We start from the raw sequence: 72089 nt of genomic DNA, 5'->3' as shown, positions 1-72089 counted from the left end.
TCCGAGCAGATCCCTACCTAAACTTCCGCACCTTTTTCTCCCTTCAAGTTTCTAACTTGTGCGTCGGAGGCGGAGCACCACCCAACTGGTGTCTCCGTTTGTTTTGCAGGTACAGCTCACCCCGGATCAGTCTTCGTGTCGTAACTCTCTCGAGGGACAAAAACACCCAAAACAATTATGCTTTAATGTTAACATGAACACGATTATGATTATAATTGTTATAATGATTATGAATATTATTATTATTATTTTGATGATGATTTTATTTATGATGATTATTATTATGATTATTATTTTTATGATTATTATTATCTTGATGATGATTATAATTTTATTGTTGTGATGTTGATTATTATTATGTTGCTTGATATTTATTTTTATTGCTTGATCACACCTTTTATGCATGTTTAAAGGGAATTTTGTATTTGTAATCACGCTTAATAAGATAATTAATAATCTTGTTAGGGTTAATTTGATTATAATTCAAGTGATCGCCAATAATAGTTTTATTTGTGCATTAATATTCAACCAACATAGATAAACAGGTTTAGGGTTAATCCTAATGATTGCATGTTAGTCAGAAAGCGCACATGAATACGATCAGAATAAAGTAGAGGCCTATTATTAGGGCAGGTTTAATCACTTTTAGGTTGGATTTGTACTTTCATCCCCGAACCCTTATTTGGTTCTAGACCTTATGGAGTTGACGATCTCTTGGATCGTTAAGGGGTGTAACCTTCACCCTGTGAACGGTTTACAAGTTCCTAAAACTTGTTGGCGACTCTTTTGCTCTATCTTCTTCCCTTTTGGACGCCACCGTACTTTAGTGTATGATCACAGTGGGGTTCAAGCTAGGGGTTAACGCTTGAAATTTATTCCCTACAGTAACTATCAAAGACATACAGCGGAAGACTATCTTTAAAAACATTCAAAACGACTCAACTTAAAAGTCAACCAACAAAAGTAAAGTCAAACCAAAGTAAAACAAAGTCAACCTACAACTTGGAACCATTGTAGGCCCTTAACAAAACTGAACCAATTCAAAACCTTTGCTTTAGTCTCACAAACATAATATAATAAAGTAATGAAAGCAATAAACATATCGTAACCTTATGGGCATGAACATGCTTCATCACTTGAAAAACTTCACTCTACTTGTTTCCACTACTCTCCTTTAAAAATGGGTCATCATAGGGCCAAGGTAAAGACAAGGCCAACAAACACACAATCAGCAAAGCTGAGTACATAAGCGTATTTAAACACAATAACATGCTTTCACCTATCAACACACAACTTACCTCGTTGCACCTGTTTACAAGCACACAACATATGTAACACCCTATAAATTCCTTTCTTTTAAAATACATGTTTTGTCTCATTTAAAACTTTAAATAGGAAAATCTAAGACATTACCGCCACCTGAAAACGGCTAAGGAAACTATCAAAGACACAGAGGAAGACTCCTTGAAAATATTTAAAACGACTCAACTTAAAAAGTTAACCAATAGAAGTAAAGTTAAACCAAAGTAAAACAATGTCAAACCTACAACTTGGAACCATTGTAGGCCCTTAACAAATTTAAATCAAATTCAAAACCTTTACGTTAGTCTCGTAACAATAATATTATAAAATTATTAAAGCAATAACATCATAAACTTATAAAGGGAAAATAGCATGATTCGTTCTTCACTCATGTCCATCATGAATATGCTTCATCACCTGAAAAACTTCTCTCTACTTGTTTCCACTACTCTCCATTAAAAATGAGTCATCATATGTCAAAGGTAAAGACAAATCCAACAAACACACAAACACATGATTAGCAAATCTGAGTACATAAGCGTAGTTAAACACACTAACATGCTTTTACCTATTAACACACAACTTACCTTGTTGCACCTGTTTTCAAGCACACATCATACAACGAAACTTCTCAACTAAGTAACCAAGTAATTTATTTAGTTTTGATTACGCATCGAACGAGTTTCCCCCCTAACCTGCCCCAATAAAGGGGTACTAACACGAGAGCTAACCGTGCCAGTATAAAAGAACCACTAGTCAGTGGCGGAATTCCTGCGCATAATAATAAAAGAAAAATACAGTGTCCTGTACTCCCAGTAGAAGTTATGGTCAAATATAAAGTCGCATAACTCACCCCATATGTTCATACTCAAGGTATATACGTTCCAAGAGTTTTGGTGCGTAATCTCTTTCACTTTATGTTCTTTACATGTTATTAAACTTGGTGATTACTCTCAAAATCATAATAACATCAAACATTAAAATTATTCAAACAATTAAATACTCCAATTTAATTCTTGAATAATTAGTGACCACATAATATTTAATGTTGAATCCTTTTTAAATTTACCTCGGTGTCAAAGATACTTTAAACGCTTAATGCGCCAAAAATCCTATCCCTCGGTGTTAAAAACTCATTAAGTACACTAAGGCACCAACATACAATTTATTTCTCGTGTACATAGACACTTACATAGCTCATTTCCCATGCTTGTAGCATCAATAAAAATTATATGAACCATAATAAAATTTCCTTTTGATATTTTAACCAAATTAAACATTTAGTTTAATTAAACATGCTTTCTATCATGCCATAAATAAAAGTGTTGCTCATAATCAACATGCCAAACAATTATTTCCAACCAATAATCCATCACAAATAAATCATGCTTCATAATTCAATCACCAATAAAAATCAAATCACAAATTCCAATCACAATCTAGCATGATACTATTTAAATTAATTAATCAAATCTAGCATGCTAATACATCATCAAAAATATGCTAAGTATGCGAACGTACCTTGAACACGGTCTTAAAATCGCCACGACTAATAGAAATCACTCATTTCAAAGTCTCCTACAAATTAAAATCATAATAGAGCATTAAAATCCACTCTACACAATTTCCAACAATATATACTCTTATTAAACCACTCATAATTTAATTAAAACAAGCTGAAATTTTATTTAAAACCTCATACTTTAAACCCAATTAATGAGTAATTAAAATTCTTTAAAGAAACTTGATTTTTAGCATATTACCAAAAATTCCAGATTTATATATTAACAAAAAAATTGCTATAATTATGCTTTAAAATTCTTAAATTAAAGGTTTAAACCACCCTAGATCATAATCCTTCAATAATCAATTAATTATGATTCTAGGGTTTCAAAATTGGGGCTTTTTTATTAAAATTGAAATTTGAAAATTAATTTGCACCATACATAATATCAATCATTGTAAAATTAACACAAAACCCATAATTTATAATTAGATCTAAGGTTTAAACAAAAATAAAAACAAATTTTTTTTTTTTTTCGAGAATAGGGGTGGCCGGACAGCAAATCGGAGCCACTACCGGTTGCTGCCAGCCTGCTGGTGGTCGCCGTCGCTGCCGGCTGGTGCTGGTGGTGGCCGGCGGCCCACCGTGGGTGGTGGTGGCCTGCGGTGGTGAACCAAAAAAGGAGAAGGGGAAAAAGAAAGAAAAAGAGAGAAAAAATAAAGGAGAAGGGAGAGAAAGTTTACCTTGGGTTTTATCTACTTTGGGCAAAGTTTAATTTGCCCAAGTGTTTAATATTTATGCCCCTTTCTCTAGACACTCTTCTTACCTAAACTTTTCCTTTTACTCTTTCCTAATCCCTTTCCTAATTAAACTTTACTAAAATAAAACTTTCCTAAATTAAATTCCAACTTAATAAAATAATTAATTAAATCAAACTTTCCTTTTTTAAAAATATTTCCAAACTTGTTTAAAATAAATAATTAAAATATCATAAATAATTTATTTCAAATTATTTAAATAGCCCGCAAAATACTTATTTTAAATAAAATAAGTATAAAAATACAGGGTATTACAACATACAACAAGACTTCTCAATTAAGTTACTAAATAATTTATTTAGTATTGATTACGCATCGAACGAGTTTTCCCCCTAACCTGCCCCAATAAAGGGGTATAACATGGGAGCTAACCGTGCCATCATAAAATAACCACTCATAAGTGGTGGAATTCCTGCACATAATAATAAAAGGAAAATACAGCGTCCTGTATTCCTAGTAGAAGTTATGGTTAAATATAAAACCCCATAACTCCCCTCATATGTTCATACTCAAGGTGTATACGATTCAAGAGTTTTGGTGCGTAATCTCTTTCACTTTACGTTATTTACATATTATTAAACTTGGTGATGACTCTCAAACCATAACATAATCAAACATTATAATTATCCAAACAACTAAATATTCCAATTTAATTATTGAATTTTTTTTTTTGATATATGTATAACTTAAACAAATTGCAAACTAAAATTAAAGCTAATTAAACTAGTACGACTATTGTTGGCGAGGATGTGTGCCTGTTGTACCTTGTCTCTATCCACTTTAAGGATATTGCAACACTGGAAACTCAATCCTATTTTTTTTAATGTCCCGTATGGTCTAGAAAACGCTTATATCTTCTATTTCCTTCTTTCGTAAGAGATTGATCAAATTCATTGAGTCCGAATAAAGAAGTACTTTAGAGAATCCCATGGTAGTACACCATTTTAGAGCTTCAAGACATGTGTGCCTCCGAATGTAATGTTGAGGTTGCTAAACCGAAACTGGCTCCCGCATCCAAAAAGTACTCTTCATTAAGTTTCATAGCCCATTAGTGACCACATAATATTTAATATTGAACCCTTTTTAAATCTACTTCAGTGTCAAAGACACCTTAAACGCATAATGCGCCAAAAATTTCTATTCCTCGGTGTTAGAAACACCTTAAGTGCACTAAGGCACCAATATATAATTTATTCCTCGTATACATAGACACTTACATAGCTCCTTTCTCATACTTATAGCATCAATAAAAATTATATGAACCATAATAAAATTCCTTTTTAATATCCCAAATCAAATTAAACATTTAGTTTAATTAAACATGCTCTCTATCATGCCAATAATAAAAGTGTGATTCATATATAACATACCAAAATAATTATTTCCATTCAATAATCCATCAAAAATAAATCATGCTTCATAATTCAATCACGAATATAAACCAATTCACAATTTCCAATCATAGTCTAGCATGATACTACTTGAGATTAAATAATCAAGCCTAGCATGTTACTACATCATAAAAAATATGCTAAGTACGCGCGTACCTCGTATACGATCTTAAATCGCCACAACTAATAAAAATTGCTTACTTCAAAGTCTCCTACAAACCAAAATCATATTATGGCATAAAAATCTACTCCACACAAATTTCCAGCAATATATACTCTTTTTCAACCGCTCATAATTTAATTAAAACAGGCTAAAAATTAATTAAAAACCTCAAACTTTAATCCCAATTAATGGGTAGTCAAAACTCCTTCAAGAAACTTAATTTTTAGCATACTAACAAAAATTCCAACAATATCTATACTATATATTAAAAGGAGTTCCTAAAGAAGTTAAGATGTCATGTGGCGCTCTCCTCAAAGCGTTCCTAATGAAGTTTAGGTGCCACATGGCGCTCTCCTCATTTAATCCAATTTTCACTCCATGTCTAAAAATATGGTTCTTACAAGATTTGAACCCACAACCTCAAGTTTAAATTTCAACGTGTTAGCCACTAAGCTATTACCATATTACATGTAATTGAATAAAAATAAAATATTAATAAAGATTTTTGTCATGGAAATAATGCAGTAACTCGGGGCATCGCCCGGGCCTAACACTAGTTAATTCATGAAAACTTGTTGTAATTATATTTTAAAACCCTTAAATTAAAGGTTTAAACCACCCTAAATCATATTCCTTCAATAATCAATTATTTATAAATCTATGTTTCAAAAATTGGGGCTTTTTAATTAGATTTAAAACTTGAAAATTAATTCACATCATACTTATAATCAATAATCATAAAACCATAATTTATAATTAGATTTAGTATTAAACACAAGAAAAATAAAAAGTTTTTTTTTAGAGGAAGGCCGAAAGCAGTAGCAGCCACCATGGCATGGCTGGGCTGCTGCTGCGCCTTGCCGATACCGCCGCGGCTGCTGGTCGTTGTGCCAGTGGCTGTGGTGGCGACTGGTGGTGTGTGGTGGTGGTGGCCGGCCATGCAAAAAGGGGAAGGGGAAAAGAAAGCAAAAGAAAAGAAAATAAAGGAGAAGGGAGAGAAAGTTTACCTTGGGTATTCTCCACTCTGGGCAAAGTTTAATTTGCCCAAGTGTTGAATATTTATACTCCTTTCTCTAGAAACCCTTCTTACCTAAGCTCTCCTTTTAATCTTTCCTAATCCCTTTCCTTAATAAAATAATACTAAAATAAAATTTTCTTAAATTAAATCCCAACTTAATAAAATAATTAATTAAATAAAACTTTTCTTTTATAAAGTATTTCTAAACTTATTTTAAAAAATAAATAAATAAGTAAAATGCCATAAGTAATTCATTTCAAATTATTTAAATACCCCACAAAATACTTATTTAAAAATAAAATACATATAAAAATACAAGGTATTACACAAAGTTTCCTAATGTTTTGTGCTAAATGTAACAAATATCCCGGAAGAAGCTTACTTTTGACGGAGGGCCTTTTCTTTGTCATAATTGAATTGGGGATTCTTCAAAGTTTTGAAATTAGGCTTGATTAGGGTTTGCATTAAAAATTGGCACTGAATTGATGGAAGAAAAGGAGAGAGAAAATGGGGTTATGTGAAATTGAGCTAAAATGGCGAGGGGAAGGGATGTCATCAGGGTTAGGGTTCTAATAGGGATGGTTGGTTGTAGCAGGGGAAGAGGGAAGGGAAGGAGGTTGGTAGACGGTGGAGGATGGTCACCGAGAGTGGGGGTTCTAGGTGACGGATCGAATTGGGAAGGGGGAAGAGAAGGATGTGGCTGGGGTGTCATGGTGGTGTTGGCCTGATTTTTGTTTGTTTTTTTTTTTTTATATAAAAAAAAATTATAACTTAATTTAATTATTAAATAGTTATGTGCGAGTTAGAGGGTAATTAAAAGAAGTAAGAATAATTAGATGTTAATTAAGTGAATAAGAGGTCCTTGGTTATCTAACAAGAAAAATAATTACAATTAAGTTTTAAGTTCCTAGAAAAATATTTATAAGATTTTTCCTGACAAAAAAAGTTGCTTCAAAAACTTTTTCTAACTAAAACTCCCTTTCCTAATACAATCAATATTGTTTTAATCCACATTATAAACTCAAGAAAAGGGCAATTATCAACATAAAGCTGGTTATATCCAGCTATCATATAATCAAATTTGCTCATTTGCATGAATTTTTGCTCGTTAGTACAAAATAACAATTTTTTGGACGGTGAAAGTAAATAATCTCACCTTTGTTTCATATGCCAAAAAATCCCACTTTTCAATTATTCCAAAACAATCTCCCTTTTGACAAGAATATTCTTTTAATGATCCCTAATTATTTGACAACCTTTTTTTTTTTTTTTTTTTGTCACGAGTTGACTTTTAATAAATCAAATAAAAATACTAATCCAATATTATCATGTTAAAGGATACCCCCATGCATATTTATTACAACTGTATAGATTATGGATGCCCTATGACTAGTTATTAATGAAATTATTCTTCCCCATTAAAAATAATGAAATTTCAAAGAACATCATACAAGACCTCGAACAATTAGAATCAAAATAATTGAGTAGGCTCTAAACTCTAAAAATATGTTTGAAAAGTTGTAAAAAGACTATAAAAATTCTAAAACATCCGAGTTGTAGCAACATTTGGCGGAAAACGTATATAATACACAAACTTACGCATCGCGTGCATAGAACTATAGAAGGCTAGTTGTAAAGCTCACGATATATCCAAATTGCAACGAAATATAATCTCAACACAAAGAGTTGTTATGGAAAATTACTTTCTTGGAGTTTTAAGGCATGTTCTGATTGACTGAACTGAGCTGAACTGAACTTATTGGAGCTGAACTGAACTCTTAACTAAACTGAATTGAATATTTTATGAGAGAAGGAAATTAAGAACTGAAGTTAACTGAACTGAAAATAATCTGAAAAGAACAGACCCTTATTATTTAAATGTATGCATATATCCTCTTTTTAGGAATTTTTGTTTCTCCGTTTCTTTACAGTTTGTTTGGATAAAGAAAGGGGAAGGAAAAGAAGGGGAGGGGGGAGAAGAGGAGGAGAGGGAAAGGGAGGGGAGGGAAGAATGGTGAGTTTTCTTTCCAAATCTCTCCATTGTTGGAGGGATTAATTTTCTACAATTTAATCCTTCCATTTCTCTCCCCTCTAATTCCCTCCCTTCCTCATTTGCTATCCAAATGAAATATACTCTATCTCTCTATTTCTCTTCCCTTCCTTTCCCTCCATTTCCTTCAATCCAAACACACCGTTAGTAGAGTGCACAAAATTATTCCATTAAGAATTTGGTGAGCCATCTATAAGCATGGATGTTAGTAGAGCGATAAGGATGATGAAAATCATTCTCACTCGCGCTATGAATGATGGGATGGAGTGGATTTTAGGTTGTACCTGCCTTGCCTGCCCTACCCAACTTCGTACTCACCCCGTAGGCCCATATCCCACTTTGTATATACTACCTCCGATTTTTATTATTTGCCATTTTAGAATATTTTATATCTCACAAATAATACCCAATGTTACAAATAATAAAAATCAGAGGTAGTATATAATATAGAGTTGAGATCCAATGAGAAGTTTCTTAGAATGAGAAGGGTGAAATGTGCAAAAGTTTTTTGTAACACCCTAGAAATTCCTTTCTTTTAAAATACATGTGTTTGCCCTGTTTAAAAACTTTAAATAGGAATATCTAAGACATTACCGCCACCGTGAAAACGGTTAAGGTAACTATCAAAGACACACAGCGGAAGACTAATTTCAAAACAAGTCAACTTAAAAAGTCAATCAACGAAAGTAAAGTCAAACCAAAGTCAAACGAAGTAAAACATAATCAACCTACAATTTGGAACCAATGTAGGCCCTTATTAAAACAAACCGAAATCAAACCCTTTTCGTTAGTCATGCATAATAGTAAATTCATAAATAAATAAAGCAATAACACATTCATATACTTATAGAAACTAGCATGATTCGCTCTTCACTCATGCCCATTCATGAAAATGCTTCATCACATGAAAAGCTTATCTCTACTTGTTTCCACTACTCTCCATTAAAAATGGGCCATCATAGGGCCAAGATAAAGACAAGGCCAACAAACACACAAAACATACACAATCAGCAAAGCTAAGTACATAAGCGTAATTAACACACTAATATATAATTTCCTATCAACACACAACTTACCTCGTTGCACCTGTTTTTCAAGCATACAACATTCAATAAAATTTCTCACTAGACACTACATAAATTATTTAATGCTGACTACGCATCGAACGGGTTTTCCACTCAACCTCCCCCAAATAAATTGAGGTTACTGACACGAGAGCTAACCGTGCCAGCATCAATAACCACTCATAGGTGGCGGAATTCCTGCGCATAATAATAATAAAAGGAATGTACAATGTCCTGTACTCCAGTAGAAGTTATGATCAATATAAAGTCACATAACTCCCCCCCCCCCCATGTGTTCATACTCAAGGTGTATACGTTCCAAGAGTTTTGTTGCGTAATCTCTTTCACTTTACGTTATTTACCGATTATTAAACTTGGTGATGACTCTCAAACCATAATCATTCAATCAACAATAATTATTCAAACAATCAAATATACCAATTTAATTCTTGAATAATTAGTGACCACATAATATTTTAATGTTGAATCCTTTTTAATTCTATCTCGGTGCCAATGACACCTTAAACGCATAAAATGCCACAAATCCTACCCCTCGGTGTTAAAAATACCTTAAGTGCACTAAGGCACCAACATACAATTTATTCCTCGTGTACATAAACACTTATATAGCTCTTTCCTTATACTTATAGCATCAATAAAAATTATATAAACCATAATAAAATTCCTTTTCAATATTCCAAACCAAATTAAACATTTAGTTTAATTAGACATGCTCTCTAACATGCCATAAATAAATATGTGGTTCATAAATAATATTCCAAACTATTATTTTCCATACAATAATCCATCACAAATAAATCATGCTTCATAATTCAATCACCAATAACATCCAAATCATAATTATATTGTCAATCCAAATCTAGCATGATACTACTTGTAATCAATCAAACACATTTAGCATGCTACCACATTAATATAATTATGCTAAGTACGCGAACGTACCTTGTATACGATCTTAAAATCGCCACGACTAATAGAAATCGCTCACTTCAAAGTCTCCTACAATTTAAAATCATAGAAGAATATTAAAATCCTCTCTACACAAATTTCCAGCAATATATACTATTATAAAACCCCTCATAATTTAATTAAAATAAGCTGAAATTATATTTAAAACATCATACTTTAATCCCAATTAATGGGTAATTAAAATTCCTTAAAGAAACTTGATTTTAAATGCTCTACTAAAAATTCCAGCACTATATTTTAATTAAAACTTACTGTAATTAAGCCTTAAAACACTTTATTCAAAGGTCTAAACCATTATACATCATAACCCTTCAATAATTTATAAATCAAGAACCTAGGGTTTCAAATATTGGAGCTTTTTAATTAAAAACATAATCTGAAAATTAATTAACATAATACTCATAATCAAATATCAAAATCAAATCCCAAAACTCATAATTAACAATTAGATTTAGGAATAAATTGGTTTTTAAAAATAAAGATTCAATTTTTTTTATATAGCTGGCTGCCGCCGCACCCTGCCCGTGCCACCGCAGCTGTTGGTCGTGCGTCGGTGGCCTGCGGACCTGCGGTGGTGGCCGGTGAAGTGTGGGTGGTGGCCGGCCGTGCCAAAGAGGAAGGGGAAGGGGAAAAGAGAAAGAAAAAGAAAGAAAAATAAGGAGAAAGGAGAGAGAAGTTTACCTTGGATTTTCTCCACTCTGGGCAAAGTTTGATTTGCCTCATGTGTGGAATATTTATACCCCTTTGTCTCGAAACCCTTTTTCCCTAACTTTCCTCTTTTAATTTTCCTAATCCCATCCCTAGTAAAACTTTACTAAAATAAAACTTTCCTTAAATTAAACCCCAACTTAATTAAATTAATTAATTAAATAAACTTTTCTTTTATAATTATTTTCAAACTTATTTAAAATAAATAATTAAAATACTTCAAATAAAACAATTCAATTTAACTAAATACTTCTCAAAATATTTATTTTAATTAAAATACGTATAAAAATACGAGGTATTACATTTTTCATAAAATGTGCATTTTTTTCCACTAAATGTGCATGATTGGGTTTCAAACTAAATAAATAAATAAATAATTGAATTTTCTAGAAAATAAAAAAAAAATGTGTATTTATGTTCCAAACTTATGCAAATCGAATTTAAGTCTTTTTTTTTTTTTTGGACATTTAGTTTAAAAAACATGAACATTCAATACAAAAATTATGCACATAATATCCTTCTCATCCTTTTCATTTTAAGGAACTTCTCATTTGACTCTAAATATAATAGTTTTTTCTCATTATGCACATATAATTTTTTTTTCTACAAGAAAAAAAAAATATTGTTGGATTTTGGAAGGTGGGGATTTGGCGGATCTCAAACGAGGATTAAGGACCTGTTCACTTTAGCTTAATTTTAATTCGGTTTAGTTCAATTTAGCTCCAATCAATTCAATTCAGTTCAGGTTTAGTTCAGCTTCTAATTTCCTTCTCTCATAAAATATTCATTTCAGCTCAACTCAGTTCAATTCAGCTTCAATCAGTTCAGTTCAGTAAATGTTAATAGGCCCTAAATGCATATGGTGGTGTGGATATCCAAGTAGGGGGTGAGGCGTAAACAATTTTGGACTTGTATGCACTAGCAAAGATGAGGATAGATTTTGAAGCCACCGAGAGGATATGGATGAAAATCTTAAGCGGGGCTAGGATTCTAGGAAGGCCAACATCCACCTCGTCCAATCCCATTGACATCCCTCTCAGTGGGTCCTAATGGATTGCAACTTTGCAAGTAATTTAAGGCTAAAACGTCTTGCCAAAGTACACCAACTAGTTGAAAAAAGAACAATATCTTTTATTTATTGATACACTAAAAATAACTAATTTGCTGCATAAAATCTAATACACATGGTGTTTTGATCACATTGTGCTAACTGTACTCCCTAACACCCACAAACATCTCCAACCAATAACCATATGAACAACCAAGTATATGTATTCGGTATTTGTCATTTTGAATACACTAGAAAAAGGTAATCTGAAAAAGGGGGAAAAATGAGAGTGATAAAAGAGAAAAATAAAGAAAAAATATTCACAAATTAGGGAACTATTGATTTTTCAATACATTAACAGCTTTTACAACACTTAGAATTACATACATTCCAAATATTAACCTTTAAAAAAAAATATCATCTCGGACCAGACAGTTCATCAGGTCGGAGATTGGAAGTAGAGTCAACAACCCATTCTCCATTGTTGGGGTGAGTGACGTTAGCTTCCTGGCGGAACATCTCCTCCTTTTGCCATTCTTCCCACCTCTCAGCCAAGCCATCACCCTCAAGCATTCTGACCACCTCCGACATTTTAGGCCGTTCCATTGGAGAGCTTTGGGTGCAAAGCAATGCAACTTGAATAAGCTGCTCAACTTCAGCATCAATATAGTTGCCCTGCAAATCACCATCAACCAAGGTCTCCAATTTCTTCTCTTTTAATAGCCCTTTAACCTGAAAAAGAAAGTAAATTTTTTTTTTTTTAAAAAAAACGATCAAGAATCACATTAGTGAGAACAGAAAACCTTGGCAGTAACTAGATTAAAAAAGATTGCCATAACATATTTTAGGAAGTTCCCAAAGATTAGAGAAGATGAAATCCGTATATATACCCAATCAAGCAACATAACATCGTCATCATTGGCTAATCGGGCAAGATCAAAAGCTCTTTGTCCGGTGATGAGCTCTAGTAGCATAACTCCATAACCGAAAACATCAGTTTTCTCTGACGATTTTCCAGTTGAGAGATACTCTGGTGCTATATGTCCAATGGTGCCACGTACAGCTGTAGTAACATGTGTATCTTTGTAGTCCATAAGTTTTGCCAAGCCAAAATCCCCAACAACTGCTTCATAAACCTCATCCAATAATATGTTAGCAGCTTTTACATCACGATGAATAATTTTAGGGTCACAATGATCATGCAAATAAGCAAGCCCTCTAGCAGCTCCCAATGCGATTCGCTTCCGAATATCCCAATCAAGTGGTGGGTGTGTCTCCGAACGTTCTACAATGAAGGGACAAGACAGATTTTACTACTTATAGAAGCAACAGGCAAATGAAAAATTCAAATGTAAAAGCAACAGGGATATAACAGCTAATATCATCATACAGAAATCATTATTAAGTAGCACTTCCAATGGATAGCTTCAATACTTGCATTAAATTTGCAACATCAAAAACCCTTACATTTGATCATGCTTAGATTTGGAGAGGTAAATATATCACGAGATATTGTAAACCACCAGGAATAAATAAAATTATAAAAATACCTCTCAAACAGGATGCAACACTTCCATTGGCCATATATGGATAAACAAGTAATCTTTCAGTGGGTGTCATGCAAAATCCACGCAAACGGAGCAGATTTCGATGGACAGCCATGCTAATCATTTCAACTTCAGTTTGAAACTGGAGTTCTCCACCTTGGGTGCGCTCCTCTTTAAGTCTCTTGACTGCCACAAGAGAGCCATCAGCCAATCTGCCCTTGTAAACCTTTCCAAATCCACCTCGACCAAGAATATTTTTGTGGCTAAAATTATCAGTTGCAACTTGCAGTTCTCGCAGGGAGAACCTTTTGAGTTGTCCCAGGTGAACTTCTGGATCTTCTTCAGCTGAAATCAGTGAAATTACAACATTGGATTAATGTGTCACGATGTTTTAATGTCAATAAAAGCTGTATTTCAGGTTTCCACTAACCAGGCACATCAAAGAAATGTTCTTGTGGCTTCCTCCGTCGCCACCAAGCAAGGGCAATTGCAGGAGCTGCAAATAGTAAAGCAGCACCTGCAGCAACTCCTCCAGCAATAGCTCCAGTGGCACTATTGGCAACTGAAAAGGCATTTGGAAGATGCATCAAACACTGAATCATATACTGGACAATTTTTTTTTTTCAGTTTATGAAAAAATTCTTCAGTTATCTAGGGGCAGGGAAAAAAAGCAATCACATGGGTCCAGTTATAGAAATCAACACAGCCAACATAAATATACACTAGTGGCAGGGGAAGCAAAAGGGTACAGCAAACAGCTTAAACACTATAACCATCCAACTCAATGAACCCTAAACCTCCCGTCAATCACTTAATTAGGTTCAGAAGACAATTGCTATTTGAAAAAAATATTACCAGAAATCAAACATAAGGAAAATGAAAATCAAACCAAAAAAGTGGATTTAATATTGGTGAGCTTTGAAAAGTAAAAGGCAATTTTCGCCTAACAAATCAATTAATAAGTACTTAAATATCATTATGAAATGAAATTGGGAGTTAACAGATTACATAATACATACTTCAGGAAGATCAACGTTAGAATAGCACCATAAAGTCAAAGGCAAACCTGAATGAGAACTTGGCGGTGAAATTGGACCAGTTGGAGTAACTGCTGGCATTTTCAAATTATTACCATTAAAACTGAAATCAAGAGACATAACAGCAAACATAGAAAACTTAGCATCAACTTAAAATCATTTAAATCATGAAGAATATATAAGGACAAGTTTGTTAACCTTATGGGGGTAAACATTGAAAAGGATCCGTTAGTAGGAACATTTCCATGCAAGTGGTTGTATGATAAATCACTGCAAGCCACATTTGGGAAATTAGAAATTTATACACCTCTTAACAGAGCATAGAAAACTTATGCGCCTAAGAAGCACTGCAATTTCTGACATTGAAAAAGTAACATGACACTCACAGGACTTGCAGGGTAGTGATACCAGTTAATGAATTTGGTATTTCTCCTGACAAGGTGTTGTTGTTCAACCGCCTATCCGTGCAGAAAAGTCATGCAACAGAAACTGTTAGGAATTAGGACAAAATGACAGTTTGAAGGCATATGCAAAAGAAATAAAGCATTCTTAAAGAGCATGCTAACTGTATAAAATAACAGAGTAACTAACAATAAATATAATCTAAAACATATTCTAAGTAGACTCACAAAAAAAGAACAGAAAACAAATAACATATATACACCAAAAGTAACGAAGATCATATAAAGCATGATGTTTGAGACAAATAAAGAAAATAAATACCTTAAACCCAACCACCCAATTACTTCTGATGATTTTTCAGAAGAATCAGAACTACTGATACAGGATGCCTACATGGCTACATCTAATATGGTGGCCTCAAGATCTAAGAGAAGAATCCAACTGCACCTTTTTCTTAGCAACAATAGTCACCTTTTTCTTTTATCTTCTGTTCACTATAGATATGACATTTAAGAAATTGTTGAAGAATGTGAGGTGTAAGATAAAGTAAGAGAGAAAATGCAAAAAGGTGGGTTTGTGTAAGAAAAAGGTGGGTTTGTGTAAGAAGAGGGTGAATAAAATAAGAGAGAGAGAGAGAGAGAGAGAGACAGAGAGAATGAAAAGGTAAGATGGTAAAAGGGGTATACCATAAAAACCAGAGTGAGTAGAATATAAAAGAATGGCCTAAGATGGAAAGTGAGTAGAACAAAAAAGAACGGAAGGAGTATTAAGGATATGAAATACGCAATTTGACATATATGAATCCACATTACCCTACTGTTGCAATGGTTTAGGTTATTTTGGATAAGAAAGGTTGACACTTTCCCTACTTTACCCTAGTTCCGCGAAATTATTCCATTTCAATTAAGGAATGGGCCTACAAATCATCCGGTCTTACAAAGTTTTTTATTTATATAATTTTAATTATTCATTCAGCTTAAATTTTGTAACTTTTCTTTCTCATTGTTGGGAGTTCTTGTCTCTCCTATTGTGATTTTTTTTTTTTAAACAACAAGTCATGGTCAAGTTTACAACTCTTTGTATTTGTTCAGGGGTCCCCTATCCCACCTTCCAAAGGAACCTCAGAAACATGATGCATTTGAGATGGTGATGGTAAAAGAAAATGTGGAAGGTAACGTTGTAATATTAGAGAGATATTACAACTTTTGACCTACCTCTCTCCTGTAAGTGTGTTAGCTTCAAATTAAACTAAAACATAATACAAAATGATAAATTGGCGTCCATATAATTAATCAGTTCAAACATTGCAACATAATAAGATGTTAAACAAGGAAAGCCAATAACAAGTTCATCAGATCTTCCTTTTTACTTAAGATAATAAAAAAATTTGATCCCACCATGTAATAGCAGTGTAGCACTGAACAATTCTTCAAAAGGAAAATTAAAATTTTTAGAGAAACCAAACATTTAGGAGAACGTTCAACATTAGTCATGAGTCAAGACCTAGGATAAAAGATTCAAAGGTCAAGTGCTAACAGACATGCCTATACATTATGACCCTGTGTAATTTGAAAGGACTAAATCAAAATCAGCTCATTATTTGTTATGCAGTTCTTATTTGTTGAACAAATGAAAATGGCAGTTGCTTTTCAAGTCAAAGATCTCATAGAGTTTTTTATTGCAGAGATAATGATATACTCAACTGCCCTTGGCTACCTGTTGAAGTTTAAACAAGCCTATTTATCCACACCAGGTTCATTTCAGTTTATTTTATAATAAATGTAAAAGTTCAAAAACCATGACCTAGAACAAATTTTATCATCATAATTTCATTTTTACAAATTGATGAGAAATTCAGAATTGTCAAAACTCAAAAGTCAAGTCATGTGTCAGAGAGATAAGAAGGGTATTTTTGGTCAACTCTGTTTGACACAATAGTCAGGGAATGAATAAGTACCAAAAGGTTTCTCAGCAACTGAAGCTGAAGCTGTAAGGGCCTGCTAACACTCTATGGCATTCTTAAATTGTTTTACTGCTATCATAACAATACAACAAGTACACAAAGATATATGATATATCATCATTATATCTTGATTATCCTAACAGGTTTCGGGACAGTGATAATTGATTTAATGCAGAAAGAAATAAAGTGATACAGTGTGCACACAACAATAATCTTTAAGGGAAAAAAAGGGGGAATAAGGAAATTCAATCTGAACAACAGAGATTGAGAAGCATTCATACAAGAACCGCAATTTCTGGAGCTTGCCCAACGTATCAGGAATGGGACCAGAAAGATTGTTCAGGTAGAGATCCAAGCTCACTAAGTTTGTCAAGTTTCCAAGTTCGTATGGTACTGTCCCACTAATGTTATTGCTGTAGAGCTCCCTGTCAAAGAAACAAGAAGAGAATTATTAGTCTACACGGCCTGAAAAAATTCTGCAAAACACTCAAGAAACAACAAAGATTATACAAAAAAAAAATGAAAAGTAAACAAGATTATTGATTCATTCTACAAATTACTAACACCTTCACTTTCATTAACATAAACTGTATTTTGAAAAAAAAAAAAATACACTTTTACATTTAAAAAATATAATAAAAATAATTTAATAATGAATATAGACGGAATATTCCTAAAGATGCCTTCTTCGGTGGCTGGCGTACCATTTTGCACATATAGTACAAAAGGTTGTACTACTGATAGCAAATAGCTGAGGTTGTATTATTTTGCACACACCGTTAATAGTTTATATTATTTTAAGCCGATTTTCCTTTCTCTCCCTGTCAAAAATAGGTAAATAAATAAACCTTGCCTATTCCTTCCATATTCCACATGCTTCCACCCATCTTTCTAAAAATGTATACTCACTACAGTCCTTGTGGCCATGGAGTAATAATAATCACAGGAGAAGTGGAAACAGATCTTGCAATGTGCTACAGATTCATATAAACATTATGAAAATTGGTTTATGGGACAATCCCTGATAATGTTTAAACCAACATAATTTTTGCACAAATACCAAGAAATTAAGTGCAACCTTTAAACATATACTTCCTCCGTTTCTATTTACATGACTAACATTCTTAAAATGGAAATGTCATATTACTTGACCCATACTATATGTGGTAAACTTTTAGTGGATAAATTCTCTAAATTACCCTCAAAAAGTGTACATTGGGGTAACTTTGGGGGTAAAAGGAAGGTCATGTGCAACAAGGGCCACAAAATTACAATTTCTCTCTCCTCTCCTTAAATATTGTGCCCAAGGCTATGGGTCAAGTAAATAGAGACGGAGGAAGTGTAAACTTAGCACAAAAGATGTTAACACCTTAATGTGACCTTAGCTCAAAACATCCAGGAAATGGAATCATGAGCCAGAAAATATCAGTATCTCCCAATCCACAGAATAGATTTTTGTCGATGAGCTTGTGTTTGTTTAGAGAGACCACAATAAATGAGTAAAATGAATTCCAGGTATTTATAATATTCCACCAAAATTGCTCCAGCTACCCACATGTGGCTCACATCATTCAAGGTGATCCAACCTAGCCAAGCATAACTACCTAGCCAGGTTGAAATCTCCCCCCCCCCCACCCCCCCCCCCCCCCCCCAAAAAAAAAAAAAAAAAAAAAAAAGCCCATGAATGACCTTATAAATACATTAATTGGCATTACCTCTGACCGTTTTTTTAGAAAGCCTCATTCAAATTGCCAAAAGCTCAACAACAATTTATAGTAAACAATAATCAAGACCAACTACTTGCATAGATATGGGTCAATCCAACAAGAGCAGTGAAAAAAAAAAAAAAAAAAAAAAACAGCCAGCAATCTAAATTAATTAGTAATACTTACAAGTATTGAAGATTTGGGAGTTGACCAAGTTGTGTAACAAGTTGACCAGTTAGGTTCGCATTGCCAAGATCACTGAACATAGACATTAAATATTTTGATGATAAACAACTAGTTCAGAAGAATCCATGAGCTAACAGACAGTACTCAAACAGAATTTAGTAGCTTACACTCTGGTGACGCTGTTTTCACTGTTGCATGTAACATGGAACCATGTGCAGGGATTTACAAGGGTGGGATCCCAACTTTGCAATACACCATTAGGATCAGCCAAACTAGACTTGAGTGCATTCAAAGCATCACCTGTTTCACATGCACAATGCCACCACCATCAGGAGCTAATACATACAAGCAATACAAGAATTTCAGCAACAGCTTCTATACAATAACAGATGAAGGTAAAAAAATCGTAAATAATACATATATCCATAAGGAAGTTCAACTTGCTTAGAAGAATGATCCACATGACAGAATTAGCATAAACAAATTTCTAGCTCAAGGAAAGAACGAAGTATAGAACTAGCACAATCCATCATCTCTCAGAAAAGTGCACTTTAAAATCACTTTCTCCAAAATTTGGATGACTCACAACTAAGAATGTAATTTAGACACATTTCAGAGTACTCTTGTAAAAGGAAAGAAAAGGACACTAGAAAAAAAGAAAGCACTAGCAATGTACAATATCTATATTTCAAATATAGAAGCAGATATGTCAAACAAGTTGAGGAGTTAGAAAGACGTCACTCCCAAGAGTCCCATCTTCATTTTTCACATATAAGCAGCCTCAAAACCAGCTACTCGTACATTTTTAGAATTGAAACTGTCCTAAAATTATAAGCAATTTAGATAATTGTATTGTTTATGAGCACCTCAAGTATCCAACTTCTCCTATTATCTTATGGTCTAAGCTGAGGGGTCAGAAAAATACTACTCGACGTTGCATTCTTCAGATATAAGCAGCCTTGGAAATGGGCTACTAAGCATTAAGAACAGAGATCCTCCTTAATACCATCAATATTTGAAATTATCACGAGTGCATTTAGTGTCCAACATCTCATGCTATCCTATATTCTATGTTCTATTCTCAATGATCAACCCTCACCTAAACAAAAAAAAATGACATTTAACTTCTTCCCTTGATTAACGGGCCGGAAAAAAACATAAGAATTACTAGACAATTGTAAACCATAAAAATTCAAACCTGCAATACATAAATAAAGAGGTAGAAAAATATACGGAAACAATTATTTCATTGATAATTTGTGGGTTACAACTCTCGTAGATCTCTTGATTCCTCTCTCCAAAGGGCTAGGTTTTTGATATTTGTTTATAGTACGGGGCGTTGTCGGCTTAATCCATACTATGTACCTACAATGTTTGGTAGTAGGGAGGAGATGGAGTCTTTGAGACTTATTCCATCAGAGCCTCCTTTAAACCCTATAAACGACCTTCTTTATATAGAGTGTCGTAGAGTAAAAGATAATAATCTATGAGATTCTGAAGATAAATATCTTATAATTTTTTATACTCCTTATTTACATATATCTGACACCAATAATTAACAAAATTTCGGTGTCAACAACAATTATTAGGCAATTATTTCCATCAAAATGGGGTCAATATCTTTACATCATCTTATTCATAATCACAAGAGGAACCTAAACTAAATTCAAACAAACACAGGTAATGAATTGAACTCAGGCAAACTCGGAGCGAAAGACAAGAACTAACCTTCGGCATTGGGAGTAACATAGTGGAAGTAACTAAAGACCAAAATCAAATGCAGGAAAGCCCAAATGGAGGAAACCCCTTGCTCCATTTCGTCTTTCGGATCGTCTTGAATGAGCAGCGCACATAACCCAACTAATAAAATTCACCGAAATCCTCTTTAACTGTTCAATTCACAAACATAAACCACATAAAAATCTGCAAATAATCAAGGGTAATCATCAAGTCAATCAAAGCACACCACAGTCAACTCTCACTTTCTCTCTCCTCCCTAATAAAGCATTAATGCAGAAAATTAACAGCAGAAAATTCTGGGATTTTTCTAATTAGATTGAATTAAATGCTGCAACAACAATCAATCATAAAAAACAACAAACACCCATTATAATAATTCATATTTCAAAAAAAAAAAAAAACCCCCAAAAGCAGAAACACTCAAAAATCCACATAAACAAGCTCAAAATCAAAATTGGGCAAAAGGGAAATCGCAACTCACGATCAAAACCCGTTATCCGGGACAAAACACTGTTCTCAGTGCCGGAAACAACTACCGGCGGCAAAGAAGATCGGCGGAAATCACGGCGAAAAAAGAGGAGAGAGAAAGAGAGGAAACAGCAGCAGCAACGAGGAGGAGGTTTGCCTGAGAATGGCGACGAAAGGAAGAAGGAAAGAGAGGAGAGAGAGAGTAAGACTAGTCAGCGATTTCTGGCTGGTCAGCGTACGAGTATTCCTACTTCCCACTTCTTCTTCTTCTGCTACTACTAGTCGGCTTTTTCTTTAATTCTTGTGGTAAAATGACAATTTTGACCTTTGACTTTGTTGTTTTCTAGTTCTCTCACTTTTTGAAATTTCTTGGGGTGTTTTCGTCATTTTTGTTATTTTGTGATTTAAACGGTCTACTATATACGTTTTTTAACCAATGTTTCCTCCCTAAGTCTATAATTGGAAAATTTGCAAATTACAGTCATTTAAAGTTCGTATTTTGCAAATTGCAGCCATTTAAATTTTTTTTTGCAAATTGCAGCCCAAAATTTCGTATAAATTGTAAATTGCAGCCCGATTCAATTTTTTCATCGGTTTACATGTTGAAAAATCTTCGGTAAAGGTTTTAGGGGTCATTTTAGCCCTTAGGGGCCCGAATTGAGCTCGGAATTAGCAAAAAAATAACGTAAGTGTCTCATATTTACAGTTTCCCACAAATCGATACACTTTTATTACGCAAAACGAGATACTTGCGTTATTTTTTTGCTAATTCCGAGCTTAATTTGGTTCCTTAAAAGATAAAATGGCCCCTAAAACCTTAATCGAAGATTTTTCAACTTGTAAACCGATGAAAAAGTTGAATCGGGCTGCAATTTACAATTTATATGAATTTTTGGGCTGCAATTTGCAAAAAAAAAATTTAAATGGCTGCAATTTGCAAAATACGAACTTTAAATGGCTGCAATTTGCAAATTTTTTGACCTTCACTTTTTTTTTTTTTAAGGATGTCCACCCGCTCTATTAGAGCTTAGTTCCAACTTCCAAATACATCCGAATCAATGTCGAGAGTAGTGTCATTTGGTGTAGAGCGAGTGTGGATCAATCATTGTCCCATGAAAATTTATCCTTATGTACTTTCGGACTCTTTGTCCATTAATTAATATTGTGCATCGGCAGTTTTCATAAAAAAAAAAACTACATCTGGATCCGACTCGAGTAGCACACCTGGCTTATGGTGGAAGAGTCTCACAACAACAGTTTTTGCATATGGTGAGGCTCGACCCCGAGACCTCTCAATTTGACATTTACAATATTCATACACCTTATAGTTTTCAAGTATCAACTTTTTTCAGTGCGTGTGCACCATGCGACACCCAGAAAACAACGTTAAACATATTTTAAAGAACATAGACCCAAAAAAAAAGAACATTAGGCATATATTTAAAAATATAGGCAGAAACACAAACTTTTTTTTGTCAAACATATGGTTCTTTTTCAAACACATTCAACCACCCGAGTAATCATGAAAAAGAACATGTTCTTTAATGTATTATAATGTTCTTTTTGTAAAGACTTTATTTTTCTTAGAGGTGATAAAAAATCGGGTCGGGCCGGGCCTTAACACAATTTCTCGTGCCCAAACCCACAAAAAATTAGCGAGCTTGTCGGGCCAAAACGGGATTTTCGGGCCGGGTTCGGGCTTTATAACTAATAATGCGTTTAGTTTTTATGCTTGCCCAAACCCGCCCTATTTTCGGGTCGGGCCAATGTTAATCGCCTCTAATTTTTTTGTAATGCCTAATGTCATGTTCTTTGTCAAACACAAACATGTTTTTTTGTCAACATACATGTATGTTCTTTCTTAAATATTAGTGTGCTTTTTTCGCCTATATTCTTTAAAATATGTCAAATGTTCTTTCTGGATACACCATGCATTCAGATGCACTATACTATTTTCAGACTTTTTGTAATCTATAAATTCTCAAAAAAAAAAAATAAAATAAAAAATAAAAAAAATTGGGTGAGTCAAATTCACGGTGGGTTCGATCTATCTAATCTTAATAATCTAATACCTGACAATAAAATCTAATATCTGACATTAGATTATAAGATTATTAATGTCAGATATATTAGAGTCACGATGAGTCCAGTCTCACGCAAAACGTTATTCCGTATAACATGAATGAAAATTAAAACAAAGCCTCAATACTCTCTACTCATTATATCATATGATTCATATCATACCCACTAAGGGTGAACAAATCGGGTACCTGGTTAAAATTTTAGGATCCGAACCCGGAATTAGTTGGGACCGGGTCCTAAAATTTGGAACCGGTACAACCGGATCCCAAAATTTAGGAATTTGAATTGGTTCCATCGGGTACCGGTTCCGGGTACCCACTTATATATATAAGTGTTAAAATATAATACAAATTATATTTTTTTTTTTGTTTATCTTCACTTTTGGCGTTTAATACTTATATTTTTATATGCATTAAGATGTTTTATTTATATTAAATATTAATATTTTTTATTTATTTTACTAATTAGTCACATTCAACATATTTTTGTTGTTTTTAAATATAGTTAGTGCAATATATGTTGGGTAACTGGGTACCCAACCGGTTCCAGTTCCAACAAATTAAGAATTGGAATTGGAACCGATATTATTACCTAGAATATTCGAACCCGCTGGTTCCAATTTCGGGTCCCGGAATTTTTGCTCACCCCTAATACCCACTGTAATCACGCATCAATCAAGTGAAAAAATGGGAAAAATAACCTTGAAGTAATATAAATTAGAAAATTTTGGTTTAAACATTTTAGCATATGCACGATCTTATTTTATTTATCCGATCTTTCGATTATTTCACAATAATCCAAACTTTATAGAGCTAGTGTTCTATTTTATTAGGCTAAATGGGTCTATTAACCTAAAGCAATAGTTCACCTGCCATATGTCATGTTTTGATAACTTGTTATTTGATATGATTTTAGGGTGTTTTGAACTTTGATTACTTGATAGATTGGTGTTTTAGTTCACTTTTACTATATTTTCATGCATTTTCTATGTATCTTCTGCTTCACGGGTTGTTAGTGTTTTTGTTGAGAATTTAAGTCTAAAGACGACCAATTCCGATATGCCCAATTCCGATATATTATAAGCCCAATTTCGATGAATAATGAGGAAGTTATGGCCAAAATACTAAAATGTGCCCAAACCGGATTATACCTACCGACCTACGACCCAATGATCATGTGGAGGGTCCAAATGTTTAATCCCATTCCTAAACTAATTAATATTAGAAGCTTCTATAAGTTTCTAAAAGTTCTTAATTATCCTTTTGAAAAGATAAGATCAAAGAATTTGAAATTGAATAAAACTTTCCTTTTTTAAAAGTCCTTATTCTATTCGAAATGAATGTCGTTCAAAGATGATCAGATATTATTTTCATATATCATATTTTTTATCCAAATCTTATATGGTTGGATAGATTTTGAAATTATATTTCCAATGATATATAATAATATTAATTCCGATTTATAACGAAAAATATATGAAAAAAAATACAAAACTCTATCCAAAACTGATACCGTCCCACTATTTTAACCATATCTTTTATTCTACAAAAGATTTTAATCTTATTTCAATTGGGTTAGAAATTATACTTCAATATATTCTCAATTACATATTATATGCCTTATTTAATTTGGACTTTTGGATCAAAAGTTATGATAAAAACGAAATCCGCAAAAACTTTCGACCGTTGAGTTTTATTTCGATTCGAATTCGGATTCTTTTCTATTCCTTAGACCCTCTTTTTTCCTTATAAATAGAGGTCATATCACCCCTTTTTCAATCACCAACAATCATCTATTCTCTTTTCTCTAAAAGCTAGAAGCTTGTTCTTTCTCCCTCTTTCTAAGCCTAGCCTTTTTACAAATACAATACCGCATTCACGAGTCTAGACACACCTAGCCAAGCTCGAAATTGTCTTCGCCCTAGACGTGAAAGGTTGATAATTTCTGAGGGTTTGGTCTTAAATCCCGTAAATTAATTGTTTGATTTAATATTTTCCTTAAAGTTACTAATGTGTATATTGTTTTGATAGAAAAGAGATACGAGGCAACAAAGTAAGTAGTTTTATTGCTCTATATTTTTAGAAAGCATGTTTATATTGTTTTAATTTCTCATATCATGTTAGGATGTTATCTATTGCTTTCTTGTATCATGTTTAGGTTGCTTCTTATTTTCTTCTATCATGTTAGGATTAAAGCTTTGATATTTATTATTAAGTGACATGCTAAGATTTGTTATTAATCTTGTTAGTATCATGCCTAGGATCTTGCTAGTATTATGCTTTGATGAGAATATTATTATGATGGTGATGATTTGTTGTATCAATATTATGTTTCTTGATATATTATTATGTTATTTCTTAATCACGCCCTCTCTTGGGAATTTGTATTTGTAATCATACTTAATAAGATAATTAATAATCTTGTTTAGGCTAATATGATTATAATTCAAGTGATCGCCAATAATAGTTTTATTTGTGCATTAATCTTCAACCAACATAGATTAAACAGGTTTAGGATTAATATATTGATTTTATAATAGTCAAAAAGCGCACATGAATATGAAAAGAATAAAGTAGAGGCCTATTTTTAGGGAAAGTTCAATCTCTTTTAGGTTGGATTTGTACCTTCATCCCCAAATATCCAGTCATAGATCCAGACCACTATGGAGTTAGCGATCTCATGGATCGTGAAGGGCGTAACTTTCACCATGTGAACGGTTTACAAGTTCCTAAAACTTGTTGGTGACTCTTTTGCTCTAGCTTCCTTCCTTTTTGACGCCACCGTACTTAAGCGTATTATCACAGTGGGGCTCAAGTGTGGGATGCTTGAAATATTCCCTACAAAACTCAAAATAGGAAAATCTAATACATTACCACCACCGTGAAAACGGCTAAGACAACTATCAAAGACACACAGCGAAAGACTATCTTTAAAAACATTCAAAACAATTCAACTTAAAAAGTCAACCAGACAAAAGTAAAGTCAAACCAAAGTAAAACGAAGTCAACCTACAACTTGGAACCATTGTAGACCCTTATCAAACCAAACCAACTTAAAAACCTTTGCGTTAGTCTCACAAGCATAATATAATAGAATAATTAAAGCAATAAACATATCATAAACTTATGGAAACTAGTATGATTCGTTCTTCACTCATGCCCATCATGATTATGCTTCATCACCTGAAAAGTTTATCTCTACTGATTTCCACTAATCTTCATTAAATGGGTCATCATAGGGTCAAGGTAAAGACAAGGTCAACAAACACACAATCAGCAATGCTGAGTACATAAGTATAATAAAACACACTAACATGCTTTCACCTATCAATACATAACTTACTTCGTTGCACCTGTTTACAAGCATACAACATACATCATGACTCTCAATTAAGTAACTAATTGATTCGTTTATTAGTGATTACGCATCGAACGGGTTTCCCCATGTAAGGAGAGTGTGCCCATCATAGGGAATTCTTCTCCTTAAATGCCCATGACCCTTTAAAGCCCAGGACTTTACACTTGTTAGGGTGTATTAGGATATAAATTCCTGACTGTGTTGGGGGACCTTGAATTAGAATTGATCCTATCATTACGCTTTTTTGTAAGAAACAAGTAGGGTGTCGCTAATGAGTTTTAGGAAAACTCATAAACCTCGTTCATGCCTTTCTCCCAAATAGAGTTCAAGGGTTTTTAGCATCACTAGTAGAAAAAGACAAATGCCCACCGGTTCAAAACCCCCTTATGCCACCGGTTTTGAACCGCTGGGCATTTGGGGGGTGGCAATACTCCCTCGAAAAGCCACCGGTTCAAAACTGGTGGCAAAAACAAGTATTGCCACCGGTTAACCGGCATCAATAAACCTCCCCGCATTTTTTTTTGGTATTAAATCTAAATGCCACCGGTTAACCGGTGGCAATGTACATGTAAATTAATTTTTTTTTCACTTGAAATATAATCGAATACCAAAAAAAACTCAAAATCAAAACAATATCATAATTCATAATGAACCGAAATATACTCAGAAATATAATTATCATTTAATTTCTTTTTTTTAAAACAATTATAAAATAAAAATAAAAATAAAATTATAACATAAAAATCAAAAAAAAAAAAAACAACATAAAAAAAATTATAACATAAAAAAAAATTACAACATAAAAATCGAAAATAAAAAATTACATCAAAATAAAAAATTACAACATCGATCTATCTAAATTAATATTCGAAATTCAATCTTGATTCTTTATGTGGAGTCATAACTAATACCTGCATCAATTAAAACACCAAAATTAATAGATTTCATGAAATCAAAATAAAAAAAAAACGCATGCATGTACCCAGAAAACTCAAAATAATAAATAAATTGAAAATAAACCCAGAATTCCTAGAAAAAAATATTAAAAAACCCAGAAAACTCAAAATAAAAAAACCCAAAAAACGCATGCATGTACCCAGAAAAATCGAGAAAAAATCGATTAATTTAACCCAAAAAAATCGAGAAAAAAACGATTAATTTAACCTAGAAAAATCGAGAAAAAATCGATTAAATAAACCCAGAAAAAATAAACCCAAAATTAAATCCATAAAAATCGATTAAAATCGAAATAAACCCAGAAATTAAACCCTAACCTCAAATAATTTTGGATTAAAGTCAAATTAAACCTTAACCTCGATTAAAGTCGTTGTTGTTGATATCGGTCTTTGTGGTGTTATTGTTGCGGTGGTGGTCTTGGTGGTGGGATTAGAATGAAGGAGGAGTAGGATTAAACCCAAAACATGTGGGATTAGAACGAAGGAGTAGAACGAAGGAGATCGAAGGACGGAGAGAACGAAGGAGATGAGAAAGGAGAAGGAGTAGAACGAAAGAGCTGATAAGGAGACGAGAACAGAGAAGAGAGAGGAGAGAAAAAGAGAAAGAGGAGAGGGGAGAGAGGAGCTGAGAAAGGCTGATGTGAGGAGAGATAGAGTTAGGCTAGTGTTTGGGGTTTATAAAGGGGGACGATTTTTTTTTTTTTTTTAATAACAAAGCCACCGGTTTTGAACCGGTGGGAATAATATTTTCCCCACCGGTTCGGGGTGAACCGGTGGCAATACTATATCCCCACAATCCCGCCCATTTCCCCCCTTTTTTTCCCCACCGGTTTTTAAAAACCGGTGGCCATTGAGCGGTGCTTTTTTGCCTTTTTCTACTAGGGCATGAATCATAGGTTTACCCCATGCCCAAATTGGTCTACGTGTACCAGAAATGAGTTCGGGAGTGAGGGTACTAAAATAACGTTCTCTTTAGGGAGAAATCGCTATTCTATCCCTAGTGCGGCCTTGTACTAACTCTTCTTCTTTTTTTTTTTTTCACAATTTCATCACCAAACAATATATGCAACGTGGATCCTAAAAACTAAGTTAGTTGATTTTATTTACAAGCATTAATCACATAGGAATTACATTGTAAAAGTCATTATTCTTTGTTTAATCGATTCGTGAAAAGAACAAGAAATAAACAATGTTCGTCTTGACTTGGGTGATAAATCAATCAATTAATTATTCAAATTCTAGTCTTGATTAACACAAGAATACTATATGAATTGAATTAATTAAAAGTTTGTTTAAAGTTATCAAACAACACTATTTATTCAATTAAAGTTATTTAAACAATAAAAGAAAAGTGAAGTATCTAGGTGCTCAGGAAACTAACCGTTCATCTTTTACGTTAAATCTCCGTTTAATGCGTTTATGGACTTTCTCTTTTCTTCGTACCTCCAAGGACTTCAATGGATTCAATTAGGGTTGGAAAGTATTTGGGAAGAGAGAAGAAAAGTAGTATGATAGTAAGAGAACTTTAGAGATTAGAGTTTTGAGAATGCTAGGGTTAGAGTTCTGATTTATCCGTCCCCTTTAGGGTTGAACGAAGACCCCTATTTATAGGCGTAGTAAACTAGGTTTAGGGTTTTAGAGTCGTGCTGTTAGGTGGCATGTGCAACTCTTTGAGTCATGCTGGGTGCCGCGCGCATCTCACTGACTTGTGCGCACCAGGCGCGTGCAACTCACTGAGTTGTGCTCAATGCGGTTTGCCTTATACGAAAATGCGTTTTTAAAACTTCCATAACTTTTGATTGAAAAGTCTAATTAAGACGTGTAAGATATCATTGGAAAGATATAAATGTCTACTTTATAATTCCGTTAGAATTATGTTAAAATATGTTATGGATCAAAAGATATGGCTGTTGGAGTGCAAGGGTGTCGATTTTAGGGCCCGATTTAGTGTTTTGATCATAACTTCTTCGTTTTAACTCGGAATTGGGCCTATAATATACCGTTGAAAAGATCTTTGAAAGGTCTATCCATGATTGGCCTTACATAGAAATTTGATGGTTGGTTTCTCTAATTGGCTTGATTTTTAACAATGTAAGATCCACCAGATCCAATCATTGCATTTGGCGCATTTGGGTCCATTATTAATATGGTTTAAACATGTATGAGCACGTTTTAGGCCTAAATTGGACAATGCTCTAAGATAACTTGGTATCGTATATAAGTTTTAAATTACTTCATAATGCATTTCATAGTCCATAAACACTTCAACTTTGATCTAGCATGAAGAACGGATTTTTGTAACATCATCGCACTTCCTGTCAGGAGAAGAGGCCAAAAGTAGGTGTCTACACCCCCTAACCTACCCAATAAAGGGGTTCTAACACGGGAGCTAACCGTGCCAGTATAAAATAACCACTCGTAAGTGGCAGAATTCTTGCGTATAATAATAAAAGGAAAATACAGCGTTCTGTACTCCTAGTAGAAGTTATGGTCAAATATAAAGTCGCATAACTCCCCCTATATGTTCATCTCAAGGTATATATGTTCCAAGAGTTTCGGTGCGTAATCTCTTTCACTTTACGTTATTTACATATTATTAAACTTGGTGATGACTCTCAAACTATAACACAATCAAATATTATAATTATCCACACAATTATATTGAACATTCCAATTTAATTCTTGAATAATTAGTGACCACATAATATTTAATGTTGAACCCTTTTTAAATCTACCTCGGTGTCAAAGACATCTTAAAAGCATAATGCACCAAAATTCCTATCCCTCGGTGTTGGAAACATCTTAAGTGCACTAAGGCACCAATATATAATTTATTCCTCGTGTACATAGACACTTAAATATCTCTTTGCTCATGCTTATAGCATCAATAAATATTATATGAACCATAATAAAGTTCCTTTTTAATATTCCAAACCAAATTAAACATTTAGTTTAATTAAACATGCTCTCTATCATACCAATAATAAAAGTTGGTTCATATACATTATGCCAAAATAATTATTTCCATTGAACAATCCATCACAAATAATTCATGCTTTATATTTCAAACACCAACATCAACCAAATAATAAATTCCAATCAAAATATATCATGATACTATTTGGAATCAATTATTCAAAGCCTAGCATGTTCCTACATCACCAAATAAATACCAAGTACGCGAACGTACCTTGAATACGATCTTAAAATCACCACGACTGACAGAAATCATTCACTTGGAAGTCTCCTACAATCCAAAATTATAATATGACATTAAAATCTACTCCACACGAATTTCCAGCAATATATACTCTTATTAAATTACTCATAATTTAATTAAAACAAGCTGAAAATTAATTTAAAACCTCTTACTTTAATCCCAATTAATGGATAGTCAAAATTCCTTCAAGAAACTTAATTTTTAGCTTACTAACAAAATTTCCAACAATATTAATTCTTAACAACTTGCTGTAAATATACTTTCCCCTAAATCATATTCCTTCAATAATCAATTATTTACAAATCTAGGGTTTCAAATTTGGGGCTTTTTAATTAAAATTAAAATCTAAAAATTAGTCTGCATCATACTTATAATCAATCAATCATCATAAAATCATCACAAAACCCATAATTAATAATTAGATTTAGGATTAAAACAAAAGAAAAGATTTTTTTTTTTGTTTGTCAACCGCAAGCAGCAGCCACCACGGCACGACTGGGTTGCTGGCCCGCCCTACCGGTGCAGCTGCGGCTGCTAGAGCTTGCGTCGGTGGCTGTGGTGGTGGTTGGTGGTGCGTGGTGGTGGTGCCGACTGTGGTCTGTGCAAAAAGGGGAAGAGGAAAAGAAAGAAAAAGAAAAGAAAAATAAAGGAAGATGGAGAGAAAATTTACCTTGGGTATTCTCCACTCTGGGCAAAGTTTAATTTGCCCATGTGTTGGATATTTATACCCCTTTCTCTAGAAACCCTTCTTACATTTATTTCTCTTTCTATCCTTACTAATCCTTTTCCTAATAAAACTTAACATTTATAAAGTTTTTCTTTTTATAAAACTTTCCTAAAATAATCCCAACTTATTAAAATAATTAATTAAATAAAACTTTCCTTTATATTTCCAAACTTATTTAAAATAAATAATTGAAATGTCATAAATAATTCATTACGAATTATTTAAATACTTCACAAAATACTTATTTAAAATAAAATACATATAAAAATACGGGGTATTATACGGCCTCTGCACCTGGACAACGATCTCTCCGATCCACTGTAATACTCCGCATTATTTTATGTAAGTGTATAAAAATTAAATGAGTCATTAATTGAGGCAATAAAAATATTTTGAATTGAGTCAACTTTATTTAAATTATTGGACCAACTTATTGGGGGAGTTAAGCACACTTAAAAGCCCAATAATGTAACACCCCCAAATTACTCTCCAATAATAATAATACAAAACATGATTAAGAGAGTAGCTTAGGACTATTACTGCCACATGATAACGTAAGGCTTTTAAAAACAGAGACTTGCAACGGAAGAAATACATCTTAGCTTTCATTGATTAATTGAAAATAGAAATAGTTTTGAAACATAAATCTTTTTGAAACATAAATCCAAATAGTATTCATACTAATTCATAATAGTGAACCTAGACTAGGTGATTTTGCCCTTCGTCCCCGATGCAACATTTAGCTCACGTTGAATCATCGCCATCACCTATCTACTCATCATAAATGATAAGTAGGGCCAAGCCAAAACAAAAGAGAAATGCGCGTTAGCGAAACGCTAAGTACATATAAGTGCGTGTTAAACACGTAAACTAGTTTAGTTGATTAACATTTTCTTTCTAAATATAATAATTCTCATAAAACATGGTTATTCGAACTGTCCATAGGCAAGATTTCATATTTTGGAAAACATTCCAAAATTATAATTTTCTAAAGTATTTTTCAATAAAGGTTGAATAATCAACCATTTCATAAACAATTTATCTCCGCATAGTGGGAGCTAGACCTGGCAATCCTGACCCGACCTGATTGACCCGACTCGAATGACTCGACCCGTAACCCGAAAGTTGACCCGAAATCATTGACTCGAAAATGACCTGAACCTGAACTAACCCGACTCGACCCGAACCCGACCCAAAATAAATTTGACCCGAACATGACCTGATGACCCGAAGTGACCCGACCCGACCAGAATGACCTGACCCGAAATTGACCCGAAACCCGAAGTGACCCGACCCGATTTTAACCCGTAGTGACCCGACCCGAATTGACCCGAATCCTAAGTGAATAGGGTAAAATAGTGAATTACTTAGTTAAGGGCTTCTTTATTTCCTACGTAATAGGTACTTATGATTTTTTTTTAACGATTTTACTTTATTTTTCCAACTATTTTTTTAAAGTGAATTTATTTTGGTGACCTGACACAAACTTGACCCGAATAGACCCGACCTGAATTGACTCGATCCGAATTGACCCGACCCGAAATTGACCCGAAAATTGATCTTAAAAATTGACCCAACCCGAACAGACCCGACCCGAATTGACACGACCCGAACTTGATCTGACCCGAACTTGACCCGAAGTGCTGACCCGAAACCCGAATCAACCCGACTTGACCCGAACCCGACTCGAACATTTGCTGACCCGAACTTGACCCGACCTGAATTGATCCGACCCGAACCCGACCTAAATGACCTGTTGTTAACTTTGTTTACCAAATTGTTTAAAAGGGGAAATGTTATCATTGTAATCATCCCATACATGAGAATTAGAAGATTGATTTGTCAAAGATGTTTATTAGATTTTTTTCTTGGCTCCCAGCCCACCGGCGCCACCACTAGTTTGGTTCAGTATTAATATTAAAAAACAAACAAACAAACTCTCTTTCTCTTCCTAATTTAATTCTAGAGTTTTATTAGTTTTTAAAAGCATAATTTTAATTATGTTTTGGTATTGATTTTGGATATATGATGTTGTTAAATTATTCATATAAATTTCAGAATTTTATTTAATTAAGATTCCTAGAATTTTGGGATTTTATGTGATTGATTAAGGTTTGATGCTAGGTTGTTGTTAATTAATTCATGGTTTAAACATGTTTTAATGAGTTTAAAGCCCTCAATTTAATGCTATAATTTAATTATTATATACACCCTACTTTTTAATTATTGAGTTAGGGTTTGATTACGCATAAAAATAAAAAAAAGGTTTTAATGATTTAAATATGATTTTCTAGTCTAAAAGTGATGTTTTATATTAAATAAGTATGCTGGAATTTTTGTTAAGTCATGAAAACTAAGTCTTTTTGAAAGGATTTAAACTAAGTCTTTCATGGCTGTTATGTCATTAAATTGGATTGATTAGTAAGGTTTAAAGAGTACTATAGTTGCTGAAAATTTGTGAGAATTGTGGATTAATTATAGTTATGTATTTTCATTTGTGGGAAGCTTCGAGCTAAGTGATTTCTAGAGAGTGTGGCCGAGTTTAGGAAATATTAAAGGTACGTATGTGCACAAGAATATTTGTGTATGCGTAGCATCATGTTAGGGTTGTGAATTATGATTAAAGTGATGAATTAGTAGTATGTTTGGTTGATTATATGCTTGGATTGGAATTGATGTTGGTTGATCATGAATTATTGTGCAAGGACGTGAATAGGTTATTTGAAGCATGATACAAGTTGAATATGTGTGAATCATGGAAGTATGTTTTATTTTCAAGTATCAAGAAAGCATGAAATTAATAAGCAAAGCTTATGCATGTTTTTTTTTTTTGAAAGGTAAAGCTTATGCATGTTTGAAAGAGCTATAATTAGAATTATTGAGCATGATTCGTGAATTTAATTCTCACCCATTTATTATTGGAGTTGAATGAAGAAGTTAGTTTATTTATTTTCTCGCTCAAGTAAGTTGAGATTGAGTCAAGAGAGTTTATTAGTGCATTCTATGCACCAAGGTAGTAATCGTGCAATTTTGTGCACAAGAGTAGGCAAAGAACCTTAATTAAAATAAATAGTTTGTGCTCACTAATTAATTCAAGAATGAAATGGAAGTGTGTATTGAATGTTGTTGTGTTTGTTCTTGATTGATTGGTTGGAGTCATCAAAAGTTAAATTGGTAAATCACGTAAAGTTTAAGAGGATACGCATCAAAACTCTTGGAACGAAGGTATACACCTTGAGTATGAACACATGGGGGGAGTTATGTGACTTTATATTTGAGCATAGCTTCTACAGGGGTACAAGACGCTATACTTTCTTTTATTATTAATGCGCTGGAATTCCGTCACCAAGTGTGACACAGCAGGTGCCAACTGGGGTAGCTCCCCGATTGGAAGCTCCATTCTTAATGGGATATTTTAAGGAAGGAAACTCTTTCGATGCGTAATCCAAATCTATTATTTAATAATTAATATTGCTATTTATGAGTCAAAGGTAAGTTGACTTGTGATTGTATGACGAGCATGTTTTAATTATTTTATTGATGATAGGATATTATTCATATTAGTGTGGTCACTCCCGATAGCTTCTGCGGTTTTTCTTTTACGGAGTTAACTATGTAATTGGGGTTTGTAAGGAATATTTCAACACTAAACTTTGAGCCCCAATGTGATCATGCATTTAAGAATGGTGGCATTCAAAGGGAAAGAAGCTGTAGCAAAAGAGTCACCAACAAGTTTTAGGAATTTGTAAATAGTCCACGGGTGTGAAGGTTACATCTCATTCACGATCACAAAGATCGCTAATTTTATAGATCGAGGTATTGAACCATGACTGGATATTCGGGATTGTAGGGAATATTTCAAGCATTATCCCTAGCTTGAACCCCACTGTGATCATACACTAAAGTACGGTGGCGTCCAAAGGGAAAGAAGATAGAGCAAAAGAGTCGCCAACAAGTTTTTTTAGGAACTTGTAAACCGTTCACGAGGTGAAGGTTACACCCCTTAACGATCCAAGAGATCGTCAACTTTATAAGGTCTTGAACCTAATAGGGTTCAAGGATGAAGGTACAAATCCAACCTAAAAGAGATTGAACCTGCCCTAATAATAGGCCTCTACTTTATTCAGATCGTATTCATGTGCGCTTTCTGACTAACGTGCAATCAATAGGATTAACCCTACACCTGTTTAATCTATGTTGGTTGAATATTAATGCACAAAAAAACTATTATTGGCGATCACTTAAATTATAATCCTATTAACCCTAAACAAGATTATTAATTATCTTATTAAGCGTGATTACAAGTACGAATTCCCTTTAAACATGCATAAAAGGTGTGATCAAGCAATAACAATAAATATCAAGCAACAATAATAATAATAATAATAATAATAATAATAATAATAATAATAATAATAATAATAATAATAATAATAATCATAATCATAAAATTATAATCATAAATCATGTTAAAGCATAATAGCAAGATCCTATGCATGATACTAACAAGATTAATAACAAACCCTAACATGTCACTAAACATCAAAGATCAAAGCTTTAACCCTAACATGATACTAACATGATATTAGGAAAAGAATATGAAGCATCATAGGAAACACAATTGTCATATTTGATAATAGAAATTATAGTTGCTACCCTAAACATGATACTAGGAAGATCAAAACGCCCTAACATGACACTAGGAATCATAATAACAGCCTAGACATGATTTATATATCATAATAACAATGCAAACAATTAAAGCACTTACTTGGATGCCTCGTACCTCTTTCTAATAACAAAATACACACGTTAGTAACTTCAAGGTAAATATAAAACAAAACAACAATTAAATAATTGAAAATAAGATTTGGGACCAAACCCTCAGAAATTAAACTTTTCACGTCTAGGGCGAAGGCAACTTCGAATATGGCTAGGTGTTTCTAAGTCTAATGAATGCGGAATTTTTGTATTTGAGAGAAGGCTAGTTTAGAAAAGAGAGAGAGAGAGTAATCAAGAAAATCTTGATGAGAGTTGGTGAATGAAAACGGGGTTTTTAGAAGGCTATTTATAAAGAAAATCAACCAAAAAGATAAAATATCAAAACAGAGTTCTGACGCATAAAACAGGAGTTAGTGCCAGACGCTAACATTAGCGCCAGGCACTAACGCTAGCGCCAGGCGCCAAGCGTAGCGTCAGGCGCTAAGGCTGGAGTTTGGCGCTGACTAAGATTTTGACGCGTTTTCTTAAAAATCAGATAGAAATTGCCGTACAGGAGGATAAAATCGTATTTTCCTCAAAAACGTTCTTTTATTCTGATAAAAACTCTAAAAAGTCAACAAAAGTCAATTTATCAATGCTAATTAAATTAGGAATGAAAATAACCTTCTAGAAGAATCTAGAAGACTAAAACCATTCCTAATTGCATTAGTAATGATAAATCCATATTAGGCCCTCCTCTAGATCATTGGGCCGCATATAAGACTCAAACCGGGCCCAGTTCAGTTTATTGGCCATAACTTCCTCAATATTCATCGGAATTGGGCTTATAATATATCGTCGGAAAGGTCTTTTCAAGCCCTATCCAACTACACTACTATTGGACCCATATCATGGACCAACCAAACTGGATTGGCTGTTTTCTTAAAATAGGTTTTCAAAAACAGAGAGAAGAGAAAAGAAATTAAAACTATCCGCAACACTAAACTTTCCACACTTTCACTTCATTCGATTATGATTTGACGTAAAAGGTACTCATCACCGGGTTTGGTTTTTAGGGAGACACAAATGGGTGTCTACAGAAGCCCCCACTTTGACTGAGTTTGGAGAAACGCAAGTTTCGAAAACAAAAGTCAAAGTATCGATAGGGACAGAGAATGATTCAGAACGTTCTGCGATCCTAAATCATTCTTGTGACGCCAATACATGCAAACTAGCATTAGTTAAACAGATAAAAGAGTTAAGAAACGCGTATCTTGCACCGTCGAGCACACGTCTCTGAAAGTAACCGATTTGCTGCTGCTTTACTGTATTTGACGACCTCCTGCAAGCTAGAGAATGCCATCCCACTTGAAGACTGCTACGCTTGTAATTGTCTCCAATTCCGCCGTGATAATCTTCCGTAAGCTAGGGAACACTATCGAAGATTGCTTCGCTTGAAACGATCCTCTTCCGCTTTGTGACCATCTTCCACATCTTAGGGAACACGATCGAAGACAACTTTGCTTGAAATCACCTTCAGTTATTTGTGACAACTCTCCGCAATCTAGGGAATGTTGCCGAAGATATCCTTGCTTGAAGCTATCCTCATTTGTTGTGATAATATTCCAAAGAAAATTATCGAAGACCTCCGCTTGTCGATTTTTAAAAAGCCCGTTTGAACTTTGCTTCCGTTATGCCTGTACGTCGCCGCTTTTGCTGCTTGTGAACCTATATGTCGGTGCCTCTTGCTGAATGAACCATTATGTCGGTGCCTTTCTGAATGAACCAGTATGTCGGTGCCTTTTGCGATGAGGCAATGATTAGGCGCTTTAAGCTAAGTGAGACGATCTTTCATCAGGTCGATCACTATATGTAATCAAGCCGATTATTGAAAATCATGTCAAATTGCTTAGAGGGGCTAACTGGCGTACCAAGGAACCCGAAACATATTGCATAAAAGTTGGAACAACCGTACTGAGTGGCTGAACTTCTAGCGCCGCTGAAATAACATCAGCGCCACTTATCTGGCTGTAGCGCCAGACGCTGGAGCTAGCGCCAGACGCTAAAGCCTATCGACTGACGCCAAAGTTTGGCGCTTGGTGCTAGAGTTGGGTTTTCCTTAAATACCCTTCTCTTCTTCATTTCCGCTGCTGTTGCTCGCGTTTCTTGCTCGAGAATTCTCATAACTTCAACTCACTCGTTCTTGCTCGTTTCTTAACCAAATTCGCTCAAATTTGTTGCAAATCAAAGCTTATTCCATCCATTTTCCCGATCTATGTAAGTTTTCTTCAAACTCACGCCGGTTTTGATGAATTTTGCATGTATTTGTTCCTAAATTTCTTGAAAATTCGAAACTTAGAATGCTTAATTCTCTTTGTTTATCAAATTTTATGCCATGAAATTGCTTGATTATGTTTATATATTGCCTTGGGAGTAATTTGAGACTTGTTTGACTCAATTTGGTGAAGAAATGAACAAATCACCATTGTTGAACCTCTTAAGGTCGGGAAAACAATGTGGCTTTTTCTTGATGTTTTTGCGAGCAATTCTTGTCCAATTTGTCACAATAATTACTATAGTATTGCAAGAAATTGTTTGGCTGCTTGAAAAATTCCGTGCATGCTCAATTTGAATTTGTGCTCTGTTTTAGTACTACGTACTCTGTTTTTTGCGAACATAGTATCATGCGGCTAGGTGAACTTTAGATACCATAGAACCTTAATTTGTGACAATTCTGCACAATGTAGCATGGCTAGACAGCGAGGTTCGGGTTCACGGTCCCGAGACGTTCGACGGGAGCACAAGCCCGTAGAGGACGATGCTGAACCGTCCACTTCGCTTGGTCGACTCCCTGAGTGGGATGAGCGGACTTTGTATTTTTCCCCCGTCCATCACATTTTTGAGAGGGTGAGACGGGGCATCACAGTCGGGAGGACACGCTGTCATGGTTCTGGATGTGACGGCTTGGGCGATCTGTACAAGATGTACATCGCCAGAGACGATCAGACGAGACTTCTATAGGAGTCTTGCAGGCTTACTGCGCTGTTCGAGACCTCCGAGGCCATGGTTGCCTCCAGCGGGGGTCATCATGTAGTCCGTGCTCTGGTGGAGTTCTTTTGGGACACCACCAACACTTTCCACTTCCCCTGGGGTGAGATGATGGTCACTCCTACCGACTTCAGTCTCATCACATGACTGGAGTTTAACTCTGTGCCACTTCCGTTCGACAATGGGATCGACGTCTTTTCCCCTGAGGCCGAGGAGCTGTTGGGTCCGATTGCTATTTGGGCTCGAGTTGAGGTAGAGTCGACTCAATTCAGCGCTAGGGGTATTCGCCGCTCGACTCTAGCAGCGGATTTTGACAATGGTGCGACTACCCGAGAGCAGCGGGTGCGCATCTTTGCACTTATCTTGCTGTCAGGGACGTTCTCTCTTGACAAAGGTAGTAGGGCGCTGCTTTACTACCTTCCTGCCGTCCGCGATCTACACCGGATCGGGACTTACGACTGGGCCAGCTTGGCCTATGCTGATTTCATCCCAACGCTGCGGGACTCGTGTCGACATCGGTCCTTTGGGGAGAATGCCGCTCTATCCGGCTTTTGGAGGGTCGTAGAGGTATCCTTTATTTCCTATAAAGTTTAGCTCTAGATTTTAGTTAACACTTGCTGATAACTTTAGCTTCTTGTAGATCTGGTTCTAGGAGTACTTCCCCTCAGCTGCGCCGGCAAGACCGTCGCCGCGCAGGCTTCCAGTTAGCACTTCCTGGGGCAGCCGCCGTGTGGGTATGTCCACTGCCTATGTCCGAGATTGGATCATCTCGGTATGATTCTCTCCTTATTTGATATTTTGTGATGCCTTAGATAGATTCTTGCCTGATTGACGCTTTTGCAGGAGCCTGAGGTGCTGTATTCTGATGAGCGTCGCTATTTCTTGGGGACTTATGGAGCGGCTGTGTATCTTGGAGAGAGGGTTGCTATTCAGCATTCCTCAGATACTTTTGTCGTTCCTTCTCCTCCACCACGTCACATGTTTAACGCCACGAGGTTGGTGAGCATGTCACAGGGAGCCGGTACCCCTTGGCGATCTTACACGATCCCTGGGCGATGCTATGGGGAGGAGCTACTGCCGTTGTTAGCTCCAGTTCTTGTACCTGCTGAGGATGTGGCGGTACGATTTTTCAGCTTTTACCTTTCGTTAAGTAGCCCCCAAGTAATGCTTTACTAATTTTGTTTTGCCTTGTTAGGATGATGTTGTTGAGTTCGTGCCACCCCGTATGTCTATCCATTATCAGGGGACATATGGGCCGATTAAGGAGATGATTCCTCCGGCTCCTGAGGGCGAGCGCTTTGTGGAGCGGTCGATTCCTCGTCATCAGACTCGGGTAAGCTTGTTTATTTGTAACTTTTGTCCATATATGTTATGCATGTTTGCTGACTTATTTCTTTGACAGTTCTCACACGAGGTGGTTTCGGCGATGGCACGATGCATAGATGCCTTCCGGAGCCAGCTTGTCCGGATGAGGAACGTGGCTACTTGCCGTCAAGACGACGCCGTTCAGGAGGTAGTCTCCCTTTCATATGTTTTCGTATTATCACTTCTATTTTGCCTGTTTCTGATTTTAATTTCTTTTGCAGGGTCAGCCCATTCCTTCTCGTACCCGCACGAGACCTGAGGCGCGGAGGGATCCGGTGAGGTCTAGCTCGAGACATCACCGCACTGCCTCGGGAGGTCGGGGAGGTCGTTCTGAGGCTGCTCGTACTGAGGCGGTAGAGGGCTCAGGCTCTTCATCTGTGGGTGCACATGCTGCGCCGGTAGGCCAGGGAGAGGCTACCTCGGCTCTTAGAGGTGGTGGGATGTACGAGGTCGACTCGTCATCGCAGCAGCCTCCGCAGCCTCAGCCTCAGGTTGATCTTGGGTGGACGGGTCCCGTGTTGAGTTTTCCTCCTCCCGAGGGATCTGGAGCTGGTGCTGGAGCTGGAGCTGGTGGAGAGGTTACTCCTCGTACGACGGAGTTTTATGAGATGATGGGTTTACGTCTTCCGGCGCCGTAGTTTTTTCCTGTGCTTTTCATTATTTATTTTATTTTGTATAAAACTTTGCCTTTTAGTTAGACTCATTATTTAGACATATTTTGTATATACATACTATTATGAGTTTATTCCTTATTTATCATGTTTTTTCATTTTTTATTATTATTATGTGCATGTTTGTGTGTGCAAAGAAATTGTGAAAAAAATAATTTTGCGCAAAAATTCTGTTATTTTTATTATTGTTGATGGAGGGTATCCGACTTTCTCCCCCAAAAAAGAAAAAATGAAAAATGGAAAAGTCAAATAAAATAAAAACTTGGAAGGTAGACCAAATAAAATCAGAAAAATAATATAATTAATACAATAGCTATATTAATTAAAAGAGAGGAATAAATGAATATTTTTAAAAAGATAAGGAAACCGTAAATTCATTAGCAGACTCGAATTAAGTCGAAAACGCGGTTTTTTAGAAAGCGCATACGATGAGGCATATTGGCGCCAGCTGGCGCCACGCGTTTTGGTGTAGCGCCTGGCGCTACACTTAGCGTTTGGCGCCAGGCTATGGCGTTAGGCGCCAATAGTTGGCGTCTAGCGCTGACTCCGAATCCTTGATGGATGAAAACTGCTCCGATTTTGTGCATAAATAGCCCCCTGCCTAGCCGATTCTCTTAATAATTTCAACAGATAAAATATTTCTTAGCTTTTAGAAAAATAATATCATGTCTCTAGTCTCCAAAAGTTTTACCAACTACATCCATGAATGGTGTCGGTCCCTTAATGCCAAGGAGAGAAAAGAATTAGATGTTTTTCACTTGGGGGGTATTTATGGTATCAAAGGGGTAGATCTTGATTCAGATTTTATTCATACCGCTCTAGAATATTGGGATGTAGATACTCATTGCTTTAGAATAGGGTATGATGAAATTAGCCCTTTGCCGGAAGAATTTGGTGCTATTTTAGGCTTCCCTGCACTAGATCTTGTAGTAATCCCTAGAATAAATGAATATTATTATAAGGATTTTGAACCCTTCTTCAATTTAAAAGACAAAGATCTATAAAAAATAGTAGATGGTAGCATAGTTAATTTGAAAGAATTTGCTCGCCATTATTTTGATAGGCCTTATTCTGAATCTTTCCATGTTTATAGAAGAAGGGCTTTCTTGTTTTGCATGCTTAATCAATTTTTTCTTTCTAGTGGTAAAAATAATGAGGGTCAGTCAATTATATTCACTGTTTTAGAACAAATTGAATCAGTTGAGAAATCCAATGCCTTTAATAGTTGGAGAGACTATGCTTAGTCTCGATGAATTGAAGAGGAATCCAAAAGCACCTTTTCGGGGCTCTCCAATTTTATTACAGGTAGAAAAATAATATTTTTAATTACAGAAATCAAAAATATATTTTTGTATAGTAATAACAATTTATTTGCATTGCTATTTTTACAGATGTGGCTAATGGAAAGACTGGAATTAATTAGCCCTCCGGACAACATTGAGAAATATACTCCAAATTGCTTCGTTAGAAGGAAGAAACGCTTCTATAATTAAGATGGGGCGCCATGAATGGAAGAAGGTCTTTGAGTCTTGTAATTTTACCATCAAGTGGGTCATCCCTTGGTGGAAAATAGAAAAGATGGTTGGTGTCAACAAGCAGCCTTTATGTCGTCTTCCAAGCTTGTCCCGTATGACTTTTTATTATCCCTGCAAGGTAAAAAGACAATACGACCTACTTCAGACTATTCCTTCTGGTGATCTTCGTCGTCCTTACAAGTTCCCTCTCTCCCAGGAAGTAGACAAATTTGATGCTTATTGGAGCGCTAGACCTTTATGGGAAGTAATTACCCAAAAGGTTCCTTCTTCTTTGCCCAATGATGTGAAAAAGTGGCTTCTGAAGAAACCCTCAAAGGACATGAAGAAAAATCAGAGTAAAACTAATGTGAAGAGTCGTTTAGGTGACAAGGTGATTCCTGCTAAGGAACGCCTGGGTGAAAGGATCGAATTCAAAACACCTATAATACCTAAGAAGAAGAGCACTGCAAAATATAAAGGGAAAAGGAAAGCTGACACCACAGAAAAGAAAGCTTGGGTAGAAAAGAAGCATGGGGTCCTAGCTGAGGGGGAAACTATTTACTCCAAGATTGAATGTAGGTTCTCTAAAGGATGCCTACTAGCTAAGGTTATGGATGAGGAAGAAGAAGCAGACAAATATTGGAAAAGGGCTAAGAAAGAGAAAGAAGAACTACCACAAAATAGAGAATAAGTAACACATAATACACAACAGTCAAGTTGCATAGGCGATCTCTAGAATTATACAGATCGCCTATGTAAGATAGGCGTTTTGTATGTTAAAAGCTATAGAGCGCCTATCTATGTTAACAGCTCTATATGATAAATTCAAATTTACCCTATACAATATAGAGCGCCTCTTTCAGTTCACCGTTCTATAAATATTACAATTTTTTTTAAAAAAAATAAAATTAAAATATGTATCTAATACGACACCCACGACTAACCCTAAATACTTGTATCAAAATGAGCCGCCCCCTTCTGTCTTCTTCTCTTTCTCACTCCTTCATATCCCCTTTCTCTATCCTTTCCCCCCCTTCCTCTCTTTCTCTCTCCTCTTCCACCATCACCGACGACACCGTAGTCTAGCTTCTCAAGCCCACCGACGACACCGTAGTCTAGCCACCACCGAGCAACGAGCGTCGAGCGTCCACCACTGTGCCATGAGAAGTCGATTCGAATTTAATTGGTCAAGGTTTTTCAATCTTTCTAATTTTTGTTTATAACTCAAATTTATGATTATAACTAATTTGTTGTTTTGGTTATTACTTAAATCTGATTTTACTTTTGTTATATTTTAGATATTTATTAAATTTTTGGGATAGTTTGTGTTGAATTTTTGGGGTTTTAGAGACGATTTTATATGTTTTTTTTCGATCTAAAGTTTTCGATTATATTCTAATTCTAATTTTGATTTTCATTATAAATTTTCGTTTAATCCTCAGATATTTTAGCTCTCTAATTTGAGCAATTTTTTATTTTCATCTTTAGATTTGTTTTTAATTTTCAATTATATTAGATCTAAATTTTCTGATTTTCATTTAAAAATTATTATAGATCTAAAGTTTTTGTTTAGTGTGATTTGTTCTGATTTTGTGCGTTGATGGTGTGGTTGTGGGTGTTTGGTGCGGTTGCTCTGGTTTTGTGCGCCGATGGTGGAAGGTTGGAAGAGTTGCTGTAACTGCAATGGTGGCAAGTTATTTCTTCATTTTTTATGTTTAGTTTGTTTTATTGGATCTATAGTAATTTTTAAATTTTTTATGTTTAGTTTGTAACCGTAATTCTGGTTTTGTGAGTGTTATATGAAATGGGTTTATTTTAATATAAAACCAAATTATTCATTTTTACTCTATTATATACTAGTATCTCGAATGCATTTCTTGCATTTGTTTTTAGTCCTGTGTAGTCTGTTTTTCTAGGATTAGTTTCGTTCCGTTCTTCTCGGTTTCTTAGGAGTTAGAGTTAGTCACTGAGTATGGAGCTCTCAACAGATTTGGAAATGGCATCATCACAAGAAGTAGATTTAATGAATAGATCAGTGGTAAGGTTAGACTTAGGAAAGGAGATTGACACTTCAATTCAGCACTCTAATAAGGTGGATGAGATGGAAATAACTCATGAAAACCAACAAGTTATTTCTGATACTCATGAAAATCATGAAGTACGAGCAGGGGAAGGCATTGATGGGAAGTCCAATTCATCGCAGAAGAAGTTGATGGGATCCTTTAGGGAGGCTGTAGCTAAATCCTCACAGTGGTTTAATGAAGCCAGAAAAATTGTTATCACCTCACAAGAATGGGATGATGAAGAGGATGATCTTACAGGTCATTCTCATGCTGTCAAATTCCGAAAAGAAAAGCTTAAGGAATTGAGAAAACCATGGCATATGACACTTATTGGAAAATGTCTTGGGATCAAAATCAGAGCCGAATTTATGCAGCAAAGGGTGCAACGTATGTGGAATCCAAGGGGAGGAGTGGAGGTCATTGAAATGGAGAATGGAGTTTTCATGTTCAGATTTTCAATTCAAGACGATCTGGAAAAGGCTCTGTTCGGAGGACCTTGGTTCATATTTGATCATTATCTAATGATAGCAAAATGGAGGCCAAATTTTAGGCCGTCGGTTGACAGTTTTAAGAATATGTCCGTTTGGATCAGATTCCCCGAGCTACCGGTAGAGTATTATGACAAAGAGGCTCTGTTTAGCATTGCGGAAATTGTAGGAAATCCAATAAGGGTGGATTACTCTACTGATAAAATTAGTAAATGGCGATATGCTAGAGTGTGTGTTGAAATCGATCTTGAGAAGCCATTAGTTACTAAAGTTTGGGTAGGGAAAGCTTGGCAGAAAATAGAATTTGAAAAAATCCATAGCCTCTGTTTTGAGTGTGGTAGGATCGGTCATTCCAAAGAGCAATGCCAATTAAAAAAAGGAAAACAAATTCAGCAAGAAGAAGGCAACAAAGAGCAAGAAAGTAGCACGCTGATGTTGGATAATGTTACTTCAACAATTTTGCGGGGGGAAGAAAATCCAAAGCACCATCAGGTTACTGCTAATGTTGGAGTGTTGCAGAGGGAAAAGGAAAAAGATGGTGGCATAGGATTACAGCAGGAGGAAAAAGGAGAGTATGGCCCATGGGTTTTGGCGGTTTCAAGAAAAAAATATTTTAAAAAGGATGATAAAAATAAAAAAGAAGGAAGGATTCAACAGGAGATAAAAAATCCAAAAGAGAAAAATCCAACAGAAAAGAATAAGGTGAGGCAGCCTAGGGAAGCCAATAGCCGCCAAACAAAAATAAAAAATACACAATGGGATTTGTTAGCAGTGGAAGAAGAAGAGCAAGCCTTAATTAAAAATAAACAAATCAACCATTGGGAACATATAAAGGAAGGAAAGAATGCAAGGCAAAAATCTAACCCAGAAAAAACATTTGCATCGGAAAAAAATATGGTTAATGGCGGCTTAGTCCCGAGAAAACAACACCAAAGAATCACCAATGACGATTCATCTTCTTCGCCCAATCCCAATTCAAATTCACCCCTTTTATCCCCTGTCAACACCTTTCATCTCTCCATGCCTTCTGATAATTCTTCTTCTCTTCACCCCCTCACATCTTTTGAAACGCCCAGCGAATATGGAGAACAACAATCAACCCGATCAGTTGATCGCTCCGACCAATCAACCAACCCCAACCTCACAAATGAACTCACCCCTGAATCTGCAACTTTGGCGTCTGTCACCTTACCACCCAGGCCAATTCCGACTTCGATCATCGGTGGTAATGCCAGCAGTTTTACCACCATGGCTATCCCCAACAACACCAACCCCATCCACACTATCCCTGGGATCACCGCAATCACAAATTCAGCATCTTTTCCCTACCTTTCAAACTCCATATCTATGGCCTGTGATGAGAAGGAATCCAATTCCAAGAGAGAGATTAAGAATCATAGAGGCCGGAATTCAAGTTATGATGAGCCAATTCATTCATCCCGCGCTACCCGAATACGAAAATCTGTTCATCCCTATAAAAACCCCTCCAAAAAATCCACCAACCTATCCCCTGCAATTGATAAGTCAATGTCTCAATTTAATGGAGGCAAAAAATCGGATGATAGCACTGGAGACAAAGAAGGAAGTAGTGGGGTTCGAGTTGAACCTTTGCTATATAAGTATGGGGAACATAATGCAGGAAATCCAAATGTTAGCAACACCATTGTCGATGGCGGATGTTTTGGCGATGAGGAAGCTAGACCTATGGAGGGATTGGGTGATGTTGTTTCCAACCAAGAACAACCACCAAGAACAGCATAGAGGAATTTTTCCGATTTTACCTAATCTATATGTCAATATGAAGGCAATCCTATGGAATGTTCGGGGTGCAACTAGCAAAGATTTTGCTCCACATGCAATTGAGGTCGTACGTATGCATAAGCCAGAAATTTTCTTTCTTTTAGAAACGAAATCTACTGATGATGTAGCCCGAAAGCTTTGTAAAATGCTTGGTTTTGAAGATGTTAGAACAATACCTGCTGTTGGGCTTCGAGGGGGGATTTGGCTCTTTTGGAGAAAACCTGCAGTTCTGATGGACTGTGTAGCCGACTCACCTCATGTCCTTCACTCTCTTTTTAAGCTCTCACCTACTGAACCAGAAGTTTTAATAACTGGAGTGCATGCTCCTTCTGCCGCAAAGGATAAGAAAAAATTATGGAAAAATTTGGGAGAAAATCCCCCTCCTACTAGTACTCCGTGGCTCCTTATGGGAGATATAAATGAGGTGCTTTCTCAGTCGGAAAAAATGGGGGGCAGGCTAGTGACTAACTCTCAAGGCAGAGATTTCTCCAACTTAACTGATGCCGAGGGTATGATTGATCTCAATTATAATGGTTCTGCCTTCACATGGAACAATGGGAGGGAAGGAACGGAACTAATTAGAGAAAGACTAGATAGGGCTCTTGCAAATGCAGAATGGATGAGAGTGCACCCAAATACACAGGTATATCATCTTGCTAGAACTTATTCTGATCATTGTCCGATTTTAATTGATACTGGTGTAGTTTTTCATAAGGGTAATTATCCTTTTTAGGTGTAAAGAAGCTTGGTTGGAAAGCCCTAATTTTGATGACTTTTTTGCTCAAACGTGGGGGCTAGAGAATAACTTTAGTGAAGCCAAAAACAGATTCACTAGAGAAGTTAGGGTTTGGAACAAATTTGTTTTTAACGCTAGCATCCAAAATAAGAACAGAATTATTGCTAGGATTCATGGCATCCAAAAAGTGCTCTCCACTAGATATTCATCCTTCCTGATTAATTTAGAAAAATCATTATTAGAGGAGCTTAATCATACGCTGAAATTGGAAAGGATAAAGTGGGCTCAAAAAGCCGGGGTGGATTGGAGAAAATTTGGGGATTGGAATACTAAATATTTCCATATTTTAGCTAAGGTTAAAAATTGTAGGGGAAAAATTCTTTGTTTAAAGGATGAACAGGGAAATTGGATTCATGATCAAAGCTTGCTTAAAATAATGTGTGTTAATCACTTCAAAAATATTTTTAAGTCAAGATTTAGTGCTCATTCTGATAGCTCGTTGTTTACCCCTAATGCCGTAGTAAAACATGATGATATTTTGTTTCTTTCTAGTGAAGTCACTATAATGGAAATTAAAAATGCTTTGGATATGATGGCTCCAATGAAAAGTCAACCTAAATTCTTCCAAAAGTATTGGGATGTGGTAGGGAATTCTATTGTTAATCTGGTGTCTAGTTGCTTTAGGAAAGGGGAAATTCTGGCTTATGTTAATGAGTCTTTTATTTGTCTTATTCCTAAAATTGCACAACCGGAAACCATGAATGATTTTAGACCAATAGGGCTCTGTAATTCTATTTATAAATTAATTACAAAAATCATAGCTAATAGAATTAAACCCCTTCTTGGAGAGCTTATTAATCCGGTTCAATCTAGTTTCATAGAAGGAAGATCTATTGATGAGAATATATTAGTCATAAAGGAAATTGCTCATTTTTTTAAAAAATCAAGCAAAAAACACCTTATGGCTTTTAAAATCGATATTTCTAAGGCCTATGATAGTTTGGAATGGGATTTCATTAAGGAGACGTTAATTGGTTTATGTTTTCCTCCATCACTTGTCAATCTTATCTTAAGTTGCATTACTACTCCGTCCATTTCTATTTTATGGAATGGGGAGATTACGGATAGTTTTACTCCTTCTAGAGGGATTAGACAAGGGGATCCCCTTTCTTCGTATATTTTTGTCCTTTGCCTTGAAAGACTATCGTTGATGATTGAGGAAAGGGTGGGAATGGGTAATTGGAAGCCGATTAAAATTGATAATGATGTTAGTGTTTCTCACCTTTTTTACGCCGATGATGTGTTTTTGTTTGGCAAGGCCTCGGTGGATAATGTGAGAGTTATAAAAGAGGTTCTTCTGGATTTTGGCAGCAAGTCGGGTTTATTTATTAGTCCTACCAAGTCTAAGGTTATTTTTCCTCTGAAAATGTGTCTCTCCCTCAAAAGGGCCATTCTTGATGCTTCCAACATTAAGGGTGCTCCTTCGTTTGGGAAATATCTTGGAGTTAATATTAGTCCTAATAGACTTAGGAAAGCGGATTATATTGACCTACTTAACAAAACAAAAAATAGAATAAAAGGGTGGCAAGCTAAACTTCTTAATATGGCCGGAAGATGTACTCTAATTAAGTCTGTCCTTAATTCCTATCCTCTTTATGTTATGCAAACTACCTTGCTTCCTAGTGCCATTACTAAGGAGCTTGAGAAATGTTGTAGGAGATTCCTTTGGAATAAGGTGGATATAACTCATTATCTTCCTAGAACTAGTTGGGAAAAGGTTTGTCTTCCTTCCGGATTGGGGGGTCTTGGTATGCGCAATTTAAGGAATTGGAACCTTGCGTTTATGGCTAAGCTAGGTTGGAGAATCATTCATGAACCGGATAAGCTTTGGGTGAGAATTCTTAGAGCTAGATATTTTAAACGTTCCACTTTTCTTAATAGTATCCCTAATTGCAATGATTCCCCTCTTTGGAAGGATATTCTTAAAGGAAAAGAGTTACTCTTGAAGGGTATTTCTTATAGAATTGGAAATGGGAAGGATATTTGTCTTTGGTATCATCATTGGGTGGGGGATAAGCCCATTTATTTACTTATAGACAAGCCTATCCCTAATTCTATGGCTCATTGGGGGGTTAATCATATTATTGATAATGGAGTGTGGAATACTAATAGAATAAAGCATATCATTCCGGATTATCTTTGTAAGCTCATTGAGAATATCCCTCTACCTAAAGTAGCTTTGGTTGAAGATACTTTATGTTGGGGTGTAGAAACTAGCGGACAATTTAATATCCGGAGTGCTTATAAGCTTGCTTCTAATTTTGTGGCTCATCCCTCTTTCCCCTCTATTAATTGGAAGAAAATATGGCATATCCCTATCCCTTTTAAATATAAAATGCTAGTTTGGAACATTTGTCATCATATTCTACCTACGGCTTCCTCTTTGGCTGCAAGAATTGATAACTTTGATCCTATTTGCACTAGATGTAATCTTAGTGATGAAAGTCATAGGAACTTGTTTAGGGACTGTGTAAACACTAGAACGTTATGGTCTTGGATTTTTAGTTTAAACAAGATGGATAAGGGCTTCAATTATCACAGTTTTTTCAATCTTAATTGGGAAGGATGGATTAACTACAATCTAGGGATGAGTACTACTTGGAAAGTTGTCTTCTCAATTGCCTTGTGGCATATTTGGAAGGCAAGAAACTACACGGTTTTCCAGCTTGCGATGTATCATCCTATTTCTTTATTTATTAAATATAAGTTGGATTTGGATGTTACTCTCAACCTTTTTCAGGGAAATGCTAGACTTCCTGTAAGTTTGATTAGGGAATCACGGTGGCAAAGACCCATGGGAAGCTGCATCAAGATCAACTGTGATGGGGCTTGGCAGGGGGAGGAAAAGGCAAGTGCGGGAGCAGTGGCTAGAATGTCAGATGGCACTTGGTTTTTTGGCAAAGCGTGGAGGGTTGCAGCCAGCAGACCTGCCCAAGCTGAACTGTTGGCAATTCATGGGGGTATGCAGATGGCAGTAGATGCCCAGCTTACTGAAGTCATCATTGAGACTGACGCGCTCTCTCTTAAACGTAGCATTGCGGAAGTGGCTAAGCAAGGAACTCATGAGTTAGCTGTCATCTTCAGGGATATGGAAGCCCTTCTTAGCAGGGGATGTTCATTCACCTTCAGTTATGTGCCTAGAGAGGCGAACAGGGTGGCTCATATTCTTGCTCAACTTGCTGTACAAGAGGAAAGAAATGCTAAATTCTTTGATGAGGCTCCAGCTAAGGCCAAGAGTGCATATGAAGAGGATATCACGAGAAGTATCTAAGTGCTGTATGTTGAAGGCAAAGTTGTTGCAGAATTCGGACAGAAGACATGGAGTAGTTGCTGCTTACTTATGTTATGCTAATTCACAACTTATTGTAGGAAGGATTTGTATTTTCTGGATTTGGATGCTTAAAAACAGTAGTGCTGACAGTAGTTTTGGGCATGATTTGCTCCTGCTTGTCATGCCTTGTTGTATAAACTTTGACTATCTTTAATGAATGAGTAGCCTTTCTATTAAAAAAAAAGGGTTTATTTTAATATCTTATGGGATGAGATTTTATTGTTGTAACATAAATTGTATTAAGATCTATTTTTGTTGGGGTGGATTGATTGAAGTTGTATAAAATTTAGTTTAAATTACATTGCAACTATAGTCTTATCATAAGTTGTTACATGTTTTTACAGATTTATGAGTTGAAATTTGCTTGACAGCGGCAGGATTGACACCATCGGCTTAATTATTTTGTACGAAGTATTGTAGAACTTGTAATGTAAATTTCTTGTAAGGAACTTTGTTGTAATTGAAATATTTGTAATTTTTAAAATTAATTTAATGTTATTTTTACGGTGTTTTATTTATTGTGAACTAATTATTATTATTATTATTATTATTATTATTATTATTATTATTATTATTATTATTATTATTATTATTATTATTATTATTATTATTATTATTATGCTTTAACATTGCTTTATGCTTTGTAACCACGAGAGTAGGTTGTATTCATGATTCAAGTAATCCCTCTAGCTAGAGAAAGCAGTAGGGTGCTTTAGATGACTTCCTCTACGATATCCCCTTAATTTACCTTGATTGTTGCATGCTAATTGTGATTTGTGATGAAGTTGAGTGGTATAACCAAGCCCTAGATTACTCTAAATATTGTTACTCTCCTATTAGCTTTTGGTTGATTTGAACTAGTAGAAGTTACTTCAAACCAAATCAATTTTGACATCATTTGGCTTATTTAAACGGTAGTGTAATACCCCGTATTTTTGAAACGTATTTTCTAATTAATTAATTAGTATTTTCTAAAAAGGGTGTTTGAACTAATTTATTTTACTATTTGAACTTTTGGAGCCAAAATGATATTTGAATTTTGGCACCAAAAGTATTTTAAAACTTAATTATTATTTTTGGATTTTGGATAAGATTTATTATATATATATATATATATATATATATATATATATATATATATATATATATATATATATATATATATATATATATATATGTATGTATATTTATATATATATAATCGGATATTTTAATCAAGTAAAATTATATTTTGTTATTTAATTAAAATGAATTCTCTAAATAATTAATTACTAGGAATTTTCGGATTTTCTTGGTAAAGAAATTCTGATTTTCTTAGTGAAATTAACTAGTGAATAATTTGTATTTTCCTAATTAATTATTTTATACAAAATACATTATTTACACAATCATTTTTAATCCTTAAAATCTAGCGAATATTTCCCTAAAACTATTAGCGGGGGTCCGAAAAAATGAGCATAGATATGCTCAATATTTTCGGGTACCATATGCTAATTTTGGGTTAATTATTTTGTTAGTTTTGTATTTTAATCATCTTCCTCAAATTCCTTATTTCCTTAATTTCTATTTTCCATCTCACAAAGATTTTATCATCTTATTTCCCTACCTTATTTCATCCTTGATTATTCCCCAAGTAAACCACTTTTTCCATATTAATTTTCATGACAACACACTTTCCTTAAATTAATTATTCTTAGTCACCTTAATATTAAACTTTCCATAATTCTTTAGCTCTCTTCACCAAGTAATTTCCTTAATTCTTTTTACCATAGTTCTTCCTACATTCTCCTACCATAATTCTTTCATTCATAAGCCTATAAATACCCCCCTTATACCTCTCATATTCTTCACACCAGAACCCAATAATTCTCTTCTTCTCTCTTATTATTCTTCTCCCTCAACCTTTTCTTACTTTTCTTTTCCTCTTTTCTAAAAGCAAATCAGCTCGTATACCTTTGAAGCCAATTTTCGAGCACTTCTGGTCAGTGTTTGGGGTTTTAATGTTTACAAAAGATTGTTCCTCACAACTTGAGGATAAGCTCAAAAATCACCCAATTCGGAGTTAAATTGAAGAAGGTATGACCTTTGCAAGTTCCGCCTATTCTTTTCAACTGAAATTCAATTCTCTTTAATCTTCTTTATTTTCTTCATGGTTAGTTTTCTAAAATATAAATACCTATTTCAAAGTTATAAGATATTTTATATTAAAGTATTATTAAAAGAGTTTTATATTCCATGCACATTAGATTTGGGTTTACGTCTGTTGGGTTTCAATGAGTCCGAATCACCACGGAAGAAAACCCGAGCCAAGACCACACTCACAATAAATATAATCACAAAGCATAATTAACTTAAACAACAAGAATTAAGAAAAAGATTAATACCTTTGACGCGTGCTTTGCTCACTACAAGAGCTCTTACTTCGAAAGCTCTAAGTCTCGCTCGCACGAAGACCTCCAACGGAAGTCCACCCGCAACTCGGCCTTGACAATGGTACAATGCTTAGAGGTTAGCTAAGCCCAACCTAAACCCGAGTAATTATATGTGTTTAAAGGTTTTCTCATCGAGATGCCTTTTTTTAACACCTTACTCAAGTGATTTTCTCAATACCCCAACTTGGGTATTTATAGGGAAAAGCATGAGTGCGATTTGCTCTTCCATCAATGTGTGGGAGAATTGATTATTCCTTTTATTTTGAAAATCAAAATGAAATTAATTATCAAGCTACTAATAAATCAATAAGTGGCATATTTAGGAGAAGAGTTAGGTGAGGACCACAAGGAGGGGAGGGGGCCAAACTTGCTCCCCAAGCTCTCCTCACAACCGGCCACATACTCCTCAACCCTCCAATCCACGTGCTCCACGTGGCAGCCCACTTGGGTACCAAGGCACCCCAAGTGTGGGCTGTAGCTATTACCGCTCACTTGGCCCAGCAAGCCACGCACATATGTGTGGGCTGCTTGGCCGAGGCCTGCTGCTAGCTGCTGCGGGCTGGCGCACCATGCGTGCTATCCCTTTCTGCGCTACTGTGGCATGGATGCTAGCAAGCACGCCCAGGCGCGCTTGGTGCTAGCATGCTACGGCCAGCCTTACTAGCCATGGTGCGCTAGCACGCACCAGCCAGCCTAGGCTCGGCTTAGTGCGCTTGATAAACATCTTGCTAGGCCATATACCCCTAGCACTCAGTTTGCTCGGGGCATGCTAGGGGTATTTTGGTTATTTTGTTGATTAATTATTAATTTTCTTGTCTCGTCTTTTATTATTTTCGACTCAAATTCCGATGCTCGGTTTCGGCGCTCCAAGCTCGAATTTCCGACGTCTAAATATTAATTACTCGAGTGACTCATTAATTCCTTTCGAATTAATTCGTCGTGTCGGTTCATTAGTTGCTTGGGTGTGACCCAAAGGGTTTAGTCAAGATAAAGCTGTAATATCAATTATACATTAATATTACTGATCGAAAGCGGCCTCCACCTGGGCAATCCGATCACTTGACCTCATTGAATAATTAGCTTTCTAATAATTCCGAACCCTCTATCAGAATAATACACTTGTTCGAAGGACACCATTCTTATCAACGTCAAAAAATGTTGTGATAACCTTATAGTTATGCTAATTGCAAGGTGTATTCGTGATTAAACTTTGAAAGTGCGAAGTGTTGATTGATATTTGGAAATCAAGGTACGTTTAGGTGGCTAGATACTTTTAGTTTCGGGTATTTTTGTGATCTCCCCTGAGACACTGGTCGCGTTCTTTCGATAGATGGCTTGGACATCTACAAAACACAAATATTCAATTGTCGGAATATTCGCCTCTGACGGTTAAGTTAGTAACCGGAAGACTGATGTGTCTATTTTATATAATGTTTTACCCCCGTTCCTTGGTTGTAATTAGTAGTATTTTTGGCTCTTTAGAGCCACTTTTATTACTAATTGGTGTTTTCTAGTGTTTTCGTAGATTTGGTTGGCTTTTGCAGGGATTTTCACTTTTGGAGCATTTTCCCGATATATTATGGAGCAATCACGAGCATTGGAGAAGCACGACCAGTTTTTATAGCCCAGGTCCGGTTAGAGCCATCGAACCAGTGATTAAGGGCTCGATATATCTGATACCGGGGCATTTGGACCGAGTATTCAAGACCCAAAGAGGAAACCCAAATTGGCCCGAAGAATTGGAGCCCAATCGTAGTCCAAATAGTGGCCCAAGAGAGTTGCCCGGCCAAAGAGGCTGGTGCCCGGAGGCGCGCCCGGCCGGGCAAGGGAAGCAAAGGTCGGCGCCTGAAGACGCGCCCGGCCGGGCGCGAGAATTGTACTTGAGAGGAAAAAGGCGCGCCCGATCGGGCGGTGCCTCGCCCGATCGGGCGCGTGTTATTATTAGGATTAATTTTGACGTTTAAGTTTGTTTTAGTTTAGGATTCTTACGGAGTATAAATACTTCTCCGTAAAACGAGTTTAGGACTCTTTCTTCTTTACTCTCTTAATTATTTTATTAGATTTTCTCTCTCTACTTAGATTTTATATTAGTTTCTCTCTCATACACTTTGTTCTTAATTTGATTCTTAATTCCAGATTTCTTTTGGTAACGATTTCTCTTCTCTTAATCTTAGTTATTTATTTTATTCCTTTGATCATGTCTTATTTTACTGCTTTGATTAGTTTAGTTTTTATTATGTGTGAGTAGTTCTATTTCTAGGGTTTATGGGGATCCATAAATAATATGAAGGGGTAATTTATGGTTGTTAATTGTCAATGCTAGATTAATTTCATATTGATTGATTTAATGCTCTGTGACTAGATTTGCGCAGATCTTTTATGCATGAGTTTAACAATATTGATTCGAGATTCGACAGATGAGAATTAATGTTTAGGTCTAGTTTCAACAGGCAGATTAATTTATAAATGGTTAAGTCGAGATTCGTAAGATGAGATTTAATACCGGTAAATTAATTGTGTGATTGTAATACGTAGCGAAAGCCCTTTATAATCTGATTAATGTATGCATTGATGAATGATTATTATATTCTACCCTGGAATATTATTTATTGGTGAACCTATGCCCTAGATCCTTTTATTCATTGTTTTCTCCTTATTCTTAATCTTCGTAGTTTAGTTCCTTTTTATTATAATATATTGGTTACTTCATAATCTAGATTATATTAGTTAATTAGGAATAGAAAGACTCGTTTCTCTGTGGATTCGACCCTACTTCCCTATCTACATTAGTTAGAGGATTTATGAATTACTTTTGATTTGGGGATACGACTTTACCCTGTCAAAATTTGGCGCCATTTCCGGGGAAACGATTTTATTTTTGTTTCTGATTATTTTTGTAGTCTAGGTTATTTCTTTTTGTCTCAGAGAACGTTAGTTCTTTGAGGCAAATCTCATATTTGCTTTTAGTTTTTTTTTTATGCCCAGGTGTTGCAGATCAGGTTACATCCCATTCGATCCTGAGATCGAACGATCCTTTCATAGACTGAAGAATTTCTACAAGAAAATTTTGGCGGATTCTGGTGATAATAATAATCATCGAGATCCTTTAACTGGTTCTAGCGATTAAGAGGTATCATCAGATCCAGAATCAGAGATGACGGCTCTAAAGAAGCTTAGTGATTACTCATAACCAAAGCTTACAGATTTTCCATATCTCACTCCCACTCCGGCTCTTGATGGGGTACAGTTTGAGATTAAACCCCAATTTATAACGATGATAGAGAGGAAGCAATTTAGTGGAGCTAAGGGTGAAGACCCAAATCTTCACATTGCAGACTATTGTCAGTATTGTAATACCATCAGGCAAGCCGGGGTCACACAAGACCAAATCAGGGAGATTCTCTTTCCTTTCTCTTGAACTGGAAAAGCCAAATTATGGTTTAATGGTTTAAATAGAACTGCACTTGGTATAACTGACTGGGAAACTCTTGTTTTGAATTTTTATAACAAGTATTATCCTGCAGAGAGAACAGCCGTACTACGGAGTGCGATTCAGAACTTTGCCCAAGAAGCCGATGAAACTTTATATGAGGCTTGGGAGAGGTTCAAGGACCTACAAAGAGAATGTCCCCATCATAATTTGGCACAATGACAGTTAATCCAAGCCTTTTACAATGGCATTGGAAATTCATCTAGAATAATTTTAGATTCTGCAGCTAGTGGGAGGTTTATGAATCTTAATGTTGATGATGCAAATCAGGTTATTGAAGATATGGCGATACATAATTCCCAATATGGGAATTGAATCCTAGAGGCTTTGCTAACAAGGGGAAGCATAGTGTTGACTCTGTATCCTTTTTGCAAGCTCAATTGACCTCTATCTGCAAAAAATTAGATAATCTTAGCACTGATAATATAGCTAATGTTTCTGCAATTAATAATAATGCTAATGAGGCTTTTTGTGAAAATTGTGGAATTATAGGTCATTAGGAACAAGATTGCAGGAGTTCCGTGGAGCAAGTTAATGCCTTTCAAGCTTATAGGCAGAACAACCCATACTCCAACACCTGCAATCCTAGGTACCGGAATCATCCGTACCTTTCCTACCGGAGTACTAATGTTCAGAATCCACCACCACAAGAACCACAGGCGCCACAACAACAACAGCACAAATATTACCATCCCAATGCTGGCCAGAAAAACAACCACAACAATCCTCCCCATCTTCCGACCCTGCTTTGGTAGAAATTAGAGCGATGTTGGTTAATATGCAGAAGCACATGGAGAGTAGAGATGCACAAATTGATTCAATTCTAGCACATAATAAAATTATAGATAATCGAATTGCGCAACTTTCCGCTACTCTACAAGCCCGCCAACAGGGAGCTTTGCCAGCACAGCCGACCAGGCCTACAGGTCAAGCCTATGCAATTACTCTAAGGAGTGGTTCAAACTATGAAGGGACCCCTATGCCCAGAGTTGATGAACCTGTTTTAATAAATAATGCTAATCTTGATTCCGTTAAACCAGACAATGTAGCTAATAGCCCTGCAGGGCTAAAGCATAGTACTAACATATCTAATTCTACATTGCAGGGTACGACTCCAGAGAAGGTGGCCACTCTAGACAAGAGCAATAATGCTCCAAAGCCAGTTATCAAACTTCCATTCCCCAATCGTCAACTGAAAACAAATTTGGATAAGCAGTTTGGTAAGTTCCTGGAGATGGTAAAAGATTTGAAGGTAACAGTTCCCTTCACTGAATTAATCACACAAATTCCTGCATATGCAAAATTTATGAAAGAAATATTGACAAGAAAAAGGTCTATTAGTGAGGTAGAGACAGTAGCTTTCACTGCAGAGTGTAGTGCCGTACTTCAAAATAAATCTCCACCTAAATTAAAAGATCCGGGTATCTTTTCTATCCCTTGTCATATTGGCAATCTAATGATTGATAATGAATTATGTGATTTGGGTGCTAGCGTTAGTTTTATGCCATTATCTTTGTGTTCCAAGTTGAATATGGGTAAATTAAAAGCTACTAATATTACTCTACAAATGGACCGTTCTTTCAAATATCCCTTAGGTGTTTTGGAGGATGTTCCCGTTAGAGTAGGTAAATTTTATATACCTGTTGATTTTTTTGTTCTTGATATGGTTGAGGATATGCAAACCCCAACTATTTTGGGTAGACCATTCCTTAACACTGCAGGAGCAATTATAGATGTGAGAAGTGGTAAACTAACACTATCAGTAGGGGACGATAAAATTATTTTTAATCTTAATAATACCCCTAAAAGCCCCATGACAGAGGAGAAGTGCTTTAGTGTTAATGTGGTTCATAATTATTCTAACAAGCCCCAAGCTCTTGAAAAAGATCCCTTGGAGGCGGTATCTTGTGTTGCATCCCTTTCAGATGAGATAGACAAATGGAAGAAGGAAGTTGATGCTATAGAAAGAGCCATCTACACTATCGGTCTTGGTTTTGAGGACGAAAAGGTGGAATCAATCAATGAAGTTGTGCAAATTGAGCCTACGGTAAGTGTTCCGCCAGATCGAGTTGCAAGTGTTAAATGCAATGACAATTTGAAGCAACCCTCGATCAAAGAATGATCTTTAGTGCGTAGCATTGAAGAACCCCCAATCCAAGTCAAGGAGGATCCACCAGATAAGGTGAATTGGCGACCCACAGGGCATGTTAGGAAGCTGCATCGTAGCCAAAACACCGCTCGACCGGGTGAGAAACTGCCCGATCAAGTGTTAGGCCAAGGGTCCTAGTTCTTGTACTTGGTAAGAAGGTCGTGCGGGACCTAGATAAACCAGCGCTTTGCGGGAGGCAACCCGTATTTTAATGCTTTTTAGACTAGTTTTTATTTCTTTTTCTTATGAGAGGAGAGATGAGGGAATTTAATGAGTTTTATGAGTGCTTATACAGGTTTGAAGGAAAAGAGTTAGCCAAAATTTGAAGAAAAGAAGAAAATAAGAAAATCGTCCAATTAGCCTCGGGCCCGATCGGGCGAGTGCCGCCCGATCGGGCGCGAGAGCAAGGGTGGAAAAATTTCAATTTTCGCCCGACCGGGCGCGAGATTTGACGTATACGGACATCTTTTTCCGCCCGATCGGGCGAAAGCCGCCCGACCGGGCGCGAGAGACAAGTAATTTTTAAGCGTTAGATCACCCGATCGGGCGAAGGGCGCCCGACCGGGCGCGAGAGTTGAAGAAAATCGGGCATTTAGATCGCCCGACCGGGCGAATGACGCCCGACCGGGCGCGAGAACTACACTAATAAAATATCCAGATCACCCGACCGGGTGACAGACCGCCCGACTGGGCGCGAAGTGCACGTCCGCGTACTTCTTCTTCTTTCTTTTTCTTTCTTCCTTCATTTCTCTTTTCCTCCATAACTTTCTCTCTCTAAAACTCAAATTTTCTCTACCTTCTCTCTAAGATTCTCTCTTCATTTCTCACCCAAATTCAAAAAAATTTACATATTATTAATCCTCTCTTCATCCTCTACATTTCTATATCAAAATTTTCGAATTCCATTCAAATTAATTTTCATACCCATTTTTACCATGGCTTCAAAGAGGGCTCGATCTAGTTTTGGTAGGAAATCTAGCTCGAGGGAGGAGTATGACCCGGATTTACAACTCTCGTACTGGCCAACAATTCGTATTGCTAGCCAGGAGCAAAAGGAGCGGCTAGAACACCTAGCCGGGCGCGAGGTAATTCCTTCACGGTAGTTACACCGCCCTACTTTAGAAACTTATGGTTTGTATGATTTTGTTAAACGATTTTTAAATGACATAGGCATGAGAAAATTCGTTGATATGCACTATCCTACATACCGTGTATTGACTTGTGAATTCTTGTCTTCTTTGAAAGTTGTAAATAGTAGAAATGGACCGAATTTGATTTTTAGGTTGAACAATAGGAATATTAGTTTAACTTATGTGGAATTTTGTAAATTGTTTGAATTAAATTCTGAATTACCACACCAATGGCAAGCTGAATATAAAATGGGTGACATTTATTATGCTCTGGCTGGTTTGCCTACTCTCGACCCCCAACATGCTAGTACCAAACCTATTCATCACCCTATCCCAAAAATCTGGCAAAGATTTGCGGGTTTGTGTTTTTTAGGTAGGAACGAGCCCGATAACGCCCAAACCAACGAACTAGCTGTTATAGGACACTATGTGTATGGGTTTGGGAAATTGAACATAGGTAGGTACATTATTCACCATTTGAGCAGACATGCCACAGCCAGTACCTAGTCTCGCACCCCCATTCGTATAGGAGGCCTTATCACTAGAATAACAGTGAAAAAGGTCGGTTTTGTTGAGGGTGAACCCCACCAATTGACCAACTGTGGACCGGATACCTATATGACTGCTAGGTATTTTGAGGAGTTGGGGTGGGTACGTCCGGACAGTGAGTAGACACCACACTGGTGTATTAGGACTGGGACCGAGCAGCCTTTGCCTATCTTTTCCCTACCTAGTCCTAACTTGACCGCTTTTCCCCCCGGGCAAGCATCTTACACATATGACCTTTTAGTTGCCAACGCTAGGGGGCAAGCACCACCAGTTCCACCACCCTAGCCTTAGCCTCAGCCTGAGGTAGCATTTTCTCCACCTCGCATGTCTCACTCCGTCCCCCATGTTGACTCTGACCCAGTTTGGGACCTTCAGAGTATAGGTCAGGCTTTAGGCCGTATCGAGCATTCCCACACTGAACTTAGGAGGATGGTAGGCTCCATAGACCAAAGGTTAGGGTACCTAGAGAGGAACCAGGGTAGAGCTCTCTACCCTATGTACGATGATTATGCTCGTCGAGGCAACATTCCCGATGATGCTATTTACCCTGGCTGGTTTTAGCCTCCACTTCTGGGATACGATAGGGATCCCACTACCCATGGTATTTACACTGACTATTCTGCCTTCCATGGGTACGGCCAGGACATTCCTTTCGGGGGACCGGTAGGGGGGGAGTTTTCATGCTGATTATTTTGGTGGTAGCTCTTCTGGTGCAGGTGGTGCAGGTGGTAGTGGAGGTGCAGGGTTCGGCTCCATGGATGAAGATAATCAGGACTAGCTATGCTGGGCTAGTTGCCGAGCCAATGAGGACATTGTCTGATTTTGACTTGGGGGAGATTTTGGATTAGGTATCTTTCTTTTTCTCTTTTATTTTATTTTTAGTGTGTTTTCTTAGTTTAGATTTATTGCTTTCTAGGATAGTTTTATTGCTTTCTAATATATGAAAAATACAAAAAAATTGAAAAATAAAAAAAATCCAAAAATATGTTCCAATGAATTGTAAATCATGCTTCCCTGTGCCCCATACTTGAGAAATTTGTTTTTATTCTTGGTATATGATGATAAGCATTGTGGATTAGTTGATCATGATTTGATGTTTGATTGCCTTGAAACCTTAACATGAGTCAATTTTGCCAACTACTTGTGAATATAGTGCTTGACTAGTTGATTTGGTTAGGAATGTGTGTTAGTTCCTGGTATGTTAATGAATTTGAGTATTGATTTGCAACTATAAGTAATGTTTATATGATTCATTATTATGCACATTGAGGAGGACGAAGGCATTTGTTCTTTTAGGTAGCCTCCAGATGATTGTAGATACATTTGTTCCCTTCTTGCTACCCATGTTGCTGGCTTGACTTTTTGTTGTTTATTAGCCACATTACAAGCCTATTTTGCCCCATTGGTTACTAGTCCCAAGCTTGGCTTGGGGGAGCTATTAGTGAGTGAGGTGAGGGAGTTTGTAGTGTGCTTATTATTTGCACAATTTGGGTGGGTTTTTAGAAGTTGTTTGTTCTTGATCATTTTTATTTTTGATGAGTTTGAAAGTTATATTTTCTTGGAAAAAAATAAAATATGATGTTATGAGAAAAAAAATGAGAAGTTCAAGAAAAAAAAAGTGAAAAAATTAAGTGAACTTCAATAGAAAAGAATAGAAAGACAAAAATTGTTCAATGTTCAAATGTTCTAGTTGGAGGTTAATCAAAAGGAAAAAAATTGAGCTTCAATGAAAAATTCAAGTTTGGAAAATAAAGTTTGTTTATTCACTCCACTTCTTCATTATTATATCGTATGAGTGATATTGTAAGAGTTGGGATTATTTATATTGTTTGGAGTATATTTGGTGGATTTTTGTTAGAGTTGGTTATGTAGGAGATGTTGATCATTATTTATTTTGATCATGGGTTTTATTAGGATTTGCTCCCTTTAAGCATAGCTTTTCTCTCACTTATTCCCAAATGATTCCTACCCTTTACCCTAGCCTTACATTACAAGCTTTAAAGACCTTCCGACCTTTGTGCATAGAGCTGTATGAATGAGAAAGTGTTGTTTATCAATGCAAGTTATGATTTGACATATTTCGAGTCGACTAGTAGGTTGAGCGTTCATTGTTTTATACACACGAGAGTGTGAGTTGGGAGGTGTAGGCGTCGTTCGAAGTGCCCCTACGTTAGAAGCATGTGTGAATATGCTTGGCACTCTTAGGAAGTGGGAATTGACATAATACGATTAGGGACAACGATTAGGGACAAATAAAGTAGGGAGCCGCCAACAAGTTTTTAAGGAACTTGTAAACCGTTCACGGATCATAAAAGGCAACCACGAATAAGGGACAACGAAGGCAACAACAATTGACCCGTGAAGGTTACACCCCATTCATAATCCATGAGATTACTAACTCCATATGGCTCAGAACCACGAAAGGAGGATCGGGGATGATGGTACGAAGTGAGTCATGGAGTCACATTCGCCCGTATTGGCCTATACTCGATTCTTATATTGAAAAGCATTCCTGTGATCTCAAAGGCATACAAACAAAATATTCAATTCGCTCCAACCCATTATTAGGCTAAATTGATTGAATATTAATGCAACACATAATTCTAAAATATTTGTGATCACTTGAATTAATAACAAGATTAAAAAGGAACCTAAACCGGTTGTCCAAATTATCTTATTAGGCGTGATTTTCAATTACATATTCCCTTTAAACATACAATATGGTGATCATAAAAAATATAATAGAATAAACATTAATATTGGAAGCAATTTAACCATAATTCTAACAATATAAAATCGTTAGAAAAATAATAGAAATAAAAGGAACATAATTCTTACTTTGATTCTGTTTGTTTGCAACTACAAAATAATAAACGAGTTAGTAACTTCAAGGAAATAATAATAAAACAACAATTAAATTAAATTAAACAAAGTAGAGTTGATTTGGGGCCAAACCCTCAAACAGTTTTACCTTTCACGCCTTGGCTTAAGGACAGAACCACGAGTAAAGTATGGACTCCTTTGAGCACTTGAAGAAGGAATTTTGAAATGAGATAGGTAGGCTAGTGTTTAGGCTAAAGCATAGAAGAGAGAAAAATAAAACTAGAGAATTAATTGATGCCCCGTACATCAGAAATAAGGGGGTATTTATAGGGAAAATGTGCTGAGGGAGCACATGGAACCCTAAAATGATAAAAACCCTAAAAAAGTATCCCGCTACACGGCAAACTGTACCGTGAAACGGGAAGTCCCACCGTCAGACGGGAAACATTCCCGTGATACGGTGCATTTTTTGTGTGACACGGGAAATTTTCAGAAAACGGGGAAGAAAACGCGTTAAGGGTTTACGCGGAAAAGACACGGAATTTCCCGTGTCACGGCAGATTTCCCGTGTCACGGGAAATCCCACCGTCAGACGGGACTGATTCCCGTGACACGGTGGGTACCTGTCGTGGCGCGGGAATTCCCATCCTACTTTTCCGTCTAAATACATTTTTAACCCTAATTTCATTCGGCATTTTAAGTGCCGATTGATAATTTCGGGCCTTTTCTGACTTATTATCATTTGGGCTAAAATAAGAAAATAATTAAATAAAAATAAATAAAAGGTTTGGGCCAAAAATAAATAAAACAATAAAATAAAAAAGGTTTGGGATAAAATTAAATAATAAGTTTGGGCTGAAATTAAAACTATGCTTTTACCAAACATCAAGACTAATCCATGGACTGTTCAAAAATATGAATTTAATCAAATACGATTTTTTAAGCACTCTCGGGATTAAATACTGAACCCGACCAATAGTGGCGGTGAAAGGTTGTTCATCATCGGGTTTGGTTTTGGGGAGACATTTTTAGGTGTCTACAGAAGCCCCCACTTTGACTGAGTTTGTAGAAACGTCAGTTTCGAAAACGATAGTCAAAGTAGTCAATAGGGACGGAGAATGATTTAAGACGTTCTGCGATCCTAAATCACTCTGTATACGCCGATACCTGCAGAAAAATGTTAATTCCACAGATAAAAGAGTAAAGGTATAGAATACGTATCTGGCACTAGTGTATCGGTGACAAACGAATTCAGCTTCCTATGCTTGAAGGAATCCATCGAGTGACATTTGTTGAAACGCTTTCCATGCTTTAGGAAAGCTGACTGAAGAGTTTGGTAGTTTTCTATGCCTGAAGAAACCTACCGGATAATACTTTCCATGCCTGAGGAAAGTCGACGAATGAATTAGGTGGCATTCTATGCTTGAAGAAATCCACCGATAATGCCTTCCATGCTTGAGGAAAGCTGACAAAGAAATTTGGCGGTTTTCTATACTTGAAGAAAAATCCACCGAAAACGCTTTCCATGCTTGATGAAAAAATCCACCGATAACGCTTTCCATGCTTGAGGAAAGCCTACTTGGCGGTTTTCTATACTTGAAGAAAAATCCACCGATAACGCTTTCCATGCTTGAGGAAAGCCGACTTGGCGGTTTTCTATACTTGAAGAAAAATCCACCGATAACGCTTTCCATGCTTGAGGAAAGCCGACGACTACTGTAATTGCTGAGATTTGCAAGTGTATGATGGTTCGATTATCCCTAAACGTGGGCCGCAGATGATTCACACCTTTAAATCGATTATCCGACCATATTAGGTGTCGAAAAATAGACTTTGATGCCTGCTAGGGTTAAAATGGTAATTTTAGTCCCCTTTAAGTATCAGTTAAAATTTTCCGCGTAATTCCAGCGAAAAAATAACTGTCCAATTTGCGCGGAAAATCGTGCAGCTTTGATAAAAAATACCAGAAATATTCGCAGCTAGCTTAGAAAAAAGTGCAAAAGAATATTCTGAACCCCGTGCCACATGGAAGCATCCCGCGACATGGTAAAACTTTGCCGTCAGACGGGATCAATTCCCGTGTCGCGGAGCAAACTCCCGTGACGCGGGAATCCTGTTGGCTGAAAACCAGTCAATTGGCATCTTTGACCAGTCAAAGCATGTGCACCACACAATATATGACCGTAACATGGGAATGGGATCCGTTGCACGGGATACGGGATGCTTTTCCTTGCTTTAAATTAAAGCTTCTTCTGCCATTTTTGCCATTTCCGCATTCCCCTTTCTCCATTTTCCTTTTTCCTTCAGCTCAAACCACCGAGCCACACTGAGCTTCACCGTCGCTCGGAACTGCTTTCCCGTCGGACGGTGATTTCCTCCCGTGTCACGGCGAAAATCTCTCTCTTTTCTTTTTTATTTTTTTATTTTTTTGTTTTCGCTGAAACTTACTATTGCTCGTTGCTGCTTACCGCTGTACTGCTGTTGTTGTCGCCTGAAGTCGCCGCTGGTGTCGCCGGAGCTCCGTCGTCTCAGAGGCTCCGTGACACGTAAGACAGCAACCGTGTCGCGGCGCTGCTTCCCGTGTCGCGGTGAGTGAGCTGGGTTGCCGGAGTTTTTTCGAGCTTTTGTTGGTCGATTTTTCACCAAATTCACTTCAAGTTTTTGCTATACTCCTCATATTCGAACCTCTACAAGGATCTATGTAAGTTCCTCTTAATTTTGTCTTGAAATTGCCTCAAATGAGTAATTTCATAAAAAAACCTTTAGAAATCAATTTGGGGATTTTTGATTTTGAGGTTTTATGTTGAAATTCTTGACAAGAAGTTACTTGTATATGTATGTATGTGCGTTTGTGAGAAATTTGAGACAAAAATTGCATGATTTGATGGAGAATTGAGCAAATCACCATTTTTGGTTACTACTTTTTGTGAAATGATGTTCTTGTTGTTTATGTTACTTCTTTGCACTTGAAATGGTGAAATATTGGTGGTAGATCTTTGTAAAATATGTCATGATGTGTTGATTCATCATTTTTGTGCAATTCCGAAACATATTTCGTATATGTACTATATCGTCATGGAGAACATAGTATCATGCGGCTAGAACTGTAGTATTAGTTTGTCATGGAGAAACTAAATACTATAAATACTTCCATAATTTTGCCAATTTTTAGCCTTGAGGTAAAAATTTAGCGTATAATGCGATAAACAACTAAATAACTTAGGAAATGATGCTAAGCATTTAGATCTTTATTTTTATAATAGCATGCTTAGGCGACGGGATCGCGATCTTTCCACCCACGGCCGACGTCAGGCTTTTCGGGAGGACACTCCCACTATTCTCGAGGGCATGGACGACGATGTCTTAGAGTCTGAGCCTCGGGCTTCTACGAGTAGAGGTAGGTGGGTTCCACCTCTGTGGACTCCAGACCAGTTGGTTTTCTGCCGTGAAAACCACGTTTCTCATCGCCCACTCTTCGGCATAGTCGACGGCACGCTTCGCCACCACGGTTCTGGAGCCGGAGATTTGATTCCTCGACTTCACCAGATCATTAGGAGGGATCCTGCTACGAACGCCCTATGGGAATCGGCTGGTTTAGTAGATTTCTATACGGCGGTCGTAGGATTTCGCACCCCCCGGGGTTGCGGTGCGACGGTCGTTCGAGCATTGTTGGAGTATTTTTAGGATACTACCAACACTTTTCACTTTGCTTGGGGGGAGATGTCAGTGACCCCTCTGGATTTCAGCATGATTAGCGGGCTGCGCTTCACTAACCGGGTCGTAGCTCAGATGTCTGATCTGTCTTGGGGAGCGGCTGAGGCAGCCGATTTGTTAGGTCCGATCGTTCAGCATATCAGGACCCGACCAGTGTCTCGAGGTGGTCCTAGGAGCGGGCGATCGGAGCTGGCTTCAATTCTAGCTCGTGGCTTCGACATGGAGGAGACATCGGCTGAGCAGCGAGTGCGGATCTTCATTCTAATTCTGATCTCTATGACTCTTTCTCCTGATAGGAGTTCACGCGCACTCCTTTGCTACCTCCCTTCTTTGGTCAGGATCAGTGAGATAGGATCCTATAGCTGGGCCAGCCTCGGATACGCCGACCTTCTCTTATCGTTACGTCATGGTTGTCGGCAGCTAAACGACGAGTCTCCTATCACTGTCTATGGTCTGTGGAGAGTCGTAGAGGTGATGATCTTTTCCTCTTCTTGTTTTATTTTAATTTGTTTGACTCATGTGCTCAAAGATTACTCTTCATTGCAGCTATGGTTCTACGAGTACTTCCCAGGCTTGGCTCCTCGACGGCGTCGTGGAGCGGTTCATGATTTCCCTGTCGGGGCCAGCTGGCGTGATCGAGGAGAGTCACGGGTGGAGTCTGTTCCTGCGCTGCGTGGGCTGCTACGCCGAGGCACCTCTTCTGTTGGCGTAAGAATTAGTTTTGTTGCCTGTTATTTTCCTTCTGACGTTGTTTCCGGTGTTTCATGCCAACTTTTTATGGTTTTCAGGTTGTCATTGATGTCCAGTATCGTCCTTGGGCCGGGATGACTGATCTTCCTGAGGCCTTGCGTCTTTCAGCGCACCGCACCATTTTGGTTGGTACCGGACGCTTTGTCTGGTATTTGGGGGAGCGTGTCGTTCGTCGGCATAGCGGCGATCGCTTTGTGGTGCCCTCATCTCCACCAGAGTCGATGCTGGACTCGCGCTTGATTAGGGAGTTGATAAACAGGGGAGAGCGCTACACTTTTCCTTGGCAGGAGCTTGTGCACATGGAGGGTGATTATGCACAGGACTTGCTTCCCTCTCTGGCTCCTCCACCCCGTCTTCCTGAGGTATGATTTCTTTTGAGGATTTTTGTTACTAGTCTCTGTTTAAATAGTCGAATAACTTGATTATTCGATCATATTTTCAGACGACTGTTTGCCCTGTGGGGAGGATCCGCCTCAGTCTGTCCGCTACCTGGGGCCGATTGGTATTACCGAGGACCATATTGCTGACGCGCCAGAGGGTTACAGATAGGCGCAAGAGTCTCTGCCCGAGGTCTTTGAGCCGGTAAGTTTTTTTTTGATGCATTATTCATCCCTTTATCACCGCTTGTTACTGATTTTTCTTTGTTTTATCCTCATCCTAACCGCTCGGAGATGATGGGATTCATGAAGCTGGTTGACGCCCTGAAGTACTGCATCATCAAGCTTCGACGTGGTGCGAGTTGTCGGAGCAGTTCTAGCGATGTTCTTGAGGTAGCCTCATTTTTTCCATTTCTACCATTTGTTTTTATTTTGCATTTGTTGACGCCTTTTGATTTTGTATCTTCAGGAGCAACGGAGGTCCCGCTCGCGCTCGAGGCATAGAGGCTCGGACGAGGAGGAGCTTGGTCGTGGTAGACGATTTCCTGGAATTCATCGGCATTCTCAGTCTCAGCGAGAGCCTCAGATTACTCAGCCGTTTCAGGAGGCTCAGTGGCAGCAGCCTCAGTCTTCCCAGCGCTTTCCGGGTCAATGTCAGGGGCAGCGGCAGTTGTTTTCACAGCCTTCACAGCCTGAGCTTGGGCCTGTTTTGACTCCCGTGGATCCTGGTTTATTTTCAGCTCCATTGTCTAGGATTCCTCCACCGGTGTCGGGCTTGTTCTCAGTTCCGATGTATGGGACGATGCCTTCACCGACGATTCCCGTGTCTTTGAGTCAGTCTACACCGTTTGCCGGTTGGACGGGTCCTGCCTTGAGTTTGACTACTGCTGGAGTCACAGGGACTAGTAAGGACACTACTCCCCGTACTCGGATGATGGCGGGACTCTTTGGCTCACCGTTCCCATATTCACAGGGTGGAGATGATACTGATTCTGGTTCTAGAGACTTTTGACCGAGGGTTTTTATTTGTACATACTATGATGACACTTGACGCTGTTTATTTATTATGACTCATTTTGTACATTATTCACAGTTTATGTATTTATTAGTGTGTGTTAGTGTGTGCTTGAGACTCATTGTGTGTGATCATGTATTTATTAATGACGCGACAAAAAAAACGTAAGTGGAGCAAGTGGAGGGTATCGACCTTCTCCAAAAGAAAAAGAAATAAAAAGACAAGTAAAAATAAATAGAATAAATAAGTAAATAAAATGATAAAAAAATAAAATATTAAAGTGATGAATAAATAAATAAAATAAAATGAGATGATAAAGATAATAAAAATAAAAATAAAAATAAAAAAGTTGAGAATTTTATTAGGAATAAAACTCTCAGAAAACTGAAAAATAAACGGTGAAGATAAAATACTAAAAAAATCCGGATAGATACGGGAAAAGATGAAAAAGAAAACATCCGGATATTTCAATAATCATGTCTCAGAATTTCGATAATACATTGCGTGACTGGTCTTATTCTTTGACCAATGCTGACAAAAGAGAGTTAGAATTATTTCATGTCAGGGGTTTACTAGCCCCGCGACATGTAGCTATTGAACATGATTTTCTTAGGGCAGCATTAGATTATTGGAGTCCAGAAACACATTGTTTTAAATTCGATTACGATGAAATCTGTCCCCTGCCGGAGGAATTCGGTGCAATTTTTGGATTTCCTGCTAGAAATCTTATTGCCATGCTTACCCTGCGTGAATATTATTACCAAGATTTTGAACACCATCTGAATCTAACAGATCCAGATTTAAATAGAATAGTATGTGGTAATGAGGTAGGCTAAGAAAAACTTGCAAATTTATATTTTAATCGCCCTATCTCTGAGTCTTATCATGTATATCGTAGAAGGGCATATATTTTTTGCATGTTTAGCAAGCTTTTATTTGCAAACGGTAGGGTAGGACATGCTTGTCTAGCGTCTGTTCTTGAACATGTCGAATCTGGGAGATCTTCTATGCCTACGTGCCTTGGAGAAACGTTTCGTGGCCTTGACGAAGCAAAAGCTGGCCGGAAAGCCATCCGGAAGGGCTCTCTGGTACTGTTGCAGGTAAAAATACGCTTCGAGTAGCTCTCGTGACACAAAACAGACACCGTGTAACGGTGGGTGTCTGCCGTGACACGGTGTAGTCTGCCGTGTCACGGGAATCTGCACTTTTTTTTTTAACGACTGATTTTTTTAATTTTTTTGTTTTTTTTTGGCGCAGATTTGGTTGATGGAGCGTTTAGAATTATTTGAAGCCCTCGACGATGTTGAAAAATATAGCCCTAACGACCTAGTTCGCAGGAAAAAGAATTACTCTGTGAACATGTCGTATGAAGACTGGAAAAATTTCTTTGCAAAGAGGGAATTTTCCATTCGTTGGGTGGTGCCTTGGTGGAGGCTTACTAGGATGGTTGGCACGAATGATACTCCATATTGCCGTGTTCCTAGTATCTCAAAACTGACTTTTTATTGTCCTTCTCGACTGATGCGACAGTATGGACTTGAACAAGTAGTTCCACGCCATAACGATAGTCCTCGTGAAGTATCGTTGCATGAAAGTAACGTTCACAAGTACGAGACTTACTTGATTGGAAGACCTTTGTGGACCGTTTCTGCAAGTGACCAAGCTCCTCCTCCTTTATCTAATGCATACAAGGCATGGTTGAACCCTAGAAGTAGGAGGGAACGATTCGGATCACGCAAGTCTGATGTGAAGAGTCGTCTTGGAAACAAGAAATCACCTCCTAAAGATCGTCTAGGTCCAAGAACACAAGGGATTGAGTTTAAGACTCCTATAATGCCGAAAAGGAAGAGTTATGTGGAAGGGAAGGGTAAAGAGAAGATGGTCTATAGAGAAAAACAACCGAAGAATTTTAAGAAAGGTGAAAGGGGTGAAAGTTCGACTAGGGGTGTGACGGTTCGGGCTACAAAAGACACATTAATGGTGAAGGCCGACCTAGTTGACAAAGAGAAGGAGGTTCCTAAAGTGAAGAGGGATTAGATCAATATTGCTTTACTTTTATGATTTATAATTTTTTATTTAAAATAAGGCGTATGATGCCAATAATTGTAGTCGCATTTATTTCAATAATAGCATATTTATTTCAGCCTTAAATAAAAAATTACAATGACTTTTTTTTTTATTATTTAGTTATCCGAGTTAAGGAGTCGGACGCAATGGAAGAATGAAAATATAAACCTCGAACAAATAATGAAATCGCAAAGAATGCGTCACTAAAAAAAAATCGGAAAACCTAAAATTCCACCGTGTCACGGTGAAAAATCCCGTGACACGTTGCAGATTCCCGCGTCACGGCAATTTCCTTTTTTTTTTTTAATTTTTTTTTGCGCTCAGGTCCACCGCGCCACGGTGGAGTGTACCGTGACACGGTGGAATGTA

The 72089-nt window shown here is 36.6% G+C and overlaps 1 protein-coding gene, 1 long non-coding RNA gene and 1 other non-coding gene across 3 annotated transcripts; 1 reads left to right on the top strand and 2 right to left on the bottom strand.

The window, feature by feature from the left end:
• Positions 1-12262: 12262 nt before the first annotated feature.
• LOC145638911 (BRASSINOSTEROID INSENSITIVE 1-associated receptor kinase 1-like) lies at positions 12263-21354 on the bottom strand. Its single transcript, XM_081689972.1, has 12 exons — positions 21119-21354; positions 20626-20786; positions 19065-19197; positions 18898-18969; positions 17287-17430; positions 15027-15098; positions 14839-14910; positions 14670-14743; positions 14034-14165; positions 13607-13948; positions 12947-13341; positions 12263-12788 (listed from the first exon to the last, which is right to left on the bottom strand). Exons 2-12 carry the CDS (start codon positions 20711-20713, stop codon positions 12474-12476), a joined length of 1839 nt encoding a protein of 612 aa, XP_081546098.1. The 5' UTR covers positions 20714-20786; positions 21119-21354; the 3' UTR covers positions 12263-12473.
• A 22146-nt stretch (positions 21355-43500) lies between these two features.
• On the top strand, positions 43501-51740 carry LOC145638913 (uncharacterized). Its single transcript, XR_014114740.1, has 2 exons — positions 43501-44435; positions 51569-51740. It is a non-coding gene; the product is annotated as an uncharacterized LOC145638913 (long non-coding RNA).
• Positions 51741-57191: 5451 nt separating this feature from the next.
• On the bottom strand, positions 57192-57298 carry LOC145641176 (small nucleolar RNA R71). Its single transcript, XR_014115239.1, has one exon. It is a non-coding gene; the product is annotated as a small nucleolar RNA R71 (small nucleolar RNA).
• Between the last annotated feature and the right edge of the window lie 14791 nt (positions 57299-72089).

This window comes from Chenopodium album, chromosome 7 (assembly GCF_948465745.1).
Source record: "Chenopodium album chromosome 7, dcCheAlbu1.1, whole genome shotgun sequence".
NCBI classification, from domain to species: Eukaryota; Viridiplantae; Streptophyta; class Magnoliopsida; order Caryophyllales; family Amaranthaceae; genus Chenopodium; species Chenopodium album.
This window is presented reverse-complemented; position numbering and strand designations above follow the sequence as displayed.

Coding starts and splice junctions, on each gene's coding strand:
- LOC145638911 (XM_081689972.1), bottom strand. CDS start 20,713: ATGGAGCAAGGGGTTTCCTCCATTTGGGCTTTCCTGCATTTGATTTTG. Junction 14,911..15,026: donor ATCACTACCCTGCAAGTCCT/GTGAGTGTCATG, acceptor TGTGGCTTGCAG/TGATTTATCATACAACCACT. Junction 14,744..14,838: donor TCAATGTTTACCCCCATAAG/GTTAACAAACTT, acceptor TCTTGATTTCAG/TTTTAATGGTAATAATTTGA.